General features: G+C 49.6%; 3 protein-coding genes and 1 long non-coding RNA gene across 7 annotated transcripts; 3 read left to right on the plus strand and 1 right to left on the minus strand.

The window, feature by feature from the left end:
• Positions 1 to 1,838: 1,838 nt before the first annotated feature.
• LOC122543498 (uncharacterized) lies at positions 1,839 to 28,317 on the plus strand. Of its 2 annotated transcripts, XM_087974221.1 has the most exons (3): positions 1,839 to 1,977; positions 12,899 to 13,609; positions 26,770 to 28,317. In XM_087974221.1, exons 2-3 carry the CDS (start codon positions 12,987 to 12,989, stop codon positions 27,695 to 27,697), a joined length of 1,551 nt encoding a protein of 516 aa, XP_087830347.1. In that variant the 5' UTR covers positions 1,839 to 1,977; positions 12,899 to 12,986; the 3' UTR covers positions 27,698 to 28,317. The 2 variants fall into 2 exon arrangements, with proteins under 2 accessions (XP_087830347.1, XP_087830346.1); XM_087974220.1 differs by lacking the exons at positions 1,839 to 1,977; positions 12,899 to 13,609 and adding an exon at positions 13,643 to 13,984 and having other exon boundaries at positions 26,644 to 28,316.
• Positions 28,318 to 33,719: 5,402 nt separating this feature from the next.
• On the minus strand, positions 33,720 to 42,879 carry LOC148143486 (uncharacterized). Of its 2 annotated transcripts, none has more exons than XM_087974218.1 (2): positions 40,745 to 42,513; positions 33,720 to 35,664 (listed from the first exon to the last, which is right to left on the minus strand). In XM_087974218.1, exon 1 carries the CDS (start codon positions 41,709 to 41,711, stop codon positions 40,773 to 40,775), a length of 939 nt encoding a protein of 312 aa, XP_087830344.1. In that variant the 5' UTR covers positions 41,712 to 42,513; the 3' UTR covers positions 33,720 to 35,664; positions 40,745 to 40,772. The 2 variants fall into 2 exon arrangements, with proteins under 2 accessions (XP_087830344.1, XP_087830345.1); XM_087974219.1 differs by having other exon boundaries at positions 33,737 to 34,149; positions 40,745 to 42,879.
• Positions 42,867 to 43,783, plus strand: LOC148143487 (uncharacterized). The gene has a single exon (XM_087975209.1). The coding sequence runs from the start codon at positions 42,867 to 42,869 to the stop codon at positions 43,674 to 43,676; it is 810 nt and encodes a 269-aa protein (XP_087831335.1). The 3' UTR covers positions 43,677 to 43,783.
• Positions 43,784 to 44,153: 370 nt separating this feature from the next.
• On the plus strand, positions 44,154 to 55,938 carry LOC122543508 (uncharacterized). 2 transcript variants are annotated; one of them, XR_015751239.1, is made up of 3 exons: positions 44,154 to 44,339; positions 44,505 to 44,661; positions 55,747 to 55,938. It is a non-coding gene; the product is annotated as an uncharacterized LOC122543508 (long non-coding RNA). The 2 variants fall into 2 exon arrangements; XR_006310059.2 differs by having other exon boundaries at positions 44,154 to 44,661.
• The last annotated feature ends 14,935 nt before the right edge of the window (positions 55,939 to 70,873 follow it).

The raw sequence follows: 70,873 nt of genomic DNA on the forward strand, positions 1-70,873 counted from the left end.
CATCCCAGTGCTTATATAACACACACCCCCATCCCAGTGTTTATATAACACACACCCTTCCCAGTGTTTATATAACACACACCCCCAGCCCAGTGTTTATATAACACACACCCCCATCCCATTGTGTATATAACACACACCCCCATCCCAGTGCTTATATAACACACACCCCCATCCCAGTGTTTATATAACACACACCCCCAGCCCAGTGTTTATATAACACACACCCCCAGCCCAGTGTTTATATAACACACACCCCCATCCCAGTGTGTATATAACACACACCCCCAGCCCAGTGTTTATATAACACACACCCCCATCCCAGTGCTTATATAACACACACCCCCATCCCAGTGCTTATATAACACACCCCCATCCCAGTGTTTATATAACACACACCCCCAGCCCAGTGTTTATATAACACACACCCCCATCCCAGTGCTTATATAACACACACCCCCATCCCAGTGTTTATATAACACACACCCATCCCAGTGTTTATATAACACACACCCCCATCCCAGTGCTTATATAACACACACCCCCATCCCAGTGTTTATATAACACACACCCTTCCCAGTGTTTATATAACACACACCCCCAGCCCAGTGTTTATATAACACACACCCCCATCCCATTGTGTATATAACACACACCCCCATCCCAGTGTTTATATAACACACACCCCCATCCCAGTGTTTATATAACACACACCCATCCCAGTGTTTATATAACACACACCCATCCCAGTGTTTATATAACACACACCCCCAGCCCAGTGTTTATATAACACACACCCCCATCCCAGTGCTTATATAACACACACCCCCATCCCAGTGTTTATATAACACACACCCATCCCAGTGTTTATATAACACACACCCATCCCAGTGTATATATAACTCACACCCCCATCCCAGTGTTTATATAACACACACCCCCAGCCCAGTGTTTATATAACACACACCCCCATCCCAGTGCTTATATAACACACACCCCCATCCCAGTGTTTATATAACACACACCCATCCCAGTGTTTATATAACACACACCCATCCCAGTGTATATATAACTCACACCCCCATCCCAGTGTTTATATAACACACACACCCCATCCCAGTGTTTATATAACACACACCCAGCCCAGTGTTTATATAACACACACCCCCATCCCAGTGTTTATATAACACACACCCCCATCCCAGTGTTTATATAACACACACACCCAGCCCAGTGTTTATATAACACACACACCCCATCCCAGTGTTTATATAACACACACCCCCATCCCAGTGTTTATATAACACACACCCCCATCCCAGTGTTTATATAACACACACACCCAGCCCAGTGTTTATATAACACACACACCCAGCCCAGTGCTTATATAACACACACACCCATCCCAGCCCTTATATAACACACACACCCCATCCCAGTGTTTATATAACACACACCCAGCCCAGTGTTTATATAACACACACCCCCATCCCAGTGTTTATATAACACACACCCCCATCCCAGTGTTTATATAACACACACCCCCAGCCCAGTGTTTATATAACACACACCCCCATCCCAGTGTTTATATAACACACACCCCCAGCCCAGTGTTTATATAACACACACCCATCCCAGTGTTTATATAACACACACCCCCAGCCCAGTGTTTATATAACACACACCCCCATCCCAGTGTTTATATAACACACACCCCCAGCCCAGTGTTTATATAACACACACACATCGTGCAGTACGTTACCATCCCATTGTTCGGAACATTACGCATGCGCGGTCGCGTATCATTCCCGCGCATGCGCTGACCGTCGGGTGGGGGATGTTTTTGTCTTCGGTCGAACGACGGTGTGGTGGAACGTTATGGTCCGGCCCGGTTACGGGAGACTTCCTGAGCTTCTTCTCTCAGCAGAAACCGCCGGAAAGATAGAGTGAACCGTGGCCACTTTGCGCGGAGTGATGGCAAGTTTTTTTTTTAAAACCTTTTGCACTCGGCTTAAAAATACAGGCCCCGCGATAACGTCCGCCATCTTGTTTTGACGCCGTGCCGCAGGGAGCATGCGCGGCCGCCATAACTGTGCGTCTGTTTGCAGCAGTGAGCATGCGCGGACGCCGTACCTGAGCATGTTTGTGGCAGTGAGCATGCGCGGCTGCCGTGTCTGTGTGGCAGTGAGCATGCGCGGCCGACACCTTTATTGAGTTATAGTCCAACAGGTTTAATCGGAAACACTAACTTACTGAGGGACGCTCCTTCATCAGGGGGATCCTAACACAGAATTTACAGCAAAACTTTACAGTGTCAGGTCACTGAAATTATACATTGAAACATTGATTGTCTGTTAACCCTTTCATCTGTTAGAATACAGTGAGAGTTTCACTTCATTCACGTGTAAATCACAAAACCTTTTATTTAAAGTTGCATTCTCGGGTTAGCTGTTAACAATGGTGATAGCTGGGCAGTATGTTGAAGGTGTTAGCCCCCTGTGTTCTCTGTCTATGACCTGATGTTTAGATTGATTCTAATCTAAAAAGTGAGATAATGGAGTTTTACATAAATTCATGCAGTTTTTGAGTTCAGAGTCCTACGTGAATGTATGCAGTTTTTGAGCAAAGTGCAATGTGAATCTGCAAGTACAAATTCACCCCACAAAATATATGTGTGCATGTGGGTCTTTGTGTGTGTGTGTGTGTGTCTGTCTGGGGTGGGGGTTGTGAATGTGCGAAAGTGTATGTGTGTGTGTGTGAGTGCAGAGTGTCTTAAGTCTGTGAGGAGGTGCATGTGGGAGTGTGTGTGTCTATAAGGGTGTGTGTGTGTGTCCGTGTGTATGTGAGAGTGTGTGTGTGTAGTGCAATGGTGGTCACCTGTAATGTGACATGAACCCAAGGTCCCGGTTGAGGCCCTCCCTATGGGTACCAAACTTAGCTAACAGCTTCTGCTCGGCCACTTTTCTCTGCTGCCTGTCCCGAAGTCCACCTTGGAGGATGGTCACCCGAAGGTCCGAGGCTGAATGTCCTGGACCACTGAACCCTCCTGTCTGTTGATTGTTGTGCGGTGCCCATTCATCCGTTGTCGTAGCCTTTGCGCTGTTTTCCCAATGTACCATACCTCCGGGCATCCTTGCCTGCAACGTATAAGATAGACAACGTTGGCTGAGTCACATGAGTTGAAAATATGTTGCTGGAAAAGCGCAGCAGGTCAGGCAGCATCCAAGGAACAGGAGAATCGACGTTTTAGGCATAAGCCCTTCTTCAGGAATCATTCCTGAAGCGCTTTTCCAGCAACACATTTTCAGCTCTGATCTCCAGCATTTGCAGTCCTCACTTCCTCCTCTGAGTCACCTGGGTACCTGCCATGTACACGGTGGGAGGTGTTCCCACACGTAATAGTGGTATCTATGTCCACAATCTGACATGTCTTGCAGAGTCCACCGTGACAGGGTTGTATGGAGTTGTCCTGAGAGCCGGGCAATTTGCTACAAACGATGATCTGTTTGAGGTTTGGCGGTTATTTAAAGGCAAGGAATGGAGGTGTGGGGAAGGTCTTGGTGAGGTGCTCATCCTCATTGATAATGTGTTGCAGGTCACGAAGGACATTTTTTCAGCTCCTGGGAAGTACTGAACAACGAAGGGTACCCTGTCACTTGCAGGACATGTCTGTCTCCTGAGGAGGTCATTACGGTTCCTTGCTGTGACACGTCCGAACTGGCGGTGGATGAGTTGAACATCGTACCCCGTTCTTGTGAGGGCATCCTTGAGTGCTTCCAGGTGTCCGTCACGTTCCTCCTCATCTGAGCAGATCCGGTGTATGCGTAGGGCTTGTCCATCGAGAATGGCTGTTTTAATATGTTTTGGGTGGAAGCTGGAGAAGTGTAGCATTGTGAGGTTGTCTGTGGGTTTGCGGTAGAGTGTGGTGCTGAGGTGTCCATCCTTGATGGAGACGCATGTGTCCAAGAATGAGACAGACAGTCGAGAGTAGTCCATGGTGAGTTTGATGGTGGGATGAAACTTGTTGATGTCACTGTGTAGTTTTATCAGTAACTCCTCGCCATGGGTCCAGAGGAAGAAAATGTCATCAATGTACCTGGTGTACAATGTCGGTTGGAGATCCTGCATAGAGAAGAAATCTTGTTCGAACCTGTGCATAAAAATGTTGGCATATTGGGGTGCACATCTGATCCCCATGGCTGTTCCGTGTGTCTGGATGAAGAACTGGTTGTCAAAGGTAAAGACTTTGTGATCGAGGATAAAGCGGATGAGTTGTAGGATGGTGTTTGGAGATTGGCAGTTGTTGGTATTGAGTACTGAGGCTGTTGCCGCGATGCCATCATTGTGGGGGATGCTGGTGTAGAGTGCAGAAACGTCCATTGTGACGAGGAATGTTCCTGGTTCGACTGGTCCGTGGGTGCTGAGTTTCTGTAAGAAATCCGTAGTGTCGCGACAGAAGCTGGAGATTCCCTGTACAATAGGTTTCAAGATGCCTTCCACATAGCCGGAGAGTATCTCACATAGGATCCCATTGCCCGACACGATGGGACGTCCCAGTGTGTTGGCTTTGTGTACCTTTGGAAGGCAGTAGAAGTCACCTACACGAGAAGTACGTGGGATGAGGGCGCGTAGGGAACTCTGAAGGACTGGATCCAAAGTTCTGATCAGTGTGTTTAATTCTTGGGTGTGTTCTTTGGTCGGATCAGCTGGTAGTTGCCTGTAGTGTTCCTGGTTGTTCAGTTGTCGGTACACTTCCTTGCAGTAATCTGTTCTATTCTGAATGACAATCGAGTTACGATCAAGCCCTCCACTATCACCTGATGAAGGAGCGTCGCTCCGAAAGCTAGTGCTTCCAATTAAACCTGTTGGACTATAACCTGGTGTTGTGTGATTTTTAACTTTGTACACCCCAGTCCAACACCGGCGTCTCCAAATCATGACCTTTATTGAGCGGTGTGCAGCAAGGAGCATACGTTCCTTCCATCTTTGTAAAGGGTGTGTCTTGGAGTGACTGGGAGGAGGTTGCTTCCCATGCTGCAGCATGGAGAAAGTTTGTCCATCAGTGTTGCACGTCCAGAGTCTTGTTCGTGCGATAGAGCGGCTGCACGGAAAGAAAAGGAAGCAAATCTTAGTTTGCAGGTCCCACTACCTCATGCACACCCTTTTGACAGGGAGTTAAAAGAGGGAGTTGATAACAGCAAAGTCATAAGTTGGATGAATTCTTTTTCTTCACTGAATTCCTGTCCTAGACTGACCGTGATGGGTGTTGCAAACCTCTTTTACAGACTACGACGTGGGGATTTACAGACAAGAAACTGAAACGTGAAAACCTGTCAATGCCTTTCTCCAAATCATTGGCCTGTAAAAGTTAGCATTGATATCCAGATTATTAGCACTTGCTGAATAAAACCTTACCTCCCATCCTTCCAAGTGGCTCCTTACCAAAATCTTCAGTCAGTGTCCTAATTTTTTATTCTGACCAGGAATGACTTTTCCTAATCTATCACATATTAATCTCTGATAAAAGCATCTACCTCGTATCTCTCTAAACCTTTCCTATTCGTACACCTATCCAGATGCCTTTTAAATGCTGTAATTGTACCAGCCTCCACCACTTCCTCTTGTGGCTTGTTCCATACACGCACCACCCTCTGCGTGGAAAAAGTTGCCCTTGGGTCTCTTTTAAATCTTTTCTCCCCTCGCCAAAAACATATTCCCTCCAGTTTTGGACTCCCCTACCCCAGGGAAAAGACCATGGCTATTCAACCTATCCCTGCACTTCATGATTTTATGAACCTCGATGAAGTTACCCGTCAGCCTCCAACGCTCCAGGGAAAATAGCTCCTGCCTGCTCAGTCTCTCCATATAACTGCAACCCTACAACTCTGGCAAAAGCCTTGTAAATATTTTCTAAACCCTTTTTAAGTTTCATAATATCTTTCCTGTAAAAGGGAGACTAAAATTGCATGCAGTATTCCAAAAGTGGCCTAATCAATGTCCTGTACAGCTGCAATGTGACCCCACAACACCTATACTCAATGCAGTGACCAATAAAGGAAAACTTACCAAATGCTGCCTTCACCATCCTATCTACTCCATTTGCAAGGAGCTATGAACCTGCACTCCAAGATCTCTTTGTTCAAAAACATTCCCCAGGAGCTTACCATTAGGTGGTTAAGTCCTGCTCTAATTTGCCTTTCCAAAATGCAGCACCTCGCATCTATCTAAATTCAACTCCATCTACACTCCTCAGCCCATTGGCCCATTTGATTAAGATCCCATTGTACTCTGAGGTAACCTTCTTCAATGTCCACTTCACCTCCAATGTTAGTGCCCTCTGAAACCTTACTAACCACCCCTCCTATATTCACATCCCAAATATTTATATAAATGATGAAAAGCAATGGACCCAGCATTGATCCTTGTGACACACCAGTGGTCACAGGCCTCCAGTCTGAAAAGCAACCCTCCCCAACCACCACTCTCTGCCTCCCACCTTCATACTAGTTCTGTATCCAAATAGCTAGTTCTCCCAGTATTCCATGAGATCTAACCTGCTAACCAGTCTACTGTGAGGAACCTTTTTGAATGCCTTACTGAAGTCCATATAGATCACATCTACCGCTCTGCCCTCATCAATTCTTTGTGTTACTTCTTCAAACAACTCAATCAAGATTTGAGACATGACTTCCCCCCCCCCCCCCACACACAGCCATGTTGACTATCCCTAATCAGTCCTTGCCTTTCCAATTACACGTAAATGCTGTCCCTCAGGATTCCTTCCAATAACTTGCCCACCACCAACGTTAGTCTCACTAGTCTATAGTTCCCTGGCTTGTCCTTACCATCCTTCTTAAACAGTGGCACCACGTTTGCCAACCTCCAGTCTTCCGGCACCTCACCTGTGACTATCGATGATACAAATATCTCAGCAAGAGGCCCAGCAATCACTTCTCTAGCTTCCCACAGAGTTCTCAGGTACACCTAATCAGGTCCTGGGGACTTATCCAACGTTATGCATCTTCTCCTCAGTTATATGGACATTTTTCAAAATATTGCTATTTATTTCCCCATGTTCTCCATCTTCCATATCCCTCACCACAGGAAACACTGATGCAAAATACTCAGTTAGTATCTCTTCCATCTCCTGTGGTTCCACACATAGGCAGGCTTGCTGATCATTACTGTGACCCTATTCTCTCCCAGTTCACCTTTTGTGGTTAATGTATTTGTAGAATCCCTTTGGATTCTCCTTAACTCTATTTGCCAAAGTTGTCTCATGTCCCCTTTTTTTGCACTCCTGATGTTTTCCTTAGGTGTACTTGCACTGCCTTTTACACGGTTCTAGGGATTCACTCGATCTCTGCTGTCTAAACAGTTGGTTCTGATGTAACGCGATCGTTCCATTCTCGTGCAATCTTGTATTATAAGATGATTGTTTAAATGGCTCTATTTAAACTAACGGAGCCAGAATCATGTTACAGACAAAACAGGGAAGGAAACTTTGCGTTCTCCAAACTACAGTCTAAATTCTTCATTGGCGTTAAAGCCAATTTGCGTTGAAGAAACATATATGTTTTTGCAGAACCGACTGACCAAACCCTCAACTTCTCTAGTCATCCAGCATTCCGTACACCCACCAGCTCTTCCTTTCACTCTAACAGGAACGTAATGTCTCTGGACTCTCGTTATTTCATTTCTGAAGGCTTCCCATTTTCCAGCCGTCCCTTTACCTGCAAACATCTGTCCCTAGTCAGCTTTTGAAAGTTCTTGCCTAATACAATGAAATTGGCCTCCCTCCAACTTAGCACTTTAACTTTTCGTTCCAGTCTAGCCTTTTTCCATCACTACTTTGAAACTAATAGGATTATGGTCACTGGCCCTCAAGTGCTCCCCCACTGACACCTGCCTTAGAGTCATAGAGATGTACAGCATGGAAACAGACCCTTCAGTCCAACCCGTCCATGCTGACCAGATATCCCAACCCAATCTATTCCCACCTGCCAGCACCCGGCCCATATCCCTCCAAACCCTTCCTTATCATGTACCCATCCAAATGCCTTTTAAATGTTGCAATTGTACCAGCCTCCACCACTTCCTCTGGCAGTTCATTCCATACACGTACAACCCTGTGAGTGAAAAAGTTGCCCCTTAGGTCTTTTTTATATCTTTCCCTTCTCACCTTAAACCTATGCCCTCTAATTCTGAACCCCCTGACCCCAGGGAAAAGACTATGTCTATTTATCCTATCCGTGCCCCTCATAATTTTATAAACCTCTATAAGGTCACCCCTCAGCCTCCGACACTCCAGGGAAAACAGCCCCAGCCTATTCAGCCTCTCCCTGTAGCTCAAATCCTCCAAACCTGGCAACATCCTTCTAAATCTTTTCTGAACCCTTTCAAGTTTCACAACATCTTTCTGATAGGAAGGAGACCAGAATTGCACGCAATATTCCAACAGCGGCCTAACCAATGTCCTGTACAGCTGCAACATGACCTCCCAACTCAAATCTATCATTTCTCGAGCCATTGTGGTAAATCTCGTCGGCCTGCTTTCAGGGACCCTGCCATCATTCACAAGCTGTAGCGATCTCTGGTTTGTAGAGACCCAGATACACGGTGTCCCTGTGTGTGGTGACATCTCACAGCAGCGATTTCCAAATGACATCACACGCACTGCTCCCGAGGGATTTCCTCAAACTGGGAGATTTACCTTCGACTCCGGTCCTTCTAATACCCTTCCAGCAAGTTACAGCGGGAGGTTATGAAATTGAAACCGGTGAGATGGCTTCCCGGGTGAGTATTTTTGAGAACTTAGCTCGTGAAGCTTTTCCCCGGTTACCCGTTACCGGAGCGAGGTTCTGTGAATCTATGGCTGGTGACGTACCTTTACCGTGGGTCTGAATCCATAACCCTCCATAACTGCACCCCCAAAGCCCCGATCATTTCTCTGCCATTGACGATTTAATTCCTCTCTCTCTAGCAATGTCTCTGTAGTCTAGTGTTTAAAGTCGTGTAGTCACACAGCACGGAAACAGACCCTTCGGTCCAACCAGTCCATGCTGGCCGTAAACTCGTCCCACCTGCCTGCGCTTGGCCCATAAACCTCCGAACCTTTCCTATTCACGTACTTATCTAAATGTCTTTTAAACATTCTAAGTGTTACCGCTTTCTCTGGAAGTTCATTCCACACACGAACCACTGTGTGCAAAATAAAGAATTGCCACTCCCCCACCCCGTCTTTTTAAATCTTTCTCCTCTTGCTTTATGCCCTCTCGTCTTGAAATATCCCATATGAGGGAAAAGACTTCCGCCATCTACCTGATCTATACCCCTCGTTATTTTCTAAGCCTCTCTAAGATCACCTCTGAACCTCCGAGGCTGCAGTGAAAGACATCCCAGCCTCTTCTTATAACTGAAACCCTCCTTATAACTGAAACCATCCTGGTCAATCTATTCTGAACCCTCTCCAGCTTAATAATAGCCTTCCTATAATAGGGAGACCCAATACCCCAGAAGAGTGCTGGGGTAGCATGTTGGCTCAGTGGTTAGCACTGCTGCCTCACAGCACCAGGGACCTGGGTTTGATTCCAGCCTCAGGCGACTGTATCTGGGTGGAGTTTGCACATTCTCTCTGCGTCTGCGTGGGTTTCCTCCAAGTGCTCCGGTTTCCTCCCACAGTCCAAGGATGTGCAGGTTAGGGTGAATTGGCCATACTGTCCAGGGATGTGTAGGTTAGGTGCGTGAGTCAGGGTACTAAGGTAGGGGAATGGGTCTGGGTTGGTTACTCTTTGGAGGGTCGAAGGGCCTGTTTCCACACTGTAGGGATTCTATGATTAACTCATGAACATCCTGTACTCAGTGAGCAATGAAGTATGCTCAACGTCTTCTTAACCACTCTATTTATACATGATGCAAACTTCAAACAATTATGAATCTGAACCCCTAGATCTCTGTGTTCTACAATACTGCCGAAGGTGCTACTTATAATTACATAGTCTTGCCTCTGTTTTACCAAATGCAATACCTCGCAATTGTGTAGCTCGGTGGTTAGCACTGCTGCCTCACGGCGCCAGGGAGCCGGTTTCGATTCCAGTCTCGGCGAGACTGTGTGGAGTTTGCACATTCTCCCCGTGTCTGCGTGGGTTTCCTCCGGGTGCTCCGGTTTCCTCCCACAGTCCAAAGGTGTGCAGGTCAGGGTGAATTAGCCACGCTAAATTGCCCACAGTGTTCAGGGATGTGCAGGCTAGGTGCCTTAATCAGGGGAAATGTAAATTAATTAGGTAGGGAAATGAGTCAGGGTGGGTTACTCTTCTGAGGGTCAGTGTGGACTGGTTGGGCCGAAGTATTCTAGGATTCGAAACTCCATCTGCCACTCTTCAGCCCGTTGACCTCTTCCTAATCTTAAATAACCTTCCTCACTGTCCAGTCTACTTCCAATCTTGGTGTTATCCACAAAACATGCCTTCTACTTTCTCATCTAAATCATTTATATAAATGACAAATAAAAGTGGACCCAGCTCTGATCTCTGTGGGATCCTGCTAATCATAGGCCTCCAGTCCAAAAACACAACCCTCCGTCACCTCTCCTGCTGTTTGGCCAATTTTGTATCCAATTGGCAAGCTCCCCCTGAATCCCATGTGACCTAACTTTACTGATTGGTCTACAACGTGGAACCATGTGTAAGCTTTCCTGAAGTCCAAGTAAACAGTGCTGTCATTGAGTCTTTTGAGAAAGTAACCAAAAAGATTAATCAAGTTTGTGAACCACTATTTCCCTCGCACAAAACAATGCCGAATATCCCTAATTGTTCCTTATCTCCAAATGCATATAAATCCGATCTTTCAGAATCATTTTCAACAACTTACCCACTGCTAATGTCAGACTCACATGTCTACAGTTCCCAGGCTTCTCTTTACACTGAGTCATTGAGACGTCCAGCATGGAAACAGACCCTTCGGTCCAACCCGTCCATGCCGACCAGATATCCCAACCCAATCTAGTCCCATTTGCCAGCACCCGGCCCATATCCGTCCAAACCCTTCCTATTCATATACCAATCCAGATGCCTTTTAAATGTTGCAATTGTACCAGCCTCCACCACTTCCTCTGGCAGCTCATTCCACACACGTATCACCCTCTGTGTGAAAAAGTTGCCCCATAGGTCTCTTTTATATCTTTCCCCTCTCACCATAAACCTATGCCCTCTAGTTCTGGACTCTCCCACCCCAGGGAAAAGACTTTGTCTGTTTACCTATCCAAGCTCCTCATGATTTTATAAACCGCTATCAGTTCACCCCTCAGCCTCTGACTCTCCAAGGAAACCCGCCCCAGCCTATTCAGCCTCTCCCTGCATCTCAAACCCTCTAATCCTGGCAACATCCTTGTAAATCTTTTCTGAACTCTTTCAAATTTCACAACATCTTTGATAGGAAGGAGACCAGAATTGCACAATTTCACTGTTACTTCTGCCTACAGTGTTTAAATGAGACTGTGTGCAGCTGTACTACCAGCTACGCACAGGTCGAAGGATTTTGTGTAATCTCAGGATGAGAGAGACGTTGTTATGTGGTGGACAGCCTGGAATCTGTTAGGATGGAGATAACAAAGAAATGGATGAGAGTTTTCGCAGCCAGTGAGCTGAGACTAGGGTGGATTTGGGTGGTTTTACTGAGGTGGAAGTCGGTGGTCTTGGTGACGATGGGGATATGTGGTGGGAAATATTTCACTCGAGTTGTGAACAGCCTGTTCAGTTCCACACCATTACCAGAGAGGGGGCTGGAGTCAGTGGGGGGGGAGTTAAGACAGTGCCTTCAGTCTTCATAAACACTTAAACAGAGAAAGTTTCTGCTCATCCGTTACTGGGTGTCAAACAAGTCGGGATAGTGTGTGACTGAAAGGTGATAGTGTTCACATACGTATATGTAAGTTAGCTCGCTGAGCTGGAAGGTTTGTTTTCAGACGTTTCGTCACCATGACTAGGTAAGGTCATCAGGGAGAGTCTCTGGTGAAGCACTGGTGGTATGTCCTGCCTCTCTGTTTATAGGTCTTGGTTTCTCAAGGTGGGTGTTGTCATTTCCAGTTCTTTTTCTCAGGGGGAGGTAGATAGGGTCTGTATCGATGTGTTTATTGATGGAGTTTTGGTTAGAATGCCAGGCCTCTAAGAATTCTTGTTTGGCCTGTCCTAGGATATGTGTGTTGTCCCAGTCAAAGTGGTGTCCTCCTTTGTCTGTATGTATAGAAACTAGTGACAGTGTGTCGACTTTTGGTGTTCATGTATCCCTGGTGGCAAGTGTCCTGCTAGTTTTTTTTTACAGTTCCTCTATGGTATCTTGTAAATGACATTAGTTTTGCTGGTAGTATCTAACGGAACCTTTCGGTTCATTAGTCACTGTTTAAGTGTGTTGGTAGGTGTGTGGGCTACCACATACACCTGGTACCCTGGACCTCTAGGTAATGGAGGTTTGGTAGTGGTTTCAGAGATGCTGTTAAAGTTCTGATCGGGTTAAAGTCCTATACCTCTCCTTTACCACGTGCCTCTCTCTTCCTGCTTTTTCTCCCATAGAGGCCAGAGTCTCAGGTAGGTGTGGATTGGATGCAGATGTTGTGCTAAAGTTGTTGATAATACAAAATCCCTCGCTCTGTCTCTCCCAAATTACTTTGGCTTCCTCCACCACCACCACCTGAAAAGCAGTCTGAATTTCCTGTAGGACCAGACCTGGTGGCAACTGAAGGGAACCAGCTGGATTCTTGTGACAGTGTGGCAGCTTTCATGGTGACTTTCTCCCAGTGCTCCCCCCCCACAAAATTACTAGCTTCATTTGCTCAATTTCCCAACTTTGTTTTGTGTGCCTTCTCTGATATTTCTTTCCCCCCTGTTTTAAACCGTTTTCACAGGATATTAGAGGCTTCGGATTTGCAGTCAGAAAACTCAAACCGATGTGGTGATCGAGTCACCCAATTCGGCGTAACTGGCATTTCGAACATGGAAGGAAACGGCGCCATTTCCGACGTAGAGAAACCGCACACGTGTTCCGTGTGTGGGAAAAGCTTTGCTGATTCGTCTTACCTGTCAGCACACCAGCGCGTTCACACTGGGGAGAAACCATTCAACTGCCCCCAGTGTGGAAAGGGATTCACTTGGTCCTCCAGCCTGCTGAGGCATCTGCGAATCCATAGCGGAGTGAAGCCGTTCACCTGCTCGGAGTGTGGGAGAGGGTTCGCTCAGTCATCCCACCTGCTGACCCACCAGCGAGTGCACACCGGAGAGAGACCGTTCATCTGCTCAGTGTGTGGGAAGGGGTTCGCTCAGTCAACCCACCTGCTGATACACCAGCGGGTGCACACCGGAGAGAGACCGTTCATCTGTTCGGAGTGCGGAAAAGGATTCACACATTCTTCCAAGCTGCTGGAACACCAGCGAATCCACACGGGGGAGAAACCATTCACCTGCTCTGGCTGTGGGAAGGGATTCACTCAGTCGACCCACTTGCTGATACACCAGCGCGTTCACACCGGGGAGAGACCGTTCACTTGCTCCGTGTGTGGGAAGGGATTCACTCGGTCGTCCAAACTGTTAATACACCAGCGGGTTCACAAAGAACCACAGTTGAATGACTTTGCACTTCCTCAGACCAAGACATGAACTGTGGCCGTTGGGTGATTTGGCCCGACTCTGCTGTATCAGAGGAGCTGGTGCTGCGGTTGGAATGTTGAGAACAAGTAGGTATTTCTCGGTTAGCTTTTGGAAATGATGCCAACTCGCTGTACCTCAACGCATTAACACTGGACGCAGACTGTCCACCTACGCGGTTTGGGAATTGGGATTTTCTGGTTCATCAGGACTGGGTAAACACCAATGTAACTGCAGGGGTCAGAGTTTGCTATCGACATTCAAATCCAAGCCCGTGCTTCCTGGGGTCTGTATTCTGATGATGTTTGGAAACACCACCAAGTTCGGTCGTCTGTTTGGACCAAAATAAGGTAAATCAGTTTCTGGTTCGAACTGTGGTGCATCAAGCCGTTATCGTGACCTCGAAGGCAGACGAGTTTCTTCAGAAGGGCTCTCTGTCTCCCACTGTGTTCTCCATCCTCACCTCCAAAATTTCTTTGTCACTGAAAATGAGACGATCAGTATGCTTCACACAAGCAGTTGGGCGAAGCTGCGTCCAGAGGGAGGTAGGGTGTGTGTGTGTGTGTGTGTGTGTGGGTGTGTGTGTGTGTGTGTGTGTGGAAGTTCAGTGCTTTGAATTCTGTGCACAGGGGAAGAGAGATTTTATTTTGTTGTTTTTTTTTTCTTGAATACGGTTCGTGGGTCATTTCTCAGCATTGCGATTTGTAAGGGTGGTACTGCTCAGATTCAACCGAGCAGAGAGGAAGGATTCCTAGTTTACCAGCTGCACCTTTAGGGAGCTGATAACTGGGAAAATGAAGAAAAGCAGGCCAGCACAGGAAAGAGGCGAATTGATTCGCTTCTGGTATTTCTTATGGAAGAAGATATTAAATGAGCAACACAGTAATAAGTGAAAAAGTCAAGGCTAATCTAATAAAGGAATATAAGCAAGCAAAGTACAGGAACGAAATTGTAGATAGCATAACTTAACAGTGTTCATACATAAGCAGAACGATTATAGTTACTGGAAGAAATCAGACCTCGCACACATGATATGCTTCTCCTGTGCTAGGCGGCAAATCAGTTGTCCCTGTTGACCCCATGTGCAGAAGTGGTGGCTAGTTGCTGATTTCAGAGCTGCAGCTGCAGAGAACTTCCTGTGGATAGCACGCCCACTGTGGTGGCCACATCATAGGTGAAAATTGAACAGGCCATGGCACGGATGATCGCCAGGCGGTAAGGAAGGGAGGGAGGGAGGGAGTGCGTTGTGACCTCCTAAGGAGATACTGTTTTGCACACTGTTCAGGAAGATCACTACAGGGAAGAGCGGGCGTAGCCAGTTTCATGGTGCCATGCATGGATCTGCTGTCAAAGAGGAGGAGGGGAAACAGTGGTAGCATTATAGGGATTCATAGGGTCATACAGGACAGAAACTAAGGGCGGGCATGGTGGCTCAGTAGTTAGCACTGGTGCCTCACAGCGGCAGGAACCCAGGTTCGATTCCAGCCTCGGGGGCGACTGTCTGTGTGGAGTTTGTACATTTCCCCCCGTGTCTACGTGGGTTTCCTCCGGCTGCTCCGATTTGTTTTAAATTGCCCACGGTGTTGGTGCATTAGTCAGAGGGAAATGGGTCTGGGTGGGTTACTGTTCGGGGGGGTCAGTGGGGACGTGTTGGGCCGAAGGGCCTGTTTCCACTCTGTAGGGGAATCTAATCTAATCAAACCCTTCAGTCCGACCCATCCATGTCAAGCAGGTTTCCCAAACTAAACTCGTCCCATTTTCCCCGCACTTAGCCCATATCCCCCTCAGCTTTTCCTATTCACATACCTGTCCACATGTCTTTTAAATGTTGTAACAGCACCCGCATCTACCACTTTCTCCCTGGCAATTCATTCCATACACGTAGCACCCTCTGTGTGAAAATGTTACCTCTCTGCTCCCTTTTAAATCTTTCCCTTCTCACCTTAAACCAATACCCTCTGGTTTTTAATTCCCCTACCCTAGGGATTACTATCTTTACTATTCATCTTACCTATGCCTCTCATGATGTTATAAATGTCTGTAAGGTCACCCCTCAGCCTCTTACACTCCAGGGGAAAATGCCCCAGTCTATCCGGCCTCTCCTTGTAACTCACGCCCTCCTGGTGACATCCTTGTAAATCTTTTCTGCACCCTTTCCAATTTAGTAGCATCCTCCCTGTAGCAGGGTGACTGGAACTGGAAGCAGTACTCCAAAAGTGGCCTGTCAGATGTCCCATACAGCTGCAGCGTGACATCCCAACTCCTCTGCTCAGTGCTCTGACCAATAAAGGCAAACGTGCCAAAAGTCTAGTTCGTCCTCCTGTCCACCTGTGAGATCAGTTCAAGGAACTATATGTACCTGAACTCAGAGATTTTGCTGTTCAACAACACTCCCCAGGGTGCTAGCATATAACTGTGTAAGTCCTGGCCTGGTTTGCCTTGCCAAAATGCAAAACCTCACATTTATCTACATTAAATGGCATCTGCCACTGTTTGGCCCACAGTGGGGTGGATGGTATAGTGGCATTACCGCTGCACTGTTTATCCAGAGACCTAGGTAATGTGCTGGGGGCCTGCGTTTGAATCCTGTCACAGCCTGGTAGAATCTGAATTTTTTAAAAAGATCTGCAATCCAGTGTCGAAGAACCCATTGTCCATTATTGGGAAAACCAGTCTGATCCAGTCATGCCCTTTTGGGATGGAAACAGCCACCCTGTCTAAATACTCTTCCCAGTTATTAGCAGGTCATCCAAAGACATGGTGACCTGGAGCATCAATTGTAGCATGTTTCGTGAAGGACAGCTTGCAAGTCCTCTGTGTGAGGGACTTATCCAGTTGCAAGAATTGATTTCCCATTTGTTTAAAGTTTCCACAAAGACAAACTGACCCATTGGGCTTCACAAATGGTACCACCGGTGCTGCCCATTTCTCAAACTCTCCTAATTTGATGATTCCTTCGCTTTCCAGCTGCCTGATTTCTGCCTCTTCTTTTGCCCCAAAGGCCAATAGCACTGGGAGGGCCTTGCTAAATGGTGGAATTACTTCCTGGTCAATGTGCATGGTGGCCTTGGCTCCTCTGATAGTCCCTAAACCTTCCTGAAAAACTTCGGCGGTATTTAATTCGGACTTGCCTCAGGCAGCCATTTTCTCACTGAAAAATGTTGAGCCAATCAAAGTGAATCGGAGGCTGAGGGGTGACCTTATAGAGGTTTACAAAATTATGAGGGGTATGGGTAGGGTAAATAGGCGAGGTCTTTTCCCTGGGATGGGGGAGTCCAGTACTAGAGGGTATAGGTTTAGGGTGAGAGGGGAAAGATTTAAAAGAGACCTAAGGGGCAACTTTTTCACACAGAGGGTGGTACGGGTATTGAATGAGCTGCCAGAAGAAGTGGTGGAGGCTGGTACAATTGCAACATTTAAGAGCCATTTGGATGGGTATATGAATAGGAAGGGTTTGGAGGGATATGGGCCGGGTGCTGGCAGGTGGGACTAGATTGAGTTGGGATATCTGGTCGGCATGGACGGGTTGGACCGAAGGGTCTGTTTCCGTGCTGTACATCTCTATGACTCTGAATCTTTCTCTGCTTGGGCCTGTCAGAGCGGTGACAGTGAATGAAGACTCTGGGGGCAGGCAGGACCTGGGCAAGTGGAAGTTTATTCCTACAGAAACCAGTTAAAGCAGAGAGAGGGCCAAAGGATCTTTTCTGAATCTGGCCTTGACGTACCAATGCAGTTCATCGTTTAATCTTTGGCTCAGATCAGAGGATAGATCAATGGCGCACTCAAACTCGTACAGTAAAAAGCAGTATTTTTATACATTTCTGTATTACAATGATCACATACAAGATGGTCTCAGCCCTTCCCTCCCGATCCACTAAAACACCTAGTCAATGATGAGCATCCCCGTGGTCCGCCTCAGGTTCCCATTACCTCAAGGTGTTTACCATGTACTAAAAATCCCCTCGTCCTTGGGATCTTTCTATGCATCCTATTCACTCACATTCCAAAGTCACTGGTTGTACTCCCTCAGATCTGTTTCAGGCTGGCTTACCAATTAAAGACAGTTTGAATTCTTTTATTCACTGCATTCCTTTCAATTACTCCCTTCACGTTTCCCATTGTTCTAATCATATATGTAAAAATATGCAAGACAGTTAATTGTAACCAATTGCTGTTTCTATTCTGAGGTTAATGAAGGTTAGGTATACCGATTTCTACTGTTAGTCCTCCGCAGTTATTGGCCATGAACAATCTAGTTTGTCCAAGGTGAATGAGAGAGTACAGGTACACAATCCTTGATCTGAAATCCATGTCTTTCTCGCAAAGTTTCTTTCTCCGTAACAATATTGATTGGCGTGCAAACTGTTAACCCAACTCTACACCCACGCGACCTGCGTCACTCAGCTGTGACATGGCTTGGCGTGGCCCAGCTCTGGCAGACCTCAATTCTGTCTCAGGGCCTGTAGTACTCACCGGTGCGTCTGCTGTTCAGTAAGATTTATTTCATTTCACCATTGAACTGTCACTTATTCCGAAATCCAAAAAATTCCGAAAACCAACTAGCCCTGAGGGTTTCGGATAAAAAATTATGTATCTGTACTTCCTAAAGTTAACTAACTTTCACACACAAGCAGAAAGGTTTTGGTTATATGCATCTATATTTATGTTGGAGAATCTCCAACTGGAAACTCTTGCTTAATATTGCAGAGTAATTGGGAAGCAATGGTTTATTATGAAACAGCTAACTGTTGTTCTGGTAGTTATTTAGAGATTTAGAATTTTATATCTTGCACCTGGTATTTATTCCTTTAGTGGCACAATCACCCTTTCATTAATGAACTGATTTTATAGAGACATACAAGATGATCAGAGGATTAGAGAGGGTAGACAGTGACAGTCTTTTTCCTAGGATGATGACGTCAGCGTGTACGAGGGGGCATAACTACAAATTGAGGGGTGATAGATTTAAGACAGATATCAGAGAGTGGTACTTTACTCTGAGAGTGGTAAGGGTGTGGAATGCCCTTCCTGCTAATGTAGTCACCTCAACCACAAAAGGGAGATTTAAACAATCCTTAGATAAGCACATGGATGATGATGGGATAGTGGAGGGGTCAAGCTGAGAATAGTTCACAGGTCGGTGCAACATCGAGGGCCGGAGGGCCTGTTCTGCGCTGTATTGTTCTATGTTCTATGTCTCAGGTATGTTTTTATTGTAACTGCACAGGATGGTTGCTGCTCAGGGTCCCCTTTACTGGCTTTGGAGTAGTTTTCATAGAATCCCTACAGTGTGGAAACAGGCCCTTCGGCCCAACAAGTCCACACTGACCCGCTGAAGAGTATCCCACCCAAACCCATACCCCATTACTCCGCATTTTCCCCTGACTAATGCACCTAACCTACACATCCCTGTACACTACGGGCAATTTAGGACGGCCAATCCACCCTAACCTGCACATCCTTGGATTGTGGGAGGAAACCCACGGGAGAATGTGCAAACTCCTCATGGACAGTCACCCGAGGCTGGAATCGAACCAGAGTCCCTGGCGCTGTGAGGCAGCAGCGCTAATCACTGAGCCACCGTATCATGTTGGTTCTGTAATCAGTGACTGAGCTGGGTCAGTATCAACCTCCATTCGAACCAGGTGACCATTTAACCAGATTTTTGTTGTGATTGCTCCTGACTTGCATGTTGCTCAATAGTTTCACTGTTCCAAGCCAGATGTTGGTGGGCTATCCAGCATGTGCACTTTCCTGGGTACTGGCTGCCTATGAGTTCTCTTATGCAATTCAGGCCAAGTGGTACTCTTTTGCTGTCTCAAGTCTATATACCAGCAACATTTACAACGGCCTGCAGACCTGGATCCCGAAGAAAAGGTTAACCATTTGGTCAAGGCTTGGCTTTGTTTTGGAGGTTTTGCTGTGGGCTGACCTGGGGTTGCTCTGTTCAGGATATGTCCAGATGCTGCACAATCACCTTCACTCAAGTGGTTAGCACCCAAGCTCCGCCCCCCCCCCCCCCCCCCCCCCCGAGGGTGGGGTGTCCACTTTCATCAGCAAACACAGTGCCTCATACGGCCCCTGCGTTTTTGAATGACAAAGCCAGCTGTAGTGCCTGCTTGAAGTCCACTTGGGCCTGTAGGTGGATTGTAATGGTTGCATCGTTAATTCCACATACCAAACAGTGCCTCAGCAGTTTGTGAGGGGTTAAACCAAGGTCACATGCCTCTTAACCTCGTCAGAAATCCCGACATGGATTCCTGTCATTCTCTAGTAAAACCACTGAGTGAAACTGAAGGCCTCTCAGAATTAGGGGAGTGGGGTCTGAATATTCCTGAACTAAATCTGTCAACTCTTAAAAGATTTTAGTATCTAGTGCCTCAGGAAATGGGAGGCTCCTAACAACCACGAGCTGTCAGAGGAATTATCGTTGCTTTGGGACATCTGCCCCAAATGTCATTTGTCCAAAGAAAATCGCATTTGTTCCATATACTGGGCCCAGACTTTGACAGCAGTATCGAACAAATCAAGTTTCCCAAATAATGGCATGTTACCAGAAACACTGGTCCCAATCTAAAGACAACTGTTGTGAGCGAATGTCTGCAGGAGCATATCCCAGTCTCGTTGCCACTGAGAAACCTCCACAGAGACCAGTATCCCGTCACCAAGTCACCCTTTCTTTACACGTGCATAGTACTTGACACCAGAGCCGTAGGGACTTGGCTGTGTACTGTTGAGAATGCGTATAGGGTATAGCAGGCAGGGAAAGAGTTAAATTGAGTTTTGTGCAACAAGAGGTTCAGCTGAGCATGACTCAGATCAGATAAGAATGTACAGTAAACAATGGGGTGCTGGAGGCAAGGGTAATGGGTTAACAAGGTGGAAAAGCATTTATTATGTCGAGCCATTTAACAAGATGAGGTACCATTCAGTATGTGAGGTCAGTTTAACATGGTGAAAAGTATTCATTATGTGAAGCCAGTTATTCATTGTGTAACAGCAGATGGCTTAATCTTGACAATCAGTGAGTGTCAATAGTAATGGTCACCCGAGTAATATTTATGTTGCCTGATCTGAATGCTCCTCCCTGTAAAATGACTATATAGTTCATTGAGAAACTGCTCTTCCAGAGAAGACAGAGAACTCATGTCCCTGTGCACATGGGCAATCGTTCTCTCTCCCTCCAGGGCCTGGAATAAAGATGAAGGAGGTAAAACCAAACTGTGTTTCTGAGGGTTTTGCTTTGACTTGGTGGGGGCGGGAACGGGACAACACGGCCACTCGCCGAAGAGAGCGTCGCATTCTTAACAAGGTCACTAATGAAGGTGGAGGAGAAGTAAGCTCAAATGGGAAAGGAAAGATTGGACATCATGTTCGGTATTGAGGAGTTCACTCATTTCCTTCAGACCAGTTGGGTTTCTCCAGCATTTTCTGTTTAATATGATTACTGTATGGCACTCTTTGATGCATGAAACAGTGACAAATCTTTGCAGAGGTAATTTCTTGAAGCACAGTGTGGTGACTGTCCTGCATAAATACTCATACTGCTTATCCCACTTATATCTCCACCCTGGAGGCTCCCTGCCTCCATTCCTGATGAAGGGCTTTTGCCCGAAACGTCGATTTTTCCTGCTCCTCGGATGCTGCCTGACCTGCTGTGTTTTTCCAGCACCACTCTCTAATGTAAACTCTGGTTTCCAGCATCTGCAGTCCTCATTTTTGCCTACTTATTCTGCTGTCTACCCATGGGATGGAGTGCACGTTGCTCAACTTTCAAAGCCAGCACACAAGCCATGTGAGCCACTCACTTGCTGAAAAGTAAAGGAAATTTTGTTGCACTTCTCTCAAGCTTCTTACAGATACCCTGGGCGGTACAGTGGCTCAGTGGTTGGCACTGCTGCCTCACTGTGCCAGGGACCTGGGTTCGATTCTAGTCTTGAGTGACTGTGTGTAGTTCATATGTTCTCCCAGTGTATGCGTGGGTTTCCTCCCACTGTCCAAAGACACGCAGGCTAGGGTGGATTAGCCATGGGAAATGCAGGAGTGCTGGGACAAAGTGACATTCTCTTCAGGGAGTCAGTGCAGAGTTGATGGAGCAAATGGCATGTTTCCATGCTGTAGGGATTTGCAGCAGTGCTGCTGACAGGCCACCTCCATTTCTGGCCCGCATACAGGAATACAGTATTCCTGATGAAGGGCTTTTTCCCGAAACGTCGATTTTACTGCTCCTCTGATGCTGCCTGAACTGCTGTGTCTTTCCAGCACCACTACTCCAGATCCAGGAATACAGTTAACACCGCAGCGATTGGTTCTGTCAGCTGATTAAATCAAGACACCGACAGTTGGCGAAGCCGGGTAATGCGGATGCTTTGTCAAGGCTACTTTACCTGTCCAGGAACTGGGAGTTGTCCTTATCAAGTGGCTTTTAATCTGGGGAATGAGTTTTTATCCTTCTCTCTTGTGAATAGGAATTGAGGAAGTTAGAAAGCCAGAAAGGGAACCGTTCCATGTTTTACTTCTCTTTTCAAGACGTACTGTGGGCTCAAGGGTTAAACATTTCACTACCAAAGAGACTCGCTGCAGTATCAATTCCACGTCTGTCCTCTTACAGAATAGAGAGAACATCTCAGGAGGGGGGAGAGGCTGACTGTATCCCAAAAAAGGAGTCCAGTGGAGCCACACATGTGGATTCCTCTGCAGCCTCAGACAGTGGTATCCTGTCCTTCCCAGACAGGACTGATAGCCTTGGCCACAACCCAGTTAAAAACTGCCTCCTGCTCCTATTATCTTGCTTCCCCTCCGTATTAGCATAGCTATGTAAATCCCCCATTGAGAACAGGCAGAACCCTGCTGCCTTACTCTCTTCCCATCAACACATGATCATGAAGAATGTGATAATCAGTCTCTGTAATCCATTCACATGTTATCACAGGATATCAACATGCACTGGGTTTTGTAAGGTCATGTAATGTAATGACAGTCAACCATGTGACTGATAGACCTTTTGTTTTAGCCCTATAAAGAATACCATCTTTGTGTGTAGATTTGTGAAGAGGTGTCACCACAAGTAGACGGATGACTCCTTCTGGTCAGATTGAGAATCTCTCACCAGCTGTCTGCTAATAAAGCATGTACTTTTAAGCAGAAACTTCTGTCGTCCGGATTTGTGGAGGAAAGACACCAATAGAATAAGTGCAACGAGAGCATCCTGGCATAATCCGAAATATCCAGGAGCTGCTTTTTGTGCTGAAGGAGGACTGCCAGATTGAGGAGAAAACCGGATTGTGCGAATACCGCACGTGACATCCGGAAGGTGCCAATGACTGCTTCACCCATGGGACTGGCTTCAGTCACCCTGGCTCTGGATTCAACTTGATTTTGCGGGACCAGTAGAGGATGTTCCTGGGTGATTGTGGATGCCCACACCAAGGTGGCCGTCATGAAGTCAGCAACAAAAACCACGATGGTACTGACAGGATGAAATATTTGCCAGGTTTGGGAACCCCGAACAGGTCGTAAGTGACAGTAGTCAATCGTTTGTGGAGCAAGCGTTTGAGGAGAAGCTGGAAAATCACGGAGCCAGATGCATGAGATCAGCTCCATATCACACTCTGTGTCAAGTGGCCAAGAGGAGAGATTTGTACAAACTATGAAGCAGACCTTTGAAGACCTCTCAAGGGACGGGTTCACTGGGATGATGACTCAAATAGTTCCTCACCTTGTACAGGAACACACCACACACGATGACCCAGTGCTTGCTCGTGACCTTAGTTCTCAGCTCACAGTTGAACATTATGTTTGACTTACTGCAGCCAGAAGAGACCAGAGTTGGGACAGCAAAATCAAGAAGGATAGATCATCAGAATCATAGAATCCCTATGTTGTGGAAACAGGCCCTTTGGCCCAACAGGTTCACACCAACCCTCTGAGACCCATTCCCTGAACAGTATGTGCAGTTTAGCATGGCCAATTCACCTAGCCCTCGCAGCTTTGGATTGTGGGAGGAAACCGGAGCACCCGGAGAAACAATACAGATGGGTGAAAATGTGCAAGCACCACACAGTCAGCCGAGGCTGGAATCGAACCCAGGTCCTTAGCACTGTGAGGCAGCAATGCTAACCGCTGAGCCAGGAGAAAGTGACAACTGCAGATGCCAGAGACCAGAGGTGAGAGTGTGGTGCTGGATAAGCACGGCCAGTCAAGCAACATCCGCAGAGGCAGGAGAATTGACGTTTCAAGCATAAGCTCTTCATCAGGCGTGTGTATACTCGCATACACCTCCTACTACCCCCTTGATCACAACCTCGCCTCCACTCACCAAACTACAGATAGATATAAGTAAACGAGTATGGTGTTGGAAAAGCACAGTCGGTCAAGCAGCATCCGAGGAGCAGGAGAGTCGACGTTTTGGGCATAAACTGCTTCTCGGATGCTGCCTGAGCGGCTGTGTTCTTCCAGCGCCATACTCTTCGACTCTGATCTCCAGCACCCGGGTTCAATTCCAGCCTCGGGGGAACTGCACATGCTCCCCGGGGCCGGGTGGGTTTCCACTGGGTGCTCTGTCTTCCTCCCACAGTCCAAAGATTAGATTAGATTACTTACAGTGCGGAAACAGGCCCTTCAGCCCAACAAGTCCACACCGACCTGCCAAAGCGCAACCCACCCAGACCCCTCCCCCTACATTTACCCCTTCACCTAACGCTACGGGCGATTTAGCACGGCCAATTCACCTAACCTGCACGTGTGCAGGTCAGGGTGAATTGGCCGTGCTAAATTGCCCGCAGCGTCCAGGGCTGTGAAGGTTAGGTGCATCAATCAGGGGTGATTGGGTAGGGGAATGGGTCTGGCCGGGTGACTGCTGAGGGTCAGTATGGACTGGTTGGGCTGAAGGGCCTGTTTCCCCAGTGTAGGGATTCTGGGTACGTTCTGCAGTGCTCACTTTCTCCCGAGATAGATACAAGGGCGAGCCATTTCCAAGGAAAGTGAGTTGAGGATTGTCAGATGAGCCATGACTTTATGGTTCAAGGTGAGGGCGGACACATGGAGTTCCCACAGGGCTGTTTTTGTTTGGTCACAATGAGGTCTAGCTGATTGACGGCGACGTCGACCAATGGAAAGGGCGCGCTTCGGGCCGGTGGGATGACAACTAACGGGGATAGAGGGGGGGCGGGGCTGACGGTCTGACGTCACGGGCAGGGGGGGCGGGGACGACGTGACGAACCCAGGGGCCGGGATGACGCAATGACGTCGGGGGCGGACGGTGGAGCGGAAGGTCGAGGAGGAGACATGGCGGCCCCGTGAGTGGGGGAGCGGGAGGTGTCATTGCCGCACCGTGGGTAGGCTGCCAGAGCCGTATCGGCAACGTCCGGTTCTGCGCTTGCAGCGAAAGGAAAGAGGCGACGGGCCCGCTTACCGTCGTCGCCATTTTTATTGGGAGGCAACTCAGGAATGAGCCCCCGCCCCCCACTGAGGTGGCCGCTGGTGTCACAGGGCGCATGCGCGCTCTTCTCTGTGATGTCAGAGACAATGGCCTCATGGGAAGGCAGGTTGCCCAGTGGGGAGGCAATGGCCTCATGGGAAGGCAGGTTGCCCAGTGGGGAGGCAATGGCCTCATGGGAAGGCAGGTTGCCCAGTGGGGAGGCAATGGCCTCATGGGAAGACAAGTTGCCCAGTGGGGAGGCAATGGCCTCATGGGAAGACAGGTTGCCCAGTGGGGAGGCAATGGCCTCATGGGAAGGCAGATTGCCCAGTGGGGAGGCAATGGCCTCATGGGAAGGCAGGTTGCCCAGTGGCAATGGGCTGCCCTTGTGGGGGGAAGAGCTGGCTCAATGGGAGGGGGCGGCGCCGTGGGGAGGGGATGGGTCAGTCAGCCCCACGCGGAGGGGATAGTCCACCCTGTGTGGAGTTGGTGCCTTAGTGGTATTATTGGCGGACTATTGATCCAGAATAACGGTCTGGGGTCCTGGGTTCGAATCTCGCCACGGCAGATGGTGGAATTTGCATTCAGTGAAAAACAAATTAAGGGTCTAACGATGAGCATGAATCCACTGTCGATTGTGGGAAAGACCCACCTCATTCACTAATGCCCTTTTGGGAGGGAAACTGCCACCCTTACCTGGTCTGGCCTCTGTGTGACTCCAAGCCCTCAGCAATGTGGTTAACTCTTAACTGCCCCCTGGGCGATAAATGCTGGCCAAGCCAGCAATACCTTAGTCCCATGAATGAGAAAAAAGGAGGGAGGATTTATACACAGCAAAATCAAACCAGGTGAGATGTTTGTCTGTTTGGAATTTCTGCCCTGCACTGACAGCGATGGGTTTTGGAAACTCCATGAAACGTTGGTAAAGCGTTGAATCAACAAATCAGCTGCTTTTCTTCGAGCTCCCGCTGAAACAGTGCTGGAGGCTAAGGACAGAAGTTAGTGTGGGAGTGAGTGGAGAATTAAAAATGGCAAGTGACTCCCGATAGCAGTGTAAAGCAGATTTGGTTGCGAGCAGTGAATACAGCGCATAGATTACAATTAGCCCAAAGAAATCTCCGATCAGTTTCAAAGTTCAAAACTTTAACCGCAGCCTGGAAAAGGGCTCATTCTTTGATGAGTAAGTGATACAAAGTAAAATGAAACAATTCCCAGGGTATGAATTTCTGCCCCTGTTGTAGGATTTAAAAAGTATCACTGTGACCACAATCAACTAAATCTGTACCTACCTATTGAACCCCATTTCTGGTATGATCTCCAGTGTGTGTGTTTGGAGGTGCTGGGTTTCTATGGCCCGACTGCTCTTGTTCGAGATTTTTGGGGCTTAGGAGATTCCAGTGTACGTCTGGTCGAGTTGCAGTTGGATAAAGCTATCTTCTTTCTCACTATCTCTTCCTTTGTGAGGTTCACATCTCGTCTAGTCCCAGACTAGATGCCGGGTTCCCACCTTTGAGTGACATTAGTGAATCGGTCTGATGTGTTTGTGGCTTAGCCACGGTCACGGTTTACTGTGTTACCTTCATTTTACAGGGCATTTGTGAAGGGTCGTTTCTGAGAAACAAGGCTCAAACTGGACATTGTGCCAAGAGCGCCCTAAGTAGTTTAATTCATCGGGACCTGGATTCTGAACATGGAAGGAAGAGGTACCATTACCAGTGAGGAGAACCCTTACACCAGTTCTGGGGCTGGACAAGGATTCAGCCAATCATCTAGTCTGTCAAGAGATGGAGTTCTTCATAGTGAAGAGAAACTGTGGCATTGTGGGGACTGTGGCAAGGGATTTAAGTATCCCTCTCAACTGGAAGCTCATCGACGCAGTCACACAAGGGAGAGGCCATTCATCTGCTCCGAGTGTGGGAAGGGATTCATTCAGTTGTCTCACCTGCTGACGCACCAGAGGGTTCACACTGATAACAGGCCTTTTAAATGCTCCGACTGTGGGAAGTGCTTCAAGAGTTCCAAGCAACTGATGTCCCATCAACGCATTCACACTGACAAGAAACCATACAGGTGCTCTCACTGTGGGACTGGCTTCAGGCAATCATCTGATCTCACTGTACACCAGCGGGTTCACACTGGGGAGAGGCCGTTCATCTGCTCCAAGTGTGGGAAAGGATTCATTAATTCGTCCCACCTGCTGACCCACCAGCGAGTCCACACCGAGGAGAGACCATTCACCTGCAGGGAGTGCGGGAAAGGATTCACTCAGCTATCCAATCTGCTCAGGCACCAACGGGTTCACAGCGATGAGAGACCCTTTACCTGCCCGCATTGTGGCAAGTGCTATAAAAGTTCCGGAGAGTTGGTGCGCCATCAACGTGTCCACACGGATGAGAGACCGTTTCGGTGCTCCCACTGTGGGACTGGGTTCAAGCGATCGTCTGAGCTGACTGTACACCAACGAGTCCACACTGGGGAAAGGCCTTTCTCCTGCTCCGAGTGCGGGAAGGAATTCACTCAGTCATCCCACCTACTCCAACATCAACGAATTCACACCGGGGAGAGACCGTTCAGCTGCTCCAAGTGTGGGAAGGGATTCATTAACTCATCCAACCTACAGAGTCACCAGCGAGTTCACAAGTAACTGCAGCATTGGCGTTTTGCTGTTTATCCCAGCTTGGACTGAACTGTCTTCACTGGAATCTGGTATTAATGACTTTCAACCTGGCTGTAGGTGTTAATATTCTGGACAAAATGCAAATTCAGCCTTCCATTAAATTATGTGCTAAGGCTTTTTAATATCTTGAGCACAAGTTAGTTCCGTTTGAAAGTGTTTCCTTTCCCCCCCTGTCCAACAGCTGTGAGGAGCTAGGAAAGGTTCCTTGCCAGAGATTGAGACAACCCAATCAGCTGTCCCTGCTACTTCCCTTTCCCACAGACCAAACTGTCTCCGAAATTCCTCTTGCCTGAGCCCTGAATTCCCATCTGTCTCTAATTTCTCTCCTATCTCCAGTTATGCCGTGGCAGAGTTCATTGTGACCAGCCTTTTGCTCCTGTGATCCTAGTCCCAATTAATTGCTGCCCATTTAAATACCCCAGGCTGGCTGAAACAGATCTCATTCCTGGTGAAGGGCCTTTGTCCGAAACATGTATTCTCCTGCTCCTCAGATGCTGCCTGACCTGCTGTGCGTTTCCAGCACCACACTCTCGACGCTGATTCCCCCAGCGTCTGCAGTCCTCACTTTCTCCCTCGCTAAAATAGAAGCTGACTTTGCAAAAGCAAAATACTGCAAATTGGTGGAAATCTAAAATAAAAACAAAGTGTTGGAGAAACTCAGCAAATTTGGTAGCCCCTGGTCGTGAGAGATCACTGTTAGCAATGTGACGCTTGCTTGGAACTGAAGAATCATCAGATTTGAAAGGTGAATTCTGGCCTCTCTTCACAGGGGCCGCCAAACCTGCCAGCTTTCTCCATTCCAACTCCCCTTTCCTGATTGCAGTGGGTCAGATCCGGGATGGGGTTTAATAGGAAGGAACTTTCCCAGTTCGTCAAAGGATCAATAACTGGGGCTTAGATTTCTGGTAAAGGGCAGGAGATTTAAGGGAAGAATTTTGTACCCAGTGGGATGCGTGTAGAGAGGAACCTCGATTATCCGAAGGACACGGGCGGTGAGTATTTTGTGCGGTTAATTGAATGCCCGATCACATAAGTCGGCCAAGCATCGGAAGTTTGTGATCTTGTTCGGCGAATGCCAAATTTGGTTAATCGAATGCTGGATCATCGAGATTCCTCTGTACCTGGAACTTGCTACCTGAAAGGATGGTAGGGGCGGAAATCATTTCAACATTTAGTTGGTATTTGGATGATCGGTTGAGGTGCCGTAGCACAACTTTCCAAGTACTGGAAAGTGGGGTGAGAGGAATCACGTGGTGTAAAACTCTTATCTGAAAAAAATCTCACACAAACTCCAGGTTACGGTCCGACAGGTGGATTTGGAAGCAGCTGCTTTCGGAATGCTGCTCCTTCAGCAGGTGGCTGAACCTGATGAACACACGACCGCCTGCTGAAGGAGCAACGCTCCAAAAGCTTGTGCTTCCAAATCCACCTGTCGGACCGTAACCAGCTGGTGTGCGCGATTTGTCCAGCCCAGTCTGACACCGGCACCTCCACATGGTTGTTAACATCTGCCTCTCCAGGCCAGGTGGAGAAATTCCTCTGAGGCACTGTGGGATATTGTTTTCTCAATGTAAGTTAATTACAAAACTCCACAAACTGCAATCAAACACGTGAACAGTGCAAGGATTCAAAGTTGTTGCAAATGTACACATAAACACACACACATACATACATACATACATACATACATACATATAGATATAATTAAGGTCATTGGTATATTGAGCCAATTCAACACATCTCACAAATTCAGAATTTCTCCAGGACTGATCCTTGAGGTACGAATGAGTGATGGAAGCAGTCAGGGGGAACAATTCCCGGGGAATTTCGGAAGCAGGAATGGTAAATCGACTGAACAGAGGAGAGAGAACATTCTTATCCCTCAGACTCGACAAGCTCTCAGTTGCTAACAGCAAGGGAGCTTTGACTTTGTCCAGATTTGATGTGGCTCAGTTGAATTGTCACCAGAGCAGTAATGGGGATGCTGCGCCAAAAAATGTCTGGAAATCTTGAATATTTGTGCTTAATTTAGAGGATCTTGGTGCCATATTCATTCAAGACTCAAAGGATTGAGCTCCCCAAACCGGGAGGGTTCCCGTCCCCAATCCGGGAGGGATCACTCAGCCCGCCGTCCCCAAACCCCCCAGCGCACCGTCCCCAATCCGGGAGGGATCACCCAGCCCGCCGTCCCCAAACCGGGAGGGTTCACCCAGCCCGCCGTCCCCAAACCCCCCAGCGCACCGTCCCCAAACCGGGAGGGTTCACCCAACGCACCGTCCCCAAACCGGGAGGGTTCACCCAGCCCGCCGTCCCCAAACCCCCCCAGCCCGCCGTCCCCAAACCGGGAGGGTTCACCCAGCCCGCCGTCCCCAAACCCCCCAGCGCACCGTCCCCAAACCGGGAGGGTTCACCCAGCCCGCCGTCCCCAAACCCCCCCAGCCCGCCGTCCCCAAACCGGGAGGGTTCACCCAGCCCGCCGTCCCCAAACCCCCCAGCGCACCGTCCCCAAACCGGGAGGGTTCACCCAACGCACCGTCCCCAAACCGGGAGGGTTCACCCAGCCCGCCGTCCCCAAACCCCCCAGCGCACCGTCCCCAAACCGGGAGGGTTCACCCAGCCCGCCGTCCCCAAACCCCCCCAGCCCGCCGTCCCCAAACCGGGAGGGTTCACCCAGCCCGCCGTCCCCAAACCCCCCAGCGCACCGTCCCCAAACCGGGAGGGTTCACCCAGCGCACCGTCACCAAACCGGGAGGGCTCACCCAGCCCGCCGGCCCCAACCCGGGAGGGTTCACCCAGCCCGCCGGCCCCAAACCGGGAGGGCTCACCCATCCCGCCTGCCCCAAACCGAGAGGGCTCACCCAGCCCGCCGGACCCACACCGAGAGGGTTCACCCAGCCCGCCGGCCCCAAACCGGGAGGGCTCACCCAGCCCGCCATCCGGAAACCGGGAGGGCTCACCCAGCCCGCCGTCCCCAAACCGGGAGGGCTCACCCAGCCCGCCATCCGGAAACCGGGAGGGCTCACCCAGCCCGCCGTCCCCAAACCAGGAGGGGTCACCCAGGCCGCTGGCCCCAAACCGGGAGGGCTCACCCAGCGCACCGTCCCCAAACCGGGAAGGTTCACCCAGCGCACCGTCACCAAACCGGGAGGGCTCACCCAGCGCACCGTCCCCAACCCGGGAGGGCTCACCCAGCGCGCCGTCCCCAACCCGGGAGGGTTCACCCAGCCTGCCGTCCCCAAAGCGGGAGGGCTCACCCAGCCCGCCATCCGGAAACCGGGAGGGCTCACCCAGCCCGCCGTCCCCAAACCGGGAGGGCTCACCCAGCGCACCGTCCCCAAACCGGGAGGGGTCACCCAGCGCACCGTCCCCAAACCGGGAGGGTTCACCCAGCGCACCGTCACCAAACCGGGAGGGCTCACCCAGCCCGCCGGCCCCAACCCGGGAGGGTTCACCCAGCCCGCCGGCCCCAAACCGGGAGGGCTCACCCATCCCGCCTGCCCCAAACCGAGAGGGCTCACCCAGCCCGCCGGACCCACACCGAGAGGGTTCACCCAGCCCGCCGTCCCCAAACCCCCCCAGCCCGCCGTCCCCAAACCGGGAGGGTTCACCCAGCCCGCCGTCCCCAAACCCCCCAGCGCACCGTCCCCAAACCGGGAGGGTTCACCCAGCCCGCCGTCCCCAAACCCCCCCAGCCCGCCGTCCCCAAACCGGGAGGGTTCACCCAGCCCGCCGTCCCCAAACCCCCCAGCGCACCGTCCCCAAACCGGGAGGGTTCACCCAACGCACCGTCCCCAAACCGGGAGGGTTCACCCAGCCCGCCGTCCCCAAACCCCCCAGCGCACCGTCCCCAAACCGGGAGGGTTCACCCAGCCCGCCGTCCCCAAACCCCCCCAGCCCGCCGTCCCCAAACCGGGAGGGTTCACCCAGCCCGCCGTCCCCAAACCCCCCAGCGCACCGTCCCCAAACCGGGAGGGTTCACCCAGCGCACCGTCACCAAACCGGGAGGGCTCACCCAGCCCGCCGGCCCCAACCCGGGAGGGTTCACCCAGCCCGCCGGCCCCAAACCGGGAGGGCTCACCCATCCCGCCTGCCCCAAACCGAGAGGGCTCACCCAGCCCGCCGGACCCACACCGAGAGGGTTCACCCAGCCCGCCGGCCCCAAACCGGGAGGGCTCACCCAGCCCGCCATCCGGAAACCGGGAGGGCTCACCCAGCCCGCCGTCCCCAAACCGGGAGGGCTCACCCAGCCCGCCATCCGGAAACCGGGAGGGCTCACCCAGCCCGCCGTCCCCAAACCAGGAGGGGTCACCCAGGCCGCTGGCCCCAAACCGGGAGGGCTCACCCAGCGCACCGTCCCCAAACCGGGAAGGTTCACCCAGCGCACCGTCACCAAACCGGGAGGGCTCACCCAGCGCACCGTCCCCAACCCGGGAGGGCTCACCCAGCGCGCCGTCCCCAACCCGGGAGGGTTCACCCAGCCTGCCGTCCCCAAACCGGGAGGGCTCACCCAGCCCGCCATCCGGAAACCGGGAGGGCTCACCCAGCCCGCCGTCCCCAAACCGGGAGGGCTCACCCAGCGCACCGTCCCCAAACCGGGAGGGGTCACCCAGCGCACCGTCCCCAAACCGGGAGGGTTCACCCAGCGCACCGTCACCAAACCGGGAGGGCTCACCCAGCCCGCCGGCCCCAACCCGGGAGGGTTCACCCAGCCCGCCGGCCCCAAACCGGGAGGGCTCACCCATCCCGCCTGCCCCAAACCGAGAGGGCTCACCCAGCCCGCCGGACCCACACCGAGAGGGTTCACCCAGCCCGCCGGCCCCAAACCGGGAGGGCTCACCCAGCCCGCCATCCGGAAACCGGGAGGGCTCACCCAGCCCGCCGTCCCCAAACCGGGAGGGCTCACCCAGCCCGCCATCCGGAAACCGGGAGGGCTCACCCAGCCCGCCATCCGGAAACCGGGAGGGCTCACCCAGCCCGCCGTCCCCAAACCAGGAGGGGTCACCCAGGCCGCTGGCCCCAAACCGGGAGGGCTCACCCAGCGCACCGTCCCCAAACCGGGAAGGTTCACCCAGCGCACCGTCACCAAACCGGGAGGGCTCACCCAGCGCACCGTCCCCAACCCGGGAGGGCTCACCCAGCGCGCCGTCCCCAACCCGGGAGGGTTCACCCAGCCTGCCGTCCCCAAACCGGGAGGGCTCACCCAGCCCGCCATCCGGAAACCGGGAGGGCTCACCCAGCCCGCCGTCCCCAAACCGGGAGGGGTCACCCAGGCCGCCGTCCCCAAACCGGGAGGGCTCACCCAGCGCACCGTCCCCAAACCGGGAGGGGTCACCCAGCGCACCGTCCCCAAACCGGGAGGGTTCACCCAGCGCACCGTCACCAAACCGGGAGGGCTCACCCAGCCCGCCGGCCCCAACCCGGGAGGGTTCACCCAGCCCGCCGGCCCCAAACCGGGAGGGCTCACCCATCCCGCCTGCCCCAAACCGAGAGGGCTCACCCAGCCCGCCGGACCCACACCGAGAGGGTTCACCCAGCCCGCCGGCCCCACACCGAGAGGGTTCACCAGCCCGCCGGCCCCACACCGAGAGGGCTCACCCTGCCCGCCGGCCCCACACCGAGAGGGCTCACCCTGCCCGCCGGCCCCACACCGAGAGGGCTCACCCAGCCCGCCGTCCCCAAACCGGGAGGGCTCACCCAGCCCGCCGTCCCCAAACCGGGAGGGCTCACCCAGCCCGCCGTCCCCAAACCACCCAGCGCACCGTCCCCAAACCGGGAGGGCTCACCCAGCCCGCCGTCCCCAAACCACCCAGCGCACCGTCCCCAAACCGGGAGGGCTCACCCAGCTCGCCGTCCCCCAACCGGGAGGGCTCACCCAGCCCGCCGTCCCCGCACCGGGAGGGCTCACCCAGCCCGCCGTCCCCAAACCGGGAGGGGTCACCCAGGCCGCTGGCCCCGCACCGGGAGGGGTCACCCAGCCCGCCGTCCCCAAACCGGGAGGGCTCACCCAGCGCACCGTCCCCAAACCGGGAGGGCTCACCCAGCCCGCCGTCCCCGCACCAGAAACGAATACCATAAACTGAAACTGCATTGGATTCCAATTGTACAGCTTTTTCTGAGCTTCCCCATGCTAAGTTGTTCGTAATGGTGATGTAAATGAGCGTAATCTTTGGCAGGGCTATTTTTGACTCTTTGCCAGTATTTATTTGAAGAGAAACACCCGATGTTTTGAACAGTAATTGCTCTTGGTCCTGAAACAGACAAAGCAGGGAGAGCTTACCGGGTCAGGCAACATCCGTGGAAAGGACAAACGTCCTGCCCTTCCTCAAACCTAGTCCGTTCTGTGCAAGGGTCAACAAGTCTCTGCACAGATGACATCGTCCCAGCAGACAGCTGACTTGCTGATTTAACAGTTCGAAACACTGAAAATAAATTCAGAAATGTTGATGGTTATGGATTCATTTTGTGCTGTCAAAGCTGCACAAAGCAGTTTCCTTGAGATCCACATGATTCAATTTGTTTTCAGCATTGAAAATTTATACTGGTGTCACTACTTTATTCGACAATGTCGGAAGCACCCGTTTGTTTCAAATTAAAAACTCTCCAGTTTTCATTGGTCTCGGTTTCTATTCTACAAGTTTTCAGTCCCGTGAACTTCTCTTAGCAGAATCACTCCTTGTCAGAAAAAACAACTCAGCCATGTGAGAACGATCAGAGCAAAGCATGAACCAACACTGCCGGCCATTAACAGGTCCAGGCAGCGGGCCGTGGAGGGGGTCGTTAGGGCCGACTGCCTGCCCCTCTTCCGCGGTTACGTTAAAGCCCGGGTGTCCTTGGAGAAGGAGCACGCGGTGTCGACCAACACCCTGGAGTTGTTCAGGGAGAGGTGGGCGCCGCAGGGAGTGGAGTGTATCATTTCTCCCTCCAACTCTATTTTGATTTAGTCCCTACCCTCCCCTTCACTGTTTTGATCACACAGCACTGCCCTTTGATGTGAAGGGCAGTGTTTGTCACTGGCCACCCAGGTGTTTTCCTTTCTTCCTGGTGGTGGAAATTGAATAAAGATTGGTGCACTTTGTGTCTTTCACTGTGTCTCACACCTGCACACACACACACCATGGGTGCTGGGGATAAAATAAGCACTACCGCATTTAGGTGGTAGTGTGGGGGTTTTAAAAAAAAAAGAAAGAGAAAAAAAAGTAAGAAAAAAAAAGTGAACCAACACTGCCAGCTGAAAGAAATGTAGGGTCAGATTGCAGTTTCCATGAAGGAGAAATGATGAGTCAGTCTTGAAAAGAGGGAGAGGTGGACATGCAAGAGGATGGGAAAGGGTTAACCGAGTGTGGGATCAAAAGTAAGAGCCCAGGAGTTTGCTCTCTGGTCCAGCCTGGGCTCAGCTGGACTTCCATCCAACCTTGCCTCCATTCTTTCGTTACTGAAAAGCTTTCCAGGCTCAAGTGACGCAGATTCCTTGTTCGATTCAGTTAGGAAAGGCAAAGGAGTCAGGTAAAAACAAGGACTGCAGATGCTGGAAACCAGAAACTTGATTAGAGTGGTGCCGGAAAAGCACAGCAGGTCAGGCAGCATCCGAGGAGCAGGAGAAGGTAACGGAGTAAGAGCATCTGACAGAGATTTGGGACAAAAGCAAAAAACTGCCAGAGAAACTGAGCAGCATCTGTGGAGACAGTAACACAATTGATTTGTTTTGAGGCCACTGCCCCTTTCTGAGGAGATTGGGAGGTTTCCGTCCCAGAGGGGTACACGTTCCAGTCAGCCGGACAATTCTTGGTGATTCCTTCACCATCTCCCAAGTTCCGAGGGGTAATTTAGGTCAACGCCTTCTTTCATCCCAACAATCGGAACGTTTAGACACCACTGTCACAGCCAGTTTGGATTTCTTCACTTGGCTGATCAGGAGAACGTGAGCATTGCAGACGCTGGAGGAGATCAGAGTGGTGCTGGAAAAGCACAGCAGGTCAGGCAGCATCCCAGGAGCAGGAAAATGATGAAGGGCGGGCTTCTGCCCGAGATGTCGGCTCTCCTGCTCCCCAGATGCTGCCTGACCAGCTGTGCTTTTCCAGCGCCACCCTCTCTCGGCTCTGATCAGTGTTTATCTCCACATTATATCCCTGCCTTTTCTGTAACGTCTTGACTACTTGCTAGAAGTGCAATGTTCGAGCTGGTGAGCATTAGGGTCAGCCTTGCTTTTTGTCTCAATTACAGGGGTCACCTCCACTGCCTCAGTTTCCAACTCCGCCTGCATTGTGGGTTCTGTCTCGTACTGACTGAACTCAATAACTTCCAAATATCCATATCGGTTTAGGAAGCTTCTATTGATCTGCCTGTGAAACAGTTCAATATTTTCAGTACTTTGTCAGTTTAATCTGATATGATTCGCATCCAACAGCATTTATGGCAGATACAATCCACAGTAACCCTTAAACTCTCTTTAAACTCCCACATCTGACAAGAAGTACATCTCACTGCAAAGGCCATTTTTGCTCCTTCACAATCTACAGACCCAGAAAATAACACCGTCTTATTCCTCTACAAACACTGCCCCCAGGTTAAGTTAATAGCTGTGGCTTATATATTAAGTTTAATCAAGAGACTTGTCTCCAAAAACATATAACCAAGAAAGAACCCACTGTACTCACTAATACAGCCTTTCTCTTGGACAGACTTAAAACAACAATTAACTGATCTGATTCTGTGTTGTGAACTTCGACCAAACCGGTTCCTCCCAGATTAGTTGTGAATTTTGTTAATTTTCCCAGACGCACTCAGATGTCCAGCGACACATGAATTCAAATACAGCAAAGGCGGTAACTGTGTCGGTTCTCTCTCTCTCTCTCCCTCTCCCCCCTGCACTGTCCTCACCATGTGCTTCCCTTGTCTGCTCTTCTCCCTTTTAAAACTGCTGTTGTTTTGACTTTATTTTTTCCCCAAAGTTCCAAAACAATGCGACAGCATCTAAAACAGTAATTACTGCTCCTGGAATTCGAGGAAATCACCTCCAGCTCCTAAAATACCTCAAAAAAAAGGAGCAGATCTTACAACTAGAAATTTTTCCCGTCCTCCAACGGGCTGAGAAGTGGCAGATGGAGTTTAATTCAGAAAAACACGAGGTGCTGCATTTTGGGAAAGCAAATCTCAGCAGGACTTATACATTTAATGGTAAGGTCCTAGGGAATGTTGCTGAACAAAGAGACCTCGGAGTGCAGGTTCATAGCTCCTTGAAAGTGGAGTTGCAGGTAGATAGGATACTGAAGGCGGCATTTGGTCTGCTTTCCTTTATTGGTCAGAGTATTGAGTACACGAGTTGGGAGGGAAAAACAATGACTGCAGATGCTGGAAACCAGATCCTGGATTAGTGGTGCTGGAAGAGCACAGCAGTTCAGGCAGCATCCGAGGAACTTCGAAATCGACGTTTCGGGCAAAAGCCCTTCATCAGGAATAAAGGCAGAGAGCCTGAAGGGTGGAGAGATAAGCTAGAGGAGGGTGGGGGTGGGGAGAGAGTAGGAAGAGCTTCAGGGCCGAGGAAATGACCTGGGAGTTGCAGTGGGAGAGAGACTCCCTGAGATTCTTGTAGAGAGAGGAGGAAAACTTCTTCAAGGCAGGCATCCTTGCAAGAGGATTCGCAGTAGGGTTAAAATCAACGAGGTAAAAACAATGACTGTAGATGCTGGAAACCAGATTCTGGATCAGTGGTGCTGGAAGAGCACAGCAGTTCAGGCAGCATCCGAGGAACTTTCCCAGGTCATTTCCTCTGCCCTGAAGCTCTTCCTACTCTATCCCCACCCCCACCCCCCTCTAGCTTATCTCTCCACGCTTCAGGTTCTCTGCCTTTATTCCTGATGAAGGGAGGAGAAAGTGAGGACTGCAGATGCTGGAGATCAGAGCTGAAAATGTGTTGCTGGAAGGGCTTTTGCCCAAAACGTCGATTTCGAAGTTCCTCGGATGCTGCCTGAACAGGAGTTGGGAGGTCATGTTGCGGCTGTACAGGCCATTGGTTAGGCCACTGTTGGAATATTGCGTGCAATTCTGGTCTCCTTCCTATCGGGAAGATGTTGTGAAACTTGAAAGGGTTCAGAACAGATTTACAGGGATGCTGTCCAGGGTTGGAGGATTTGAGCTACAGGGAGAGGCTGAACAGGCTGGGGCTGTTTTCCCTGGAGTATCGGAGGCTGAGGGGTGACCTTATAGAGGTTTATAAGATCATGAGGGGCAAGGATAGGGTAAATAGACAAAGTCTTTTCCCTGGAGTGGGGGAGTCCAGAACTAGAGGGCATAGGTTTAGGGTGAGAGGGGAAAGATATAAAAGAGATCTAAGGGGCAAGTTTTTCACACAGAGGGTGGTACGTGTATGGAATGAGCTGCCAGAGGAAGTGGTGGAGGCTGGTATAATTGCAACATTTAAGAGGCATTTGGATGGGTATATGATTAGGAAGGGTTTGGAGGGATATGGGCCGGGTGCTGGCAGGTGGGACTAGATTGGGTTGGGATATCTGGTCGGCATGGACGGGTTGGACTGAAGGGTCTGTTTCCATGCTGTACATCTCTATGACTTTATGACTCTAATCTCACAATGGAGATGCCGCTGTGAAGCACTTTCTAATTGGAGATATAGGATGCCCTCTAGTTCTGGACGTCTGGACCCCAGGGAAAAGATCTTGTCTATTTACCCTATCCATGACTCTCATGATTTTATAAACCTCTATAAGGTCACCCCTCAACTTCCGACGCTCCAGGGAAAACAGCCCCAGCCTATTCAGCCTCTCCCTGTAGCTCAAATCCTCCAACCCTGGCAACATCCTTGTAAATCTGTTCTGAACCCTTTCAGGTTTCACAACATCTTTCCGATAGGAGGGAGACCAGAATTGCATGCAATATTCCAACAGTGGCCTAACCAATGCCCTGTACAGCCGCAACATGACCTCCAAACTCCTGTACTCAATACTCTGACCAATAATGGAAAGCATACCAAACGCCTTCTTCACTATCCTATCTACCTGTGACTCCACTTTCAAGGAGCTATGAACCTGCACTCCAAGGTCTCTTTGTTCAGCAACACTCCCTAGGACCTTACCATTAAGTATAGAAGTCCTGCTAAGATTTGCTTTCCCAAAATGCAGCACCTCGCATTTATCTGAATTAAACTCCATCTGCCACTTCTCAGCCCATTGGCCCATCTGGTCAAGATCCTGTTGTAATCTGAGGTAACCCTCTTCGCTCTCCACTACACCTCCAATTTTGGTGTTATCTGCAAACTTATTAAGTGTACCTCTTCTGCTCACATCCAAATCATTTACGTAAATGACAAAAAGTAGAGGGCCCAGCACCGATCCTTGTGGCGCTCCACTGGACACAGGCCTCCAGTCTGAAAAACAACCCTCCCCAACAACCCTCTCTTTTCTACCTTTGAGCCAGTTCTGTATCCAAATGGCTAGTTCTCCCTGTATTCCATGAGATCTAACCTTGCTAATCAGTCTCCCATGGGGAACCTTGTCGAATGCCTTACTGAAGTCCATATGGATCACATCTACCACTCTGCCCTCATCAATCTTCTTTGTTACTTCTTCAAAAAAACTCAATCAAGTTTGTGAGACATGATTTCCCACGCACAAAGCCATATTGACTATCCCTAATCAGTCCTTGCCTTTCAGAATACACGTACATCCTGTCCCTCAGGATTCCCTCCAACAACATGCCCACGGAGGTCAGGCTCACCGGTCTATAGTTCCCTGGCTTGTCCTTACCACCCTTCTTAAACAGTGGCACCACGTTTGCCAACCTCCAGTCTTCCAGCACCTCACCTGTGACTATCGATGATACAAATATCTCAGCAAGAGGCCCAGCAATCACTTCTCTAGCTTCCCACAGAGTTCTAGGGTACACAATAGACAATAGGTGCAGGAGTAGGCCATTCAGCCCTTCGAGCTTGCACCGCCATTCAATATAATCATGGCTGATCATTCCTAATCAGTATCCTGTTCCTGCCTTATCTCCATAACCCTTGATTCCACAATCCTTGAGAGCTCTATCCAACTCCTTAAATGAATCCAGAGACTGGGCCTCCACCACCCTCTGGGGCAGAGCATTCCACACACCCATCACTCTCTGGGTGAAGAAGTTTCTCCTCATCTCAGTCCTAAATGGTCTACCCCGTATTTTTAAGCTGTGTCCTCTGGTTCGGCACTCACCCATCAGCGGAAACATGTTTCCTGCTGCCAGAGTGTCCAATCGTTTCATAATCTTATATGTCTCGATCAGATCCCCTCTCAATCTTCTCAGCTCAAGGGTATACAAGCCCAGTCGCTCCAGTCTTTCAGTGTAAGGTAATCCTGCCATTCCAGGAATTGACCTCGTGAACCTACGCTGCACTCCCTCAATAGCCAGAATGTCTTTCCTCAAATTTGGAGACTAGAACTGCACACAATATTCCAGGTGCGGTCTCACCAGGGCCCTGTACAGCTGCAGAAGAACCTCTTTGCTTCTATACTCAATTCCTCTTGTTATGAAGGCCAGCATGCTATTAGCCTTCTTCACTACCTGCTGTACCTGCATGCTTACCTTCATTGACTGGTGTACAAGAACACCCAGATCTCTCTGTACTGCCCCTTTACATAAATTGACTCCATTTAGGTAGTAATCAGCCTTCCTGTTCTTGCCACCAAAGTGGATAACCATACATTTACCCTCTGTGTGAGGTCCTGGGGATTTATCCACCTTTAACCATTTCAAGATATCCAGAACTTCCTCCTCTGCAATCTGGACATTTTGCAAGATGTCACCATCTATTTCCCTACAGTCTACATCTTCCATATCCTTTTCCACAGTTAATACTGATAGCACATTTAAAAAGCGAACATCTGTGACATATCCAGAATGTTAAATTCCACAGTTATGGGATTGTAACATCAACCGAAACAATGCTGTTTTCAGACTGTCAATCCTATGTGATTAACAGCAGCAATAACAATGGCATCCAAACTCTGCAGTCACTCACAAACTCACCAGTGTCAGAGCATTCATCAATCAGTGATCAGTTATTCTCCCCACTATGAAGCCGCTGGTGCATCAGCAGGTTCGATGAAGTACTGAACTCCTTCCCGCACTGCAAGCAGCTGAATGGTTTCTCCCCGGTGTGAACTCTCTGGTGGGTCAACAAATTGGATGACTGAACAAATCCCTTGCCACACTGCGAGCAGGTGAACGGTTTCTGCTCGGAATGGACTCGTTGGTGCGTCAGAAGGCTGGACAACTGAGTGAATCCCTTCCCGCACTCTGAGCACGTGAACGGCCTGTCCCCGGTGTGAACTCGCTGGTGTATCAGCAGAGTGGAGGACTGAATAAATCCTTTCCCACAATCGAAACAGGTAAACGGTCTCTCCCCGCTGTGAACTCGCTGGTGAGTCAGCAGGTTGGAAGAAGTAACGAATCTCTGCCCACAAGTGGGGCAGCTGAATGGCCTCTCGCCTGTATGAACTCGCTGGTGTGTCAGCAGGTTGGTTGACTGGTTGAATCCTCTCCCACACTGCGAGCAGGAGAACGGTTTCTCCTCAGTGTGTAGTCGCTGGTGTGTCAACAAGCTCGATAACTGAGTGAATGCCTTCCCACACACAGAGCAAGTGAACGGTTTCTCCCCACTGTGAACGCGCCGGTGTGCAGTCAGGTTGGACGAATTCCTGAACTTCTTTCCACAGAACAAGCAGCTGAATGGTCTCTCTCCGGTGTGAACCCGCTGGTGTGCCACGAAGCTGGTGGACTGGGTGAACGCCTTGCCGCACTCGGAGCAGGCGAATGGCCTCTCCCCGGTGTGCCCTCGCTGATGCTTCAGGAGGTTGGATGACTGCGTGAATCCCTTCCCACACTCGGGGCAGACGAACGGCCTCTCTCCGGTGTGACTGCGTCGGTGAATTTCCAGCTGGGACGGAGATCGGAATTCCTTTTCACAGTGCCCACATTCCCACAGTTTCTCCATGCCGTCGAGCGTCTCTGCGGGTGGCTTGAACACTCGCCAACAAGCGGAGCACGCAAGTGGTTTCTCCGTGCCGTGAATGATTCTTTTTTTCCGTCCGTGTGACCGGGTAAAGCTCCCTCCCACGGTCGGAGCCCCGTCTCTCAGTCCGTGTGACCGGGTAAAGCTTCCTCCCACGGTCGGAGCCCCGTCTCTCAGTCCGTGTGACCGGGTAAAGCTCCCTCCCACGGTCGGAGCCCCGTCTCTCAGTCCGTGTGACCGGGTAAAGCTTCCTCCCACGGTCGGAGCACCGTCTCTCAGTCCGTGTGACCGGGTAAAGCTTCCTCCCACGGTTGGAGCCCCGTCTCTCAGTCCGTGTGACCGGGTAAAGCTTCCTCCCACGGTCGGAGCACCGTCTCTCAGTCCGTGTGACCGGGTAAAGCTTCCTCCCACGGTCGGAGCACCGTCTCTCAGTCCGTGTGACCGGGTAAAGCTTCCTCCCACGGTTGGAGCCCCGTCTCTCAGTCCGTGTGACCGGGTAAAGCTCCCTCCCACGGTCGGAGCCCCGTCTCTCAGTCCGTGTGACCGGGTAAAGCTTCCTCCCACGGTTGGAGCCCCGTCTCTCAGTCCGTGTGACCGGGTAAAGCTTCCTCCCACGGTCGGAGCACCGTCTCTCAGTCCGTGTGACCGGGTAAAGCTCCCTCCCACGGTCGGAGCACCGTCTCTCAGTCCGTGTGACCGGGTAAAGCTCCCTCCCACGGTCGGAGCCCCGTCTCTCAGTCCGTGTGACCGGCTGAGGTTCTTCCTACGAGCACGCCTCGACGCTTTTCAGATCACGCCGAGGTTAGAAATCTCTTGCCGCCTGGACACAACAAGTATGTTTCTTCATCCACGTTCAGGGGCCAGTGAAGTTCAACTTCTGACCGATGGAGACACTGGGCCAGGTCCCTGTGGCTCCACGTTCAACTGGAATTCCCTCCTCTTCAATCATCTGTGCCAGGAAATCAAAATAAAAACTGACAGCCAGGCAGACAAATCCCCATGGAATAGTCTCCTCTCCTGTTCCCCCAAACCCTGGGAATCTTCATTGCACACAATCTCCCTCCTGGGCTGGGGGGGGGGGGGGGGCTGTTGGTCCTCCAGCCAATGGGAGAGCAGGGGCCGGTGGTCCTCCAGCCAATGGGGGAGCAGGGGCCGGTGGTCCTCCAGCCAATGGGGGAGCAGGGGCCGTTGGTCCTCCAGCCAATGGGAGACCAGGGGCCGGTGGTCCTCCAGCCAATGGGAGACCAGGGGCCGGTGGTCCTCCAGCCAATGGGAGACCAGTGGCCGGTGGTCCTCCAGCCAATGGGAGACCAGGGGCCGGTGGTCCTCCAGCCAATGGGAGACCAGGGGCCGGTGGTCCTCCAGCCAATGGGAGACCAGGGGCCGGTGGTCCTCCAGCCAATGGGAGACCAGGGGCCGGTGGTCCTCCAGCCAATGGGAGACCAGGGGCCGGTGGTCCTCCAGCCAATGGGAGACCAGGGGCCGGTGGTCCTCCAGCCAATGGGAGACCAGGGGCCGGTGGTCCTCCAGCCAATGGGAGACCAGGGGCCGGTGGTCCTCCAGCCAATGGGAGACCAGGGGCCGGTGGTCCTCCAGCCAATGGGAGACCAGGGGCTGTTGGTCCTCCAGCCAATGGGAGACCAGGGGCTGTTGGTCTTCCAGCCAATGGGAGACCAGGGGCTGTTGGTCTTCCAGCCAATGGGAGACCAGGGGCTGTTGGTCTTCCAGCCAATGGGAGACCACGGACTGTTGGTCTTCCAGCCAATGGGAGACCAGGGGCTGTTGGTCATCCAGCCAATGGGAGACCAGGGGCTGTTGGTCATCCAGCCAATGTGGGAGCAGGGGCTGTTGATCTTCCAGCCAATGGGAGACCAGGGGCCGTTGGTCCTCCAGCCAATGAAACTGCAGGAGATGTTGGCCCTACAACCAATGAGAGAGCGCGGATGATTGGCCCTCCAGCCAATTCGAGAGCGGGGCCGGTGAGCCCTCCAGCCAATGGGACACTAAGGTGGTCCGGCAACCAATCGGAGAGCAGGAGCAGCGGTTGGTCCTCCAACCAATGAGAGTGAATGGTGGGCGGAGCTGATCTTCAACCAATAGAGGGGGCAGCGACGTGACCGGAGGACTGAACGAGCGCGTTGGTCCTCCAACCAATGAGAGTGAATGGTGGGCGGAGCTGATCTTCAACCAATAGAGGGGGGAGCGACGTGACCGGAGGACTGAACGAGCGCGTTGGTCCTCCAACCAATGAGAGTGAATGGTGGGCGGAGCTGATCTTCAACCAATAGAGGGGGCAGCGACGTGACCGGAGGACTGAACGAGCGCGTTGGTCCTCCAACCAATGAGAGTGAATGGTGGGCGGCGCTGTCCCTCGACCAATAGAAGTGAGTGAGGGGCGGGGCGGGTCTCGTGTTGCGGAAGTGGGTGCATTTCAGATCTTACTCAGAGCCAGGGGAGGTCAGTGGGATTTGCAGATTGGGATATCATATCCTCCATTGTGGAGCTACAGTGAAAAAGCTTTTACAGTGGCATATGGTGTTTTGGCTTACATTAACAAGGGGGATCGAGTTTAAGAGCCATGAGGTTTTGCTGCAGCTCTACAAGTCCCTGGTGAGACCACACTTGGAATATTGTGTCTGGTTCTGGTCACCCTGCTACAGGAAAGATACAGGGGCTTTGGAGAGGGTGCAAAGAAGGTTTACCAGGATGCTGCCTGGACTGGAGGGGTTGCCTTATGAAAAGAGGCTGAATAAACCCGGACTTTTCTCTCTGCAGAGAAGGAGCAAGCGAGGTGACCTGTTCGAGGTGGACATAATAATGAGAGGCATGGATACAGTCAATAGCCAGAGACTTTTCCCCAGGGCAGGATGGACTGATACGAGGGGTCATAGTTTGAAGGTATTAGGAGGAAGGTATAAAGGAGACCGCAGAGGTAGGTTCTTTACGCAGAGAGTTGTGAATGCATGGGATGCGTTGCCAGCGGTGGTGGTGGAAGCAGAGTCATTGGGGACACTAAAGTGACTGCTGGACATGCACATGTACGACAGTGAGTTGAGGGGTACGTGGGTTAAGTTACTATATTTTACGTTAGGATTAAATCTCGGCACAACATCGTGGGCCAAAGGGCCTGATCTGTGCTGTACTTTTCTATGTAATGTCTGCCTCATATGGTGCGACCTCAGGTACAAATCTTGGATACAAAAAGAGAGCTGAGGAAATGACTTAGAAATCAGCCAGGTAACAAGACTACATTGCAGCGAGTGCTGCTGAATGTCATCTGATCATGCCAGGCCCCAGTCCAACAGCCATCCCCGCTCCGAACCAAGCCTCCAGTCTGCTCCGTGCTGGCAGTCAGCTACCCGACTCCCTCCCCCGCACCACTCTCTGACTGGGCCTTTGTCCCTCACTCCTGCAGCTGCTCCCAGATTTGCCTCTGGGCTCAAGGTTAGAGGAAAAAAAAGACAAAGGGCCAGAGCAGAGGAGCTCCAGCCACCGTCTTGTCTGAGCGTGTGAGAAAGGAAGCTCCTCAGAAGTCAGATTCGTCTCTTGCAATTTCTGTCATGCAGCTAGAGTGAGGAGTAAAGAACATGGAGCAGGAGTAAATCATCTGGCCCCTCAAACCCTCTCCACCATTCAATAAGAAAGTGACTGATCTTTCTGTGGTCTCAGTTTACCCAGCTCTTGCGGCATCCCTTAATTCTCATTCTCTCTCTCGCGCTCTCTCTCGCAGGCTCTCGCTCTCTCCCCCTCTCTCGCACTCTCTCCCCCCCCCCCTCTGTCGCTCTGTACGTGACAACCAGCAAGGGTCCCAGCACCGACGGCTGTTGGACGTCTGGTCACAGGCTTCCAACCAAAAGGAAGCCAATCTTCCAGCACCACCCTTTGCTTCCTACGTGCAAGACAGTCTTGGATTCAATGGGCTCTTGCTTTTTGAACCAGACCCCCATGTGGGATCTTGTTAAAGGCCTTACTGAATCCTGTCTATGCCTGCATCACCCTCATCAATATATTTAGGCACCTTTTCAAAAAAGACTCAATTAAATTCGGCAGGATTTCCCTCTAACTATCCCCGCCTTTCCAAGTGTTGATTAATCCTGACCCCGGAATCGTTCCTCAGGATATCCCACTTCCACTAACAGATTAACTCCTCCAATTACAAGGCCTACCCCTGATGCCCTTCTTGAACAAACAGACTGCATTATCTAGCCTGCACTCAGCTGGCAGTTTTCCTGTGGCCAGCTAAGTATTAAATATCTCTGCCAGGGCCCCACCAACCTCCGCCCTCACCTCCCACAGCAGCTCTGGGGTGCGTCAGTCAGGCCCCAGGCACTTATGCACTTTAAATATTCAAAATCTCCTCCTCATTAGTCTTAACATATTCTAGAACTTCACCATCCCAACTAAGCCCACGTCGACAGTGTGTTTCTCTGTTGAGTACAGATGAGAAATATTAACTGGACACCTCATCCACCTCATCGGGCTCCATGTACAGCTTACCTCTTTGGCCATTCTGAGGCTGCACTCTGTCTCTGGTAATCGTCTTGCTGTTAATGTTTATGAAATGCCTTGGGAGGGTTTTCTTGAATCCCTAATTTCTTTTTTAAGCACCCCTTCTCTCCCCTCCCATTTTGAAAGGGTCTCCCCTGCTGTACCTAACATATGCTGCTTTTTTTAAAATCAAACTCTTGTAAATCCCAGATTCGAGAAATTCCAGCTGTCTTTTAGAACATAGAACGCTGGACTGTACATCCCTTCAGCCCACGATCTTCAGCCGAGCATGATGCCAAATTCAGCTAATCCCTTTTGCCTACCCTTGGTCTGTATCCCTCCGTTTCCTGCATATTCACACACTTTACCTAAACACCCCTATCATACTTGCCTCCAGCACTGCCCCTATCAGCGCGTTCCACACGCTGTGTGAAACAATTTGCTCCTCAAATCTCCTTTGAACCCTCCCCCACTTGCCTTAAATGCATGCCCCCTAGTTTTTGACATTTCAACTCTTGGGGGGGAAAAGGATTCTGACAGTCATCCCTATCTGTTACCACTTTATAGTCTTCTATCAAGTCTCCTCTCAGCATCCGCCGCTCCAGAGAAAACCGCCTGCGTTTTTCTGGCTTCTCCTTACAGCTCTAACCCAGGCGGCATCCTGGTTTACCTCTTCTGCGCCCTCTCCAAATCCTTCCTGTTATGTGGCGACCAGAACTGAATGCACTGGAAAAGAAGTGAAGCCGAACCAAAGTCTTACAAAGCTGCACCGTGTCTTCCTGACCCTTGTACTCAACTCCCCGACCAATAAAGGCGAACATGCCGTCTGCCTCCTTTCCCACCCTATCTACTTGTGTGGCCACTTTCAGGGAGCGACAGACTTGAATCCCAAGATCCCTCAGTACATCAGTGCTGTTCAGGGACCTGCCATTAACTGGATACTTCTCCTTTCATATTTGATCTCCCAAAGTGCAGCTCCCCACACTTACCCGGATTAAACATATACCACAAACATCAGAGATCCGATACAGATCCCTGCAGAACGCAACTCGCCACGGACCTCTAGCCTGAGAAACACCCTTCGCTACTACCCTCGGCTTTCTACAGGCAAGCCAATTCAGAATCCAAGCGGCCTAGTCATTGTGGATCTCCTGCATCTGGATGAGCCGGCCGCGAGGGACCTTGTCGAAAGCCTTACTAAAATCCATGGAGATAACGTCCACTGCTCTACCCTCATCAACCACCTTCATCACCTCCTCAAAAGGTTCAGTCATGTTCGCAAGACCTGACCTGTCCTGCACAAAGCGATTCTGACTGTCCCCAGTTAGGGCCGCCTTGGCCTAAACGGGTGTAGATCCTATCGCTCGGAGTCCGGCCCAATAACTTGCCAACCGCTGACGTGAGCCGACCGTTTCCTGGATTATCCCGGTTTCCCTTCTTGGAATAGAAGAGTCACACGCCAGTCCTCCTGGACCTCTCCAGTAGCTAATGCAGATACAAAACTCTTGGTCAAGGCTCCAGCAATCTCCTGTCTTGCCCATCAGTCGGCTGGGGCCGGTACGATCAAGCCCTGGGGACTTAGCCACCTTCATGCTCTTGAAGAGATCCAACACCATTTAAACAGTCACAGATGTACAGCACCGAAACAGACCCTTCGGTCCAACCCATCCATGCCGACCTGATATCCTAAATTAACCTACTCCCATTTGCAGCACCCGGCCCGTATCCCTCCAAACTCTTCCTATTCACATATCTATCCAGACGCCTCTTAAATGTTGCAATTGTACCAGCCTCCACCACTTCCTCTGGCAGCTCATTCCATACACGGACCACCCTCTGTGTGAAAAAGTTGCCCCTTAGGTCTCTTTTATATCTTTCCCCTCTCACCCTAAACCTATGCCCTCTAGTTCTGGACTCCCCGACCCCAGGGAAAAGACTTTGTCTATTTACCCTATCCATGCCCCTTATAATTTTATAAACCTGTATAAGGTCACCCCTCAGCCTCCGATGGTCCAGGGAAAACAGCCCCAGCCTATTCAGCCTCTCCCTGCATCTCGAACCCTCCAACCCTGGCAACATCCTTGTAAATCTTTTCTGAACCCTTTCACGTTTCACAACATCTTTCCGATAGGAAGAAGACCAGAACTGCACGCAATATTCCAACAGTGGCCTAACCAATGTCCTGTACAGCCGCAACATGACCTCCCAACTCCTGTACTCAATACTCTGACTCATTAAGGAAAGCATACCTAACGCCTTCTTCACTATCCTATCTACCTGCAACTCTATTTTTCACCACCCTCTGTCTTCTACCTTCCAGCCAGTTCTGTATCCAAATGGCTTGATCTCCCTGTATTCCATGAGATCTAACCTTGCTAATCAGTCTCCCATGGGGAACCTTGTCGAATGCCTTTCTGAAGTCCATATAGATCACATCTACTGCTCCACCCTCATCAACCTATTTGTTACTTTTTAAAAAACTCAAATCAAGTTTGTGAGACATGATTTCCTATGCAAAAAGCCATGCTGACTATCCCGAATTAGTCCTTGCCTTTCTAAATACATGTACATCCTACCCCTCAGGATTCCCTCCAACAACTTGCCCACCACTGAGGTCAGGCTCACTGGTCTATAGTTCCCTGGCTTGTCCTTACCACCCTTCTTAAACAGTGGCACCACATTTGCCAACCTCCAGTCTTCCGGCACCTCACCTGTGACTATCGATGATACAAATATCTCAGCAAGAGGCCCAGCAATCACTTCCCTAGCTTCCCACAGAGTTCTCGGGTACACCCGATCAGGTCCTGGGGATTTAGCCACCTTTATGCATTACAAAACCCCCAGCACCACCACCTCTGTAATATGGGCATTTTTCAAATGTCAGTATCTATTTCCCCACATTCTGTATCTTCCACGACCTTCTCCACAGTAAACGCTGATGCAAACTACTCGTTTAGTATCTTCCCCCATCTCCTGTGTTTCCATACAAAGGCCGCCTTATTGATCTTTGATTTGATTAGATTCCCTACAGTGTGGAAACAGGCCCTTTGGCCCAACAGGTCCATACTGACCCTCCAAAGAGCAACCCGTCCAGACCGATTTCCCTCTGAGTAATGAGCAATTTAGCACGGCCAATTCACCTGACCTGCACATCTTTGGATTGTGGGAGGAAACCGGAGCACCCGGAGGGAACCCACACAGTCACGGGGAGAATGTGCAAACTCCACACAGACAGTCGCCCAAGGCTGGAATCGAACCTAGGACCCTGGTGCTATGAGGCAGCAGTGCTAACCACTGAGCCACCATACTTTGAGAGGCCCTATTCACTCCCTAGTTACACTTTTGTCCATAATGTATTTGTAAAAACCCTCTGGATTCTCCTTAACCCTATTTGCCAAAGCTATCTTATGTTCCCTTTTTGTCCTAGACAAAAGATGGAAAATTATAGGCCGATTAGCCTAACCTCAGTTGTAGGTAAAATTCTAGAATCCATCGTTAAGGATGAGATTTCTAAATTCTTGGAAGTGCAGGGTCAGATTAGAACAAGTCAGCATGGATTTAGTAAGGGGAGGTTGTTCCTGACAAACCTGTTAGAATTCTTTGAAGAGGTAACAAGTAGGTTAGACCAGGGAAACCCAGTGGATGTTGTTATCTATCTAGACTTCCAAAAGGCCTTTATTACCGTGCCTCTCGGGAGGCTGCTGAGTAAGGTGAGGGCCCACAGTGTTCAAGGTGAGCTACTGGCATGGATTGAGGATTGGCTGTCTGACAGAAGGCAGAGAGTTGGGATAAAAGGTTCATTTTCGGAATGGCAGCTGGTGACAAAGTGGTGTCCCGCAGGGTTCAGTGTTGGGTCTGCAGCTGTTCACGTTATATATTAATGATCTGGATGAAGAGACTGGGGGCATTCTGGCGAAGTTCGCTGATGATACGAAGTTAGGTGGACAGGCAGGTAGTACTGAGGAAGTGGGGAGGCTGCAGAAAGATTTAGACAGTTTAGGAGAGTGGTCCAGGAAATGGCTGATGAAATTCAACGTGAGCAAATGCGAGGTCCTGCACTTCGGAAAAAAGAATATAGGAACGGACTATTTTCTAAGCGGTGAGAAAATTCATAAAGCCAAAGTACAAAGGGATCTGGGAGTGCTAGTCCAGGATTCTCTAAAGGTTGTCTTGCAGGTTGGGTCTGTGGTTAAGAAAGCAAATGTAATGTTGCCGTTTATCTCAAGAGGGTTGGAATGTAAAAGCAGCGATGTGCTACTGAGACTTCATAAAGCTCTAGTTTGGCCCCTTTTCGAATACTGTGTCCAGTTTTGGGCTGAAAATGTGTTGCTGGAAAAGCGCAGCAGGTCAGGCAGCATCTAAGGAACAGGACAATCGATGTTTCGGGCATAAGCCCTTCTTCAGGAAGCTGTGGGAAGCTAGGGAAGGCTCATTCCCGAAACGTCGATTCTCCTGTTCCCTGGATGCTGCCTGACCTGCTGCGCTTTTCCAGCAACACATTTTCAGCTCTGTTCTCCAACATCTGCAGCCCTCACTTTCTCTCCAGTTTTGGGCCTCACACCTGAGGAAGGACAGACTGGCACTGGAGCGTGTCCAGCGGAGATTCACACGGATGATCCCTGGAATGGTTGGCTTAACATACGATGGACAGCTGAGGATCCTGGGATTATATTCATTAGAGTTTAGAAGGTTGAGGGGGACATCTAATAGAAACTTACACAATAATGCATGGCTTAGAAAGGGTGGATGCTGAGAAATTGTTTCCGTCAGGCAGGGAGACTAGGACCGTGGGCACAGCCTTAGAATTAGAGGGGGTCCATTTAGAACAGAAATGAGGAGACATTTCTTCAGCCAGAGAGTGGTGGGCCTGTGGAATTCATTGCCGCGGAGCACAGTGGAGGCCGGGACGTTAAACGTCTTCAAGGCAGAGATTGATAAATTCTTAATCTCGCAAGGAATTAAGGGATACGGGGAGAGTGCGGGTAAGTGGAGTTGAAACACCCATCAGCCGTGATTGAATGGGGGTGAGAAAGTCTGCAGCCTTAAAACATGTCTTTAAACATTCAGACTAAAATGTAATGCGGAATTATGGAACACTAGAAAATAGACAGGCGGGAAGGCTCTGAAAAAGGGGGGAATCTTAAGGAATAAAGAAGATGGGGACGCCTGGGCTCAGCAAGTGATAACAGGATGCTCGAAGGCTATTAAGAACATTTGCCTTAGCATCAGTGAACCTGTGTGAACAGGACATCAGGATAACATTCACAGCTATTCCTTTGTGAAGTTAATGACCGTGTTTGATTCTGACCCTGAAATATCAAAAGCTTTGTAATTAACGGTTAAATGCTGCCAATTATAATGGATCCTTATTACCCCTTGCAAATGGGACAGTCACAGAGAGAAAAGAAACCTTTGTTGTTACAAGACCCTGACTTGAGAGTTCAAAAGGACACTAGAGAGAGAGAGAGAGACCATTTTAGTGTTGAGGCTGTTGGAATTAACTCTTATTGCTTATCTGCTAATGGATTGAATTTAATTGCAGGTTGGGACTCTATGATGATATTGAGTAGCCATTACCAGTTATTAAATACAAACTCTGTAAAAGGTAATATTGATGAAGCTTTAACTTGCTGGTCTTGCGGACCACTCTACAGACCGCCCCACTGTCAATTCCAACTAATCAGATCTTATGTCTTATTTGAATTTGAATCAGAAACTTGAAAAGAAGCCATGTTTAATTCAGGACTAACTAATCATTTTAAATACAACCTTGCAGTAATATTTCAGCCTCAGGTACAGAATGATTCTGTGCTTCAGGTAAAAAGCAAGAATCTGCTCCCAGCTTAAAATTATTCTAAACCAACATTGAAGAGATTCTGACACAATCTGTCGGGAAGCCATTTTATGGTCAAAAGTTTGACCTCCTTGCTAAGAAGCCATTTTGTAAAACCTTATGACATCTCCCACTTAATTTCCTATAAAGAAGTACCAATCTAAATTATCTCGCCAGCAGATGCCTAACTCAGCTGGATTTGTTTTTCCCACCTGACGGGGTGGCACTGTGGCTCAGTGGTTAGCACTGCTGTCTCTCAGCACCAGGGTCTCGGGTTCGATTCCAGCCTTGGGGCGACTGTCTGTGTGGAGTTTGCACATTCTCCCCGTTTCCTCCGGGTGCTCCGGTTTCCTCCCACAGTCCAAAGGTGTGCCGGTCAGGTCAATTGGCCATGTTAAATTGCCCGTAGTATTCGGTGTGTTTGTCAGAGGGAAATGATTCTGGGTGGGTTGCTCTTCGGAGGGTCGGTGTGGACTACTTGGACCGAAGGGCCTGTTTCCACACTGTAGGGAATCTAATCTAATCTTAAAAATAGCTCAAGGCCTGTAGAAGTGATCAGTCAAGTGCACACAGATCTGTCAATTAACTTTTCTTCCTCACGAATTATTGTCTTTCACTGTTATCTGTGTCATTAAGAACATGCAGTGTTTTTGTGAACTTTTGTATAAAGGAAGCCTGTTTGTGTCAGGACATCGGAGTAGCCTGGAAGACCTGGTTCCCTACTCTCCGAGGTTATTAGAACCGAGTTAGTTCAGCTGGTAGGTATCAGTGTGATGTTGTAACAGTGATGCTATTAGTGAATAAAGGGGACGACTCAAATTAAACTAAACTGTCTGTCAGAGCTGTTTTATTCCAGCCTATGATCTCCAGGACGAGCTAAGAGAGAGGTTTTACAGGTCTGAGTCCACAAGGGATTCCCTGGGCCACCTCAAATCTGTAACAGCGGTGTGGACCCAAATGAGCTGAATGGCCTTGCTTCCACTCCTATTTCTTATGGTCCTATGACCCTCCTGATTTCGCTCTTCAGTATACTCCTACTGCCTTTATCCTCTTCTAGGGATTCACTTTATCTGTGCTGTTGATACCTGAAACATGCTTCCTTCTTTTTCTTGACCAGTCCCTCAATTTCTCTGGTTATCCAGCATTCCCTATACCTACCAGCCTTTCCTGTCACCCTGACAGGAATATACTTTCTCTGGATTCTCGGTATCTCATTTCTGAAGGCTTCCCATTTTCCAGCCGTCCCTTTACCTGCGAACATCTGCCCCCAATCAGCCTTTGAAAGTTCTTGCCTAATACCGCCAAAATTGGCCTTTCTCCTATTTAGAACTTCAACTTTTAGATCTGGTCTATCCTTTTCTATCACTATTTTAAAACGAATAGAATTATGGTCACTGGCCCCAAAGAGCTGTCCCACTGACACCTCAGTCACCTACCCTGCCTTATTTCCCGAGAGTAGGTCAAGTTTTACACCTCCTCCAGTAGGTACATCCACATACTGAATCAGAAAATTGTCTCGTACACACTTAACAAATTCCTCTCCATCTAAACCCTTAACACTATGGCAGTCCCAGTCTATGTTTGGAAAGTTAAAATCCCCTAGCATAACCACACACTATTATTTTCACAGATATCTGAGGTGTGTCCTTCTGAAAATTTATGAAGTCATGTGGGATATGGATAGGATGCATAGCCAAGATTTTCTTCCTGGGGTGGGGGAGCCCAAAACTGGAGGGTAGACATTTAACGTGACGGGGAAGATTTAAAAGGGACCCAAGGGACAACTGTTTCAGACAGAGAGTGGTCTGTCTATGGAATGAGCTGCCAGAGGAAGTGGTGGAGATAGGTCCAATTACATCTGGGTGGGTACGTGAACAGGAAGGGTTCAGCAAGTTTGGAGAAGATTTGTAGCTCAGGTTGAGGTTCTGAATGTCGGTTTGCTCGCTGAGCTGGAAGGTTCATTTTCAGATGTTTCGTCACCCTACTAGGTGACACCCTCCAGCCACAGGGGATGAATGCGGATTTCTCCAGCTTCCTCATTTCCCCTCCTCCCCCCACCTTTTCTCAGTTCCAGCCCTCAGACTCAGCACCGCCTTCTTGACCTGTAATCTTCTTCCCGACCTCTCCGCCCCCACCCCCTCTCCGGCCTATCACCCTCACCTTAACCTCCTTCCACCTATCGCATTCCCAACGCCCTTCCCCCAAGTCCCTCCTCCCTATCTTTTATCTTAGCCTGCTTGGCACACCCTCCTCATTCCTGAAGAAGGGCTTATGTCCGAAACGTCGATTCTCCTCCTCCTTTGATGCTGCCTGACCTGGGCTTTGCCAGCAACACATTTTTAAGCTCTGATCTCCAGCATCTGCAGTCCTCACTTCCTCCTCGACATCTTCAGTGAGCCTGAGGTGAAGCACTGGTGTTAATGACCCACTTTCTATTTGTGTGTTCAGGTTTCCTTGGGTTGGTGATGTCATTTCCTGTTCCTTTTCTCAGGGGGTGGTAGATGGGGTCTAACTCGATGTGTTTGATGGAATGCCATACTTCTAGGAAATCTCGTGCGTGCCTTTGTTTGGCTTGTCCTAGGATGGATGTGTTGTCCCAGTCAAAGTGGTGTCCTTCCTCATCTGTATGTGAGGATACTAGTGAGAGAGGGTCATGTCTTTTTGTGGCTGGTTGGTGTTCAGCTCAGTGAGCAAACCTACATCCAGGAAGGGTTTAGAGAGATATGAGCCAAATATTGGGAAATGGGACTGGATTGATTTTTGAATATCTGGTTGGCATGGATGAGTTCGACCGAATGGTCTGTACATCTCTATGATTCTAAGGCTGGTTTCTTTGGGGTGACCAGAGGTACGTATTGGAATAGGGCTAAGAATACAAACAGTTGTCAGTGATACTCTGGCTGTGATTAGATAGAGAACAATAACATGTTGCCACCCAGGTGGATAGTGCTGTTAAAAAGGCATACGGTGTGTTAGGTTCTATTGCTAGAGGGATTGAGTTCCGGAGCCGTGAGGTCATGCTGCAACTATACAAAACGCTGGTGCGGCCACACTTGGAATATTGTGTACAGTTCTGGTCGCCCCATTACAGGAAGGATGTGGAAGCATTGGAAAAGGTGCCGAGGCGATTTACCAGGATGTTGCCTGGTCTGGAGGGAAGGTCTTATGAGGAAAGGCTGAGAGACTTAAATCTGTTCTCATTGGCAAGAAAAGGGCTAAGAGGGGATTTGATAGAGACTTACAAGATGATCAGAGGATTAGATAGGGTAGACAGTGACAGTCTTTTCCCTAGGATGATGATGTGAGCTTGTACAAGGGGGCATAGCTACAAATTGTGGGGTGATAGATTTAAGACAGATGTCAGAGGCAGGTTCTTTACTCAGAGAGTGGTAAGGGCGTGGAATGCCCTACCTGCTAATGTAGTCAACTCAGCCACATTAGGGAGATTTAAACAATCCTTAGATAAGCACAAGGATGATGTTGGGATAGTGTAGGGGGATGGGCTTAGATTAGTTCACAGGTCAGCCCAACATCGAGGGCCGAAGTTCTAATGTCTCACAAGTGCAGTTGGGCAATAGCAGAGGGTCATGGGGAAGAGGGAGAGTCTTTCAAAAGGAACTAAATTGCATTACAGATGTTAAAAAATACTCTCATTGTGTATTTAGCACAAAGCTGATTTATTTGACATTTCCCCAGAATAATCATCCTGATGACTGGGCTTAAGAGCTATTGAAGATCTGGATCCCAGGCGGGACCCCTCGGCTTCGAGATCAGTCAAAGAATCAACAGAGTGCGTTCTGTATAAAGCAAGGTGACCAGGTTAATAAAGTAACTCTGTCCAGCAACACCGAGGTTAAAGCTTCTGTGCTCTGTGGTGAAATTGTGCAATTACAATTGAGCACTGAGCAATTTTTATATGTTTTTCAAGAATGAGTACAGCCTTAATTATGAGAAAAGTCCAATCAACTATAATAAGGTGACATGATTGACATTCAGCTAATCCAACGCTATTCCCTGGGAAATGGTTCTTGTTTCACGTGGATCATTATCTCGTGCTAGGAGTTCAAGGTTAGTTTGAGTGGTCAATTAATGCTTCATAATTCATTTTATCAAAACTCCACTGTTTGTCTTATCTTCTGTTCCAGCTAATCCAGCAAAGCAGCAGTCCAGTTCACAAAGTCAAATCAGAATGGGCAGCCATTTTGTTGTGTTGTTTTAAATTGAAAAGCCATTTTGCTGTTAAAGAAAACCTACATATATTTGTTGCTCCTGACAACAGCCAAGATTGAAATTTGGAAACCTCACTATAACATGAGCAGACTTCAATGAACTTGGTTCAGTCCTGGATGTGATTAACACAAAATACTTGTGAACTCACTGGTGTGTGGTCACCTGAGAGGGATCGTTTTGCACAGTTCAAGCAGGTGAATGGTCTGTTGCCAGTCTGCGTGCACTGGTGGGAAGGTGGATTGGATGACTGAGTGAATCCCTTCCCACCATCCAAGTAGACGGGTGATCTCTGCCGAGTATGCTGGTGTACAGTGAGGTGGGATGAATGAGCAAAGCCCTTTCCGCACAGCGAGCAGGTGAACGGTTTCTCCCCGGTGTGAATTCGTTGGTGGACAGTGAGTTGAGACGATCGCTTGAAGCCAGTCCCACAGTGAGAGCACCTGAACTGCCTCTCCTCTGTGTGGACACGCTGATGGGATACCAATCCCCCAGAACTCTGGTAGCACTTTCCACAGTGTGAGCATTTAAAAGGCCTCTCCCCAGTGTGAACGTGCTGGTGCATCGCTAGGCTGGATGATGTAACAAATGCCTTCCCACATCGGGAGCAGGTGAACGGTCGCTCCCCAGTGTGGGTGCGCCAGTGAATGTCGAGCTCAGACGGGTAGTTGAATCCCTTCCCCCACACAGTACATTTCCATGGCTTGTTCCCACTGAGAGTGCACTGACCCTTCTTCAGCTGGGGTGGGTAACTGATTCCTTTCCCACTGTCTCCACATTTCCACAACTGTTTGGCAGTGTGACCACACAGACCAGACTGACCGAAGCCTTGTTCACACACACAACATGAGTGCAGTTTCTCCCCACTATTCACGGTGCTTATTATTTCCATGTTCAAATCTGATGAGATGCAGGTTGCAATAGGTCAGTTCAATCCACCAGAATCTGCTCAAATTCAATTTCCAGGCCGTCACTTTCCAATGCCCTGTAATATTGATGCAAAACAGAACAAAGTAAGAGACAGCCAACAAAACCCCACAAAGGTTACACCTGAAATTAACCTGAACGGATCGGATAAGATCAGGGCCAGCACTCAAGAAGGGGCAATGAAATTTTCTGAATTATTATGAAAACCATAACTGGTTCAGGCATGTCCTTCAGGGAGGACAACTGTCTCCCTGTCTACAAAGTTAAAAATCACACAACACCAGGTTATAGTCCAACAGGTTTAATTGGAAGCACTAGCTTTCGGAGCGACGCTCCTTCATCATGAATGTAGAACTCTGAGCTCAAAAACTGCATGAATTTATGTAAAACTCTGATTCTAATCTAAAAAGTGAGATAACAATCTAAACATCAGGTCATAGAGAACACAGGGGGCTAACACCTTCAACATATTGTCTAGCTATCATCCATTGTTAACAGCTAACCCGAGAATGCAACTTTTAAATAAATGGTTTTGTGATTTACACATGAAAGAAGTGAAACTTGCACAGGTATTCTAACAGATGAAAGGTTTAACAGACAATCAATGTTTCAATGTAGAATTTCAGTTACATCACACTGTAAATTTTTGCTATAACTTCTGTGTTAGGATCCCCCTGATGAAGGAGCGTCGCTCCGAAAGCTGGTGCTTCCAATTAAACCTGTTGGACTATAACCTGGTGGTGTGTGATTTTTAACATTGTCCAGCAGGTTTGTGTGGAAGCACTAGCTTTAAGACCACTGCTCCTTCATCAGGTGGTTGTGGAGAAGAAGATTGTAAGACACAGAATTTATAGCAAAAGTTTACTGTGTGATGTAACTGAAATTATTTATTGAAAAAGACCCGGATTGCTTGTTAAGTCTCACCTTTTAGAATGACCTGATGGTTTCAGTTCTTTCATATGTAAATCGCAAAACTTTCTTTAAAAGTTACATTCTCAAGTGAACTTTAACAACTGGTGTCACGTCGGCCTATCCTGTGTGAGGCTGTCTGTGCCACAATGGTCAGACTGATTCTAATCTAAAAAATGGATTTATAGAATCTTGCATGGATTCATGCAGTTTTTTTGAGCAAAGTAGAGTATAATTCTACAAGTCCAAATTCATCCCACAAACTTATATGTGTTTGTGTGTGTTGGGGGTGGGGGTGATGAGAGTATGTGTGTGAGTCTAAAGGTGTCTAAGTCTGTGAGAGGGTGTGCGTGGGAGTGTATGTGTCTGTCTGTGTTGTGTGATTTTTAACTTTGTACACCCCAGTCCAACACCAGCATCTCCAAAACCTGACTACACAAAACCTTACAGACTCAGCTGGAGCAAAAATAGAGGAAGAGAGAGAATCAAATGAGCAGAAATGTCTTCCAGTTAAATTGTAGCCAGACCAAAACCCACTGTCTCCGTTCCCGACTACAAACTCCGCTGCCTTACCACTGAAACCATCCCTCCTCCTGGCAAAACAGTCTGAACCAGACAGTCCACAACCAAGGTGCTGGCATACTTCACCCCAAGATGATCTTCCACCCACTTATCCCCATCATCACCAAAACTGCTGACTCCCACCTCAATAATTAAAACGGAAAAGACTTGTAAGCTTCAGCAAGTCAGGTAGCTTCTGTGAACAGAAAGAGAGTAAACATTACACATCAGAACTGACGAAAGGTGGAAATAATTTTGGTTTTGATTAGTGAACTGCCATTGATATGGTGGATCTACCTCAATAACATCCCGTGGGGAGGAGCGGAGGATTGGTATTTTGAATGTAAGGATGTCAGTAATATCATAACTTTGATTTTTCCTCAGCTCAGCTGTTTCGGAAACGCTTATTTATCCTTTCAACCCCAAATTTGATAACTCTGACACATTTCTATCCCGTTTCCTAACGCTCTTAAAAACGGAGAATACATAAAACTCTGCTGCCAGTGTTGCTATTCCCTGTCACTATCAAGACTGTGATCGACGTTAATCAGATTTTCATGAATTGACTGAATCTGTCAGATTCCGACATAAGTTTAAGTTTCTTGTTCGAAGATCCCTCTCATTTAACATTGTGTAAAAGGTGTAAGTATAAAATGAAAATCCCTCACTGTTGGTCCAGAATAGAAATTCAGAAGGGACAAACATCACAAGCTGGGGCAGTACAGTGGCTCAGTGGTTAGCACTGTTGCCTCAAAGCGCCAGGGACCCAGAGACGATGCCAGCCTCAGGGGACTGTCTGTGTGGAGTTTGCACATTCTCCCTGTGTCTGCCTGGGTTTCCTCCCGGTGCTCTGGTTTCCTGTCACAGCCCAAAGGTGTGCAGGTTAGGGTGAATTGGCCATGCTAAATTGGCCATAGTATTCAGGGATGTGTAGGTTGGGTGCATTGGTCAGAGGTTGATGTGGTAGGGGGAATGGGTCTGGGTGGGTTACTGTTCGGAGGGTCAGTGTGGACTTGTTGGGCCGAAGGGCCTGTTTCCCCACGGTAGGGATTCTATGATTCCAAACATAACTCTTGGTTGGAATTTGCTGTCCGCGAATCTTCCCTTCTGAGACGAGAAGGCTGCACCCAGTAAAGATGTCTCTGCCTGTCGAGTCCCGTTGGCAGCAAACCCGGACTGGGGCTTTCTCAGTCGGATGTGAGTGTTTACGAAGCCTCCCAGACCAATCCACTTCCAATTCCTGCTTGCTCTGCCTTTTACTATCCACCAACTTTACCTCCTTCATCATCTTCCAACCCCCCCCCCCCCCACCCCCCCCCACCACCAACTGACACCCTTCACCAGGCCACTCTTTCCCACCAATTGGATGTGACAGGCTAATGCAGCTGGGTGGACAAATTATCTCCATTCTGAACCATGGCCAGCAATGCCCCTCTCTCTCAGTGCTGCCAGGTGTTACCCTTTACCAATATGGCCAGCAATGCCCCTCTCTCTGTGCTGCCAGGTGTTACCCTTTACCAACATGGCCAGCAATGCCCCTCTCTCTGTGCTGCCAGGTGTTACCCTTTACCAATATGGCCAGCAATGCCCCTCTCTCTGATTGCTGCCAGGTGTTACCCTTTACCAACATGGCCAGCAATGCCCCTCTCTCTGTGCTGCCAGGTGTTACCCTTTACCAACATGGCCAGCAATGCCCCTCTCTCTGAGTGCTGCCAGGTGTTACCCTTTACCAATATGGCCAGCAATGCCCCTCTCTCTGAGTGCTGCCAGGTGTTACCCTTTACCAACATGGCCAGCAATGCCCCTCTCTCTCAGTGCTGCCAGGTGTTACCCTTTACCAACATGGCCAGCAATGCCCCTCTCTCTCAGTGCTGCCAGGTGTTACCCTTTACCAACATGGCCAGCAATGCCCCTCTCTCTCAGTGATGCCAGGTGTTACCCTTTACCAATATGGCCAGCAATGCCCCTCTCTCTCAGTGCTGCCAGGTGTTACCCTTTACCAATATGGCCAGCAATGGCCCTCTCTCTCAGTGCTGCCAGGTGTTACCCTTTACCAACATGGCCAGCAATGCCCCTCTCTCTCAGTGCTGCCAGGTGTTACCCTTTACCAACATGGCCAGCAATGCCCCTCTCTCTCAGTGATGCCAGGTGTTACCCTTTACCAATATGGCGGCCGCGCATGCGCTGGCCGCCGCCGGCCCGTTTCCTGCGCGCGAGGCACCGTCAAAACCTCGTGGGCGCTCTCGGCTGATGCGGAGTGTCGACGGAGCTTTCCCCATCCCCGACCTGGCCGATTCTCACCGTTTGGTCGGTCGAGCCGACCACGAGCCTCGGCCTCACCCCCGCGGAAGGCGAATACCGATGACGCGTTCCGGGCCGGTACTGCGCGTGCGAGCGGATGATCGGCGGCGCCTCCCGACCAATTGGAGGCGAGGGGGCGGGGCTGGAGGACCGGTCCTCCGAGCGTTGATCGTGGGGCGGGGCCAGGGATGTAACAAAGGCAGTGCCATTGTTACGTAACAAAGAAGTGCCTTCAGCAGGAGGGTTTCCCCAGAAGGGTGCCTTGCAACATGCAGCCCAGAGAGGTGGTACCAGCACCACATGTGATCATAGAATAGGACAGTGTGGAAACAGGCCCTTGGGCCCAACAAATCCACACCAAACCTCTGAAGAGTAACCCAGACAAACCAAACCTATCCCTTAACACTATCACAGCTGAAAATGTGTTGCTGGAAAAGCGCAGCAGGTCAGGCAGCATCCAGGGAACAGGAGAATCGACGTTTCGGGCATAAGCCCTTCTTCAGGAATGGGGAAAGTGTGTCCAGCAGGCTAAGATAAAAGATAGGGAGGAGGGACTTGGGGGAGGGGTGTCGGAAATGTGATAGGTGGAGAGAGGTCAAGGTGAGGGTGATAGGTCAGACTGGGGTGGGGGCGGAGAGGTCAGGAAGAAGATTGCAGGTTACGAAGGCGGTGCTGAATTCGATGGATTTGACTGAGACAGGCTGGGGGGAGGGGAAATGAGGAAACTGGTGAAATCCGAGTTCATCCCTTGTGGTTGGAGGGTTCCCAGGCGGAAGATGAGGCGCTCTTCCTCCAACCGTCGTGTTGTTGTGGTCTGGCGATGGAGGAGTCCAAAGACCTGCATATCCTTGGTGGAGTGGGAGGGGGAGTTGAAGTGGTCCTCCTGGGAGCAGATGCGGCGGAGACGAAGGAATTGGGAATATGGGATGGCGTTTTTACAGGGGGCAGGGTGGGAGGAGGTGTAGTCCAGGTAGCTGTGGGAGTCGGTCGGTTTGTAGTAGATGTCCGTGTTGATTCGGTCGCCTGAGATAGAAATAGAAAGGTCGAGGAAGGGGAGGGAGGAATCTGAGACTGTCCATGGGCACCCGCATGGGCCCCAGCTATGCCTGCCTCTTCGTAGGATATGTGGAACAGTCCATCTTCCGCAACTACACTGGCCCCACCCCCCACCTTTTCCTCCGCTACATCGATGACTGTATCGGCGCCGCCTTGTGCTCCCACGAGGAGGTTGAACAGTTCATCCACTTCACCAACACCTTCCACCCCGACCTCAAATTCACCTGGACAGTCTCAGAATCCTCCCTCCCCTTCCTCGACCTTTCTGTTTCTATCTCAGGCGACCGAATCAACACGGACATCTACTACAAACCGACCGACTCCCACAGCTACCTGGACTACACCTCCTCCCACCCTGCCCCCTGTAAAAACGCCATCCCATTCTCCCAATTCCTTCGACTCCACCGCATCTGCTCCCAGGAGGACCAGTTCAAAATACGTACAACACAGATGGCCTCCTTCTTCAAGGACCGCAATTTCCCCCCCGACGTGGTCGACGATGCCCTCCACCGCATCTCCTCCACTTCCCGCTCCTCCGCCCTTGAGCCCCGCCCCTCCAACCGCCACCAGGACAGAACCCTACTGGTCCTCACCTACCACCCCACCAATCTCCATGTACAGTGCATCATCCGCCGTCATTTCCGCCACCTCCAAACGGACCCCACCACCAAGGATATATTTCCCTCCCCTCCCCTATCAGCATTCCGTAAAGACCACTCCCTCCATGACTCCCTTGTCAGGTCCACATCCCCCACCAACCCAACCTCCACTCCCGGCACCTTCCCCTGCAACCGCAGGAGGTGCAAGACTTGCGCCCACACCTCCCCCCTCACCTCCCTCCAAGGCCCCAAAGGAAACTTCCATATCCGCCACAGATTCACCTGCACCTCCACACATATCATCTATTGCATCCTCTGCACCCGATGTGGCCTCCTCTATATTGGGGAGACAGGCCGCCTACTTGCGGAGCGTTTCAGAGAACACCTCTGGGACACCCGGACCAACCAACCCAACCACGCTGTGGCTCAACACTTCAACTCCCCCTCCCACTCCACCAAAGACATGCAGGTCCTTGGACTCCTCCATCGCCAGACCACAACAACACGACGGTTGGAGGAAGAACGCCTCATCTTCCGCCTAGGAGCCCTCCAACCACAAGGGATGAACTCGGATTTCACCAGTTTCCTCATTTCCCCTCCCCCCACCTTGTCTCAGTCAAATCCATCGAATTCAGCACCGCCTTCGTAACCTGCAATCTTCTTCCTGACCTCTCTGCCCCCACCCCAGTCTGACCTATCACCCTCACCTTGACCTCTTTCCACCTATCACATTTCCGACGCCCCTCCCCCAAGTCCCTCCTCCCTATCTTTTACCTTAGCCTGCTGGACACACTTTCCTCATTCCTGAAGAAGGGCTTATGCCCGAAACGTCGATTCTCCTGTTCCCTGGATGCTGCCTGACCTGCTGCGCTTTTCCAGCAACACATTTTCAGCTCTGATCGCCAGCATCTGCAGTCCTCACTTTCTCCTTAACACTATTACCCCTGACTAATCCACCAAATCTGAACACTATGGGGCAAATTAGCATGGCCAATCCACCCTAACCTGCACATCTTTGGACTGTGGGAGGAAACCCACGCAGACCCAGGGAGAATGTGCAAACTCCACACAGACAGTCACCCCGAGGCTGGAGTCACCTGGGTCCCTGGCGCTGCGAGGCAGCAGTGTTAACCACTGAGCCACCTTTTTTTTCCAAAAAGACTGAGTGCATTGACCCTGCCTCTCCTGCTCACAGATAATAGCAAAAACATCAAAAACTGTGCATCGCATTGAGCAACAAACCTCAGGTTATTAAGCCAAGAAGCTTAATATTATTGGTCAGATTGGGGCAGTGTAAAAATCTATGTCTCAGAGGCATTTAGACAGGCACATCTACAGGCGAGCAGTGAAGGGGTCCGGAGTAAGTGCAGGCGGGTGGGACAAGTTTGAAATAGCCTCATGGGCAGTGCCGACACGCTGGGGCGAAGAGCCCTATTCTGTGGTCTGCTTTCACTCGCAATCAGTGCACAACAAGCTGGGGTTGTGACTTACTCAAGTCCACAGAGGCAACTTCAGAGTTGCCTATTTTTCTACAAAGCTTGACCCTGTTGCTTTGGGACATCCCCGCTGTACTCCGATTTTAACTGCCCTTTACCTCAATTTACAAGCAGCAGAGAACCTTCCACTGCAACAAGACTTTGTCATCTACAGTTCACATTCAGTAATTGCCCTGTTAGGGAATTTGCAAACTCAGCATTTGACAGCAGCCTGACAAAACCGTTCTGAGTTTTATCGTTAACCTCCCAACAGGGGCTGGGAGGTTAACGATAGGAGTGATGCGGCTCTGTTCCAAAGAGCGTGAATCAGCTGATAATAAAACCCAAGAACTTGACTTGGCGTAGTGTGATGGGAACTTTGTGAGGAAACTACTCATCCTAAGTGCTTCAAGTAATTGAGGAGAAGGAAGACATTGGATCAGTTTGATTCTTCATCAGTGCTGGCTACAAGGTGATCGTCCACATATTGAACTAATGTGGATCCACTTGTTAAGGTTAAACATTTCAATTGTTTCTGTAAGATGAGAAAAAAAAGTGTTGGAGAATGATCGAAGCCCTGAGGTAGTCATAGAGATGTACAGCATGGAAACAGACCCTTCGGTCCAACCCGTCCATGCCAGCCAGGTAACCCAACCCAATCTAGTCCCACCTGCCAGCACCCAGCTCATATCCCCCCCCCCCCCCCTCCAAACCCTTCCTATTCATATACCCATCCAAATGCCTCTTAAATGTTGCGATTGTACCAGCCTCCACCACATCCTCTGGCATCTCATTCCATACACGTACCACCCGCCGTGTGAAAAAGTTGCCCCTTAGGTCTCTTTTATATCTTTCCCCTCTCACCTTAAACAGACGCCCTCTAGTTCTGGACTCCCTGACCCCAGGGAAAAGACTTTGCCTATTTACCCTATCCATGCCCCTCAATTTTATAAACCTCAATAAGGTCACCCCTCAGCCTCCGACGCTCCAGGGAAAACAGCCCCAGCCTGTTCAGCCTCTCCCTTTGGCTCAAATCCTCCAACCCTGGCAACACCCTTGTGAAACTTGAAAGGGTTCAGAAAAGATTTACAGCATCTTTCCGATAGGAAGAAGACCAGAATTGCACACAATATTCCAACAGTGGCCAAGTTAGCTGCTGTCCATTATAGGTGAGGGGAAATAAGCACTGGCTGTTCTCATGAACAGGCAGTGAGAAAAGGGCATGTTGAAGATCAACGACAACAAATTTAGCATCCTCAGGTATTGTTGATAAAATATGAGCTGGGTTTGGAACCAAGGCATGAAGTGGTTGTAGAATGGCGTGGATCGTTCTTAAATCTTGTACCATCCTGTATGGATTTGGTTTTCCAGGCTCTAGGACAGCCATAATTGGAGTGTTTAGATCAGAGTGGTGCTGGAAGAGCACAACAGGTCAGGCAGCATCTGAGGAGCAGGAAAAAGGAAAATCGACATTTCAGGCAAAAGCCCTTCATCATTCCTGATTTCCCTCTGACTAGTGCACCTAACACTATGGGGCAATATAGCATGGCCAATTCACCCTAACCTGCACATCTTTGGACTGTGGGAGGAAACTGGAGCACCCGGAGGAAACCCACGCACTCACCGGTAGAGTGTGCAAACTCCACACAGACAGACAGTCGCCTGAGGCTGGAATCGAACCTGGGACCCTGGTGCTGTGAGGCAGCAGTGCTAACCACTGAGCCACCGTGCCATTAAAGCAGTAATGCTTAGTATAGCTTGCTGTTTCAGTGGGTACTGGCCGAATGGATGGCAGAATAACATTTGGCTTCAAAGCGACTTGGATGGGTTCACAGTCTGTAAGTCCAACATGAGAGGATGTCTCAGCCCATACATCTGGGTTGACCAAACCAAAGATGTCCCGACTCTCATGATGCTGAAGTGTAGCATTGCAGGAAGTAGGATTCAAATGATATAGAACAGTCATATCCTCTTGAATCGTCTGCAGCACGTAACAGTGTGGGTCAGCCTTGGTAACTGCACAGTGAAACATAGGCATGGTGAGGCAGGTTGACTTGGAGTAATAGGAGGTGCTGATGAGTCCCCTTGCTTCCACAGATGAGAAGGTATTTCAACAAAATCTGCCTCTCCTTCTAGACCGGTTCAAAACCTGCCCAGTCCATTTGGTTCCAACTAAATCCGTGAAGAAATTTGAGAATTTGATCTTGGCCTGTTCGATCATAAGCAACAGTAATGTGATCTCCAGAGTTTTGAGGGTCAATATCAAGTGACCATCACTCTGGTTTAGTGGATAATACAGCTGACGTTCAGAGGAGTCAGGATCAAGCTGCACACCATCGGGGGAGTGTGGAAGTTTAACTTGAAAGGTGCACAGCAAGTCTCATCCCATCAGGTTGCATGATGTTTTATTTGTAATCACCAAACAATGAGACAGGGAATAACTTTGGAAGTAAACGGGAACTGGTTCAGAACGTGGGTATTCTTCCTCTGTCTCCTTGAAGACCAGATAAACTCTTCGTCCATTTTGAAATTGGCAAGTCCATGTCAGGTTTTACAGAACGTATTGAAGCTCCAGTGTCGATTGGAAAAAAGGACACTATCTATCGTTCACTTTAAGTAGGGCTGTGGGTTCCTGCTGAGGAGGCTGGAAACGGACAGCAAAACGATTTAGTCACGAAGGAAGAGGAAAGATTGGTGAATTGTCCTCTTTGTTCTTGCTTTGATGCCTTTTCAGGGCAAGCAGTGGTAAGTACGGCCACAGAGAGTGCAGCCCTGAGTCGGGAAGTCACGGACCCAGTGATACAATTAAAACGGCCAGGGGGTGTCTTTCTAGGTGGAGGTTTCAGCTCTTTGCAGAGCCTCTCAGACTCCGCACGGATGTTTGCTTGGAAGATCTTTCCCGAACAACAAATTCCGATCTTACACGCACTTGAGGGTTTTTCCTCTCTTTGGTATTTCCATAGAACTCTGCGGAGTGGGTTAGGAGCGACTCCAACCCATTCCACGTTATCTGTCTCGGCTGCTGTGGGCTCAGAGTCTTACTGAGTATTGACAGCGTTGGAATTTCCATCCTGATCCTGATCCTGGTCTCCGGCATTCGATTCATAACGTGCTCTAAAACGTTCCCCCAAAAATCCTCAGCAGTCTCTTCATTTTCCAGAATGTCAGCAAGGTCAACAGGCTTTGCCAAATACAGCTGATGCAGAATATGATCTTGTCTCTGTTGCTCCTGGACTACAGCCAGATCAGTGAAATTGTCACGATGAATGGGTTCAATAGAAAAAGGGCATATTCAGAGCAGGTAAACATTTGCTGTAAGAGAGCCCAAAGGTCTTTTGCTTTACCATCATAAACATTAATTGTAGTCCTGATTTGGACTGGGGTGTGCAAAGTTAAAAAATCCCACAACACCAGGTTATGCCAGCAGACTATAACCTGGTGTTGTGGGATTTTTAATTTAACTGTAGCGTTTAGGAAAATTGACAAATTGCTGTGGCACCTTGTGGTGGCCCGGCGCATTACTGATGCTAGCCAGAATTTCAGGGGGCAATAAACGCGGAAAAGTAGCGTTAGGGGCAGCCGCTTGTGGGGTCGGTAGTTCCCTGACAAGGGGACATCCCTAATGTGGGCGCAGCGGCTTCCGCATCTTCAGGAGAGGAATTTGAAAACGTTTCTGATCGCTGAACATGACACTTCCTAAAAAGATGGGGACCGCCTTAATCTTTTCTGAGGGCGAGTGTTGTAAGCAATGTATCCTGAAAAAGGGGGGGGGGGGAAGGGGGGAGAGGAGTAGCTACAATAGCCCGTGTTTTGGGGGTAACTGCTGAACTTACAACAGCCTGGGATTGGGAAGTCGAAGGATCATTTACAAGACGTAGGAGGGGTGCGACGGGAATGTGGGAATTCAGTGAGACTGCTCTACATTGCAAAGACATCAAACACCACTCATCTGAATCCCAATGGTTGTCTCCCACTTTAAAACCATCAAACTGTGTGCAGTTCCGTGTGTTTACCAAACATTATCCTTTTGTTTTCAGTTGTTGGTTTGCTCCAGCACATTCACTTTTGAGGACTTAGATTTCATCGCAGCATTTGCTGTTAATTCAATCCCCCCCCCCAAGTTTGGTGGCAGGCTCCTGCCACGATGACAAAACTGCTTCCTTGTGGCCCTCAGCACAAAACCGTTACCTCAGTCTTTCGTTCCCACCCCCAGGTTAGGGTTTGCCAAATCAATTGCTGGAGCCCCTGTAACCGGTTGGACAGCTTGCGGGGCACCTAGTGGCCGTCCTTCATCGCCCCCTGTTTTGCTGAGACCTCCACACGGCTTTCTAAAGGCCGCGCAGTTTTCAGGAAACTCTTCACATAATTTCACTATCATCTGTTCTCTGTAACTACCCCTTTTCTAAATTACTTCAGTTTTAGAGCAACTAATTTGAAAAAAAAAGTACTCACAACTCCGACATCCACAAACCCCTCATTAATTTCACAAACCATTTTCTTAATAAAATTATAATATTGTGATAAGTTGCTTAATAAAAGAAACTTGAGTTTTTTTATTATTAATTATTATTTATTGTTAAGTTCCAGACCTCCTTTCCACCTATTATAAGCAGATCAATCTTAGTCAATATCTCTTAAAAGCAGCATCAACCGGCTGTATTAATATATCGGGGCCCATCCCCTCCGTAAACCGGGTCTAGCTGCCTCTGAAAATTGCCGAGGATTCAAAGGTCGGAGTTATTTTAACTTTGGAAATCAACGAAGCCCGGGAAATTGGAGTTTTTTATTAAATCTGGGAAATTAACAAAGCTGGAGAGATCAGAGTGGAACAATTTTTCCGAAACCACTGTCGGTGAGTACAAAAGCATCCCCAATTTCAGTTATTCTCTTCCTCCCCACCGACCCTTTTTCTAAAGTCTCCCAGACCCTACCCCTTGCTAAGACCGAGGCTTTTTGAGTAGTTCGAGCGGGGTTAAACTTGTATGGCAGGGGGGTGGGAACCTGAGCTGTATACCGGAGGTGAGAGTGGATGCAGATGAGGCAGTAGCAAGAGGTAGACCAGCTAGTGGGAAGGATTTTCCTGGGAAGGAACCAAGGGATCAATTAAAGTGTGTTTGCTTTAACACAAGGAGTATCAGAAATAAAAGTGATGAATTTAGAGCATGGATCAGTACCTGGTGCTATGATGTTGTGGCCATAACAGAGACATGGGTTTCTCAGGGGCAGGAATGGTTGCTGGATGTTCCAGGGTTTAGAGCATTTAAAAAGAATAGGGAGGGGGGAAAGAGGAGGGGGTGTAGCAGTACTAATCAGAGAGGGTATCACAGCTACAGAAACTTCCATTGTCGAGGAAGATCTGCCTACCGAGTCAGTATGGGTGGAAATTAGGAACAGCAAGGGAGCAGTCACCTCTTTAGGGGTTTACTACAGGCCCCCCAATAGCAGCAGGGAGATGGAAGAAAGCATAGGTCGGCAGATTTTGGGAAAGTGTGGACGTAGTAGGGTTGTTGTAATGGGTGACTTTAACTTTCCCAATATTGATTGGAACCTCCTTCGAGAAGAAGATTTGAATGGAGCTGTTTTTGTAAGGTGTGTTCAGGAGGGTTTCCTAACTCAGCACGTTGACAGGCCGACGAGGGGAGAGGCCATTCTAGACTTGGTGCTCGGCAATGAGCCGGGGCAGGTATCAGATCTTGTGGTGGGAGAGCATTTTGGTGATAGTGACCACAACTGCCACACATTCGACATAGCTATGGAGAAGGAGAGGATTAGGCAAAATGGGAGGATATTTAATTGGGGAAGAGGAAACTATAATGCGATTAGACATGAGTTAGGAAGCATGGACTGGGAGCAATTGTTCCATGGAAAGGGCACTATAGACATGTGGAGACTGTTTAAGGAACAGTTGTTGCAAGTGATGAATAAATATGTCCCTTTGAGACAGGCAAGAAGTGGTAAGATAAAGGAACCTTGGATGACGAGAGCGGTGAAGCTTCTCGTCAAAAGGAAAAAGGTAGCTTTCATAAGGTGGAGGAAGCTAGGGTCAAGCTCAGCTCTACAGGATTACAGACAGGCGAGGAAGGAGCTTAAAAATGGTCTGAGGAGAGCCAGGAGGGGGCACGAGAAAGGCTTGGCAGAACGGATTAGGGAGAACACAAAGGCATTTTACACTTATGTGAGGAATAAGAGAATGAGTGTGGAGAAACAGCGGGATCTTGGTGTGCAGGTACAAAGATCCCTTAAAATTGCCACCCAGGTGGACAGGGGTGTTAAGAAAGCATATGGTGTTTTGGCTTTTATTAACAGGGGGATTGAGTTTAAGAGTTGTGAGATCTTGTTGCAGCTCTATAAAACTTTGGTTAGATTGCCCTTGGAATACTGCGTCCAGTTCTGGTCGCCCTATTATAAGAAAGATGTGGATGCTTTGGAGAGGGTTCAGAGGAGGTTTACCAGGATGCTGCCTGAACTGGAGGGCTTATCTTATGAGGAGAGGTTGACTGAGCTCGGACTTTTTTCATTGGAGAAAAGGAGGAGGAGAGGGGACCTAATTGAGGTATACAAGGTAATGAGAGGCATAGATAGATTCGATAGCCAGAGACTATTTCCCAGGGCAGAAATGACGAAAAAGAGGGGTCATAGTTTTTAGCTGGTTGGAGGAAAGTATAGAGGGGATGTCAGAGGCGGGTTCTTTACGCAGAGAGTTGTGAGAGCATGGAATGCGTTGCCAGCAGCAGTTGTGGAGGCAGGGTCATTGGGGACATTTAAGAG

The sequence above is a fragment of the Chiloscyllium plagiosum genome, unplaced genomic scaffold (assembly GCF_037043375.1).
Source record: "Chiloscyllium plagiosum isolate Xiang-an unplaced genomic scaffold, Cpla_swu_hap1 HiC_scaffold_27, whole genome shotgun sequence".
In the NCBI taxonomy this organism is placed as follows: Eukaryota; Metazoa; Chordata; class Chondrichthyes; order Orectolobiformes; family Hemiscylliidae; genus Chiloscyllium; species Chiloscyllium plagiosum.

Excerpts from the sequence above, each read along its gene's own strand:
- LOC148143486 (XM_087974218.1), bottom strand. The coding sequence starts at position 41,711 with ATGGAGAAACTGTGGGAATGTGGGCACTGTGAAAAGGAATTCCGATCT.
- LOC122543498 (XM_087974221.1), top strand. The coding sequence starts at position 12,987 with ATGGAAGGAAACGGCGCCATTTCCGACGTAGAGAAACCGCACACGTGT. Across the intron at positions 13,610-26,769 it reads CGGGTTCACAAAGAACCACA|TGAGGAGAACCCTTACACCA; the intron begins GTTGAATGACTT and ends TACCATTACCAG.
- LOC148143487 (XM_087975209.1), top strand. The coding sequence starts at position 42,867 with ATGGGGGAGCAGGGGCCGGTGGTCCTCCAGCCAATGGGGGAGCAGGGG.